The 72,089-nt window shown below is 38.5% G+C and overlaps 1 protein-coding gene across 1 annotated transcript; it reads left to right on the forward strand.

Moving 5' to 3' along the window:
• Nucleotides 1-289: 289 nt before the first annotated feature.
• tbc1d16 (TBC1 domain family, member 16) lies at nucleotides 290-57,104 on the forward strand. Its single transcript, XM_041221230.1, has 13 exons — nucleotides 290-503; nucleotides 14,455-14,692; nucleotides 15,177-15,732; nucleotides 27,820-28,017; nucleotides 28,788-28,935; nucleotides 30,484-30,648; nucleotides 35,159-35,307; nucleotides 37,331-37,465; nucleotides 38,442-38,628; nucleotides 38,834-39,013; nucleotides 43,365-43,511; nucleotides 45,106-45,343; nucleotides 56,731-57,104. The coding sequence occupies exons 1-13, from the start codon at nucleotides 495-497 to the stop codon at nucleotides 56,751-56,753; spliced, it is 2,373 nt and encodes a 790-aa protein (XP_041077164.1). The 5' UTR covers nucleotides 290-494; the 3' UTR covers nucleotides 56,754-57,104.
• The last annotated feature ends 14,985 nt before the right edge of the window (nucleotides 57,105-72,089 follow it).

The following is a 72,089-nucleotide window of genomic DNA, read 5'->3' on the forward strand; positions in this document are numbered from 1 at the left end:
TATTTACAATCAAGAACAGGTGCTGAACAATTGGGATGGTAAAAAAAATGCTTCAGTAAAAATGCTTTAATATCGTATGGATGCCATGAAGAACAAAAGAGAGTATAGTCATGTTTCTGTTCCTGAAAATAAGGGTGATCTTCAGAGTAAGTGTGACAGGTGACTTAATGCTTACCTATGCTAATACCAGCATGGTTTACGTGAGCAGTTAACCTAGTGTAGAGGCTCAAGTCCTCCACGTTTCCTCTTGTTTTCACTTTTCACTCGTTGTTGATAAGGAAGAGGATTGTCATCCCGGAAGCAGCCGAGCAGAGAGTGGGGGGCTGGGTTAAATATTGCAAACCAACGTGTCAGAGTCTACAGAACCGAAATCAAAATAGAATAATAAATATTATTAAAAAAAAAAAAAAAAAAAAGGTGTTTGCTTACGGTCCAGGACAACATGGGAGAACGTCACTGACTGGAAAACCGGAGGGCTAAGAATGAGCATTTGAATGACCCAGGTATGCTACTGATGATTTTGTACATAGTGTCTCATATATAATTAAAGAGCCTGTATTATCTTACACTGGTGTCTTATTGGTAATTTTGCAATATATAACATGCAGAGGATAAAGTTTGAGCGAAATGCAGCTGTATCAGGTAAATAAAACGCGTGCTGTATGTATAAGGATGATTATGAGTAACAACTTATATTATTTCTAGATGGAATGAAAACGGTAGCTCACTACTACACTAGTGTTAATACTGTTCTGTAGTAGAATAATCTATTACAGCAAAAAAAAAAAAAAAAAAAAAAAACGATATTTAAAAAAATAATCATTGTCCAAAGCTTTTGAGGTAGGTTTTGAGGTTCAGATGGTAACGACAAGACTATGGTCTGGTGATATTCAGTACTGTCCGTAACTTGATAGTAATCAGTTTGCATGTTTCAGCAAGAGCGAATAATCAATACATTGATTCGTTTATTTTATAATGTCATTCAAATAGTTTAAATAATATTTACTAACTGGATATACGCAGGGTATGAGATAAAAAAAAAAAAGTAGCTAATATGGACACCAATTTGCGGTTGTTGCTAACTGCGAGATTATATTAAAATTAACTTCAGAATGATTTCATTACACATTATAAATATTCTCAGAAACAGCAATTTACTAAAATTTGGCAACAAATTAAATTGAACAAAAGTCTCAAACCATGTCAAACAGTGGAATTCCACGTATATATTATGACTTAGAAATAATGCAAATTAGTCTCTGTCTAGATTGCTAGTATTTGGCAGTTAATAGTACACAATCCAGATGGAGTATCTAGTTCCACATACCAGTTTAAACACAGGAATTAACTTTCGTGTGGTTTGGGGTGGAAGTACACTGAAATGTGATTTGGATCCATAAAAATGTGCTAAATAAATGTGCTTATATTGTATATTTTTTGTTATGCTTTACATGCATTGAGATGTTCAGGAATCATTTTATGTAGCATACAGTTTAATGTAGTCATTGAGACTTTGCTGTGCTGCTGTCAAGTGTTAAGCAAGTGTGTTAATAATGTGTTCCAGTGTTACATTTTCTATTTGAGCACATCCATGCTCAAGGGGGTAGTGTGTGTGTGTGTGTATGTGAATTCACTTGTATCAATCCAGTGAATAATACCATTAGTTTTGCCTAGTGATTTACTCAGTGTTTCTGTTCACTATTACTGTTGCAGTGAGTTGAGTAATTTGATCTGCTTCACAGCAGCAGGCAGTTGCTATGCCAATACTAACATGGTGAGGAATAGTTGCCACACAGACAACTGGAGGTCTTTGTAGTTACTACAGTAGCAAAAATTGAGATTTGTAAAAGCTCTACAAACAGGCTACTAGTTGACCCTCTAAAATGCAGTAGATTGTCAGACTGGGTTTATAGCGTCATTTGTAGTTTGCAGTTTGCAATATTTATTTAAAGTGTTTTCAGGGTTCTTTTTTATGCAGCCTGTTTCTTGTACCACAAAATGCACAAAAATGTGTTGAATACTATAAAAAGAATTCCTGGTTTTACAATGAGTTTAATAAGACACACCTGAGCTTGTTGCCTATCCTCTGCGACTAATCAAAAACGTGGAACTGGTGAAACTGCTATGCAATAGGAGTCTTATTTCCATTATTAGGTAATGTCATAGAGCTTTAGAATTAATCCAGTACAAACGTTCAGGTATTAACCTGATTTAGAGGAGATCGGTTCAGTCTTTTAAGAGCCATGATGATCATCACAGAGTTCTTTCAAAAAATATGACTAATGAAAAAAAAGGTTAATTTAATTACAAGTCAACTAACCAGTACACTGCTTCAGTAGTTTTCTGCTCATTAAACACAACATCAATATGCTCAACCTTGATGTTTAATTGTCATCCCAGTCTTTTCAAGAATGGATGTCTACAGAGAATCCATTTTATATTTTATTGTAAATCTAAAATGTTTCTGTATAAAATACTCTTATATCAACACATTCGCTGAATGTTTTGATACCCCTCACAGTTTAATTGAAACAGTTCATGGTTTCAGCTACAGGTAGGTCCACTGTAAGCAAAGTAGCTGCTGTTAGTCAGCACTTGAAACATTAGCCTCCAGTGTAATATATTTGCATGCTAAGCGCTTTAGCAATAGTACATAACTGTCTTGAAGTGTGAATTTGCATGACTACTGTGTTTTATGTATTTAAAATAAAGTAGTCTAAAGGGTGCTGCATACAGAACATACTGTACTGTATTAACTTTATACTAACCACCCCCCCCAGTCCAAAATAAAATCTTATTACTAACATAACAATCTCTCCACAGAGGCAGATGGCTTTTATTTTTGTTTACATTTCCCATTTTATAGTACAATGAAAATAAATGATCATTAACAGCTGTCAGGCGTAGCAGTCTCTTGCAGTACTATACACCCTGAGGCTTGTGTAATGTGTGCAACTTGCATGCAGTCCCTGTACGCCATCTGATTCGTCATACTTGCCTTCACGACATATCTGAAAATCACAATGATTTACCCATTGACAGATGTGTTTCTTTAGCATCTGCTCATTACATGGTGAAATTTGAAAATTCTGAAATGTAGAACACAATTGGTCTTTTCAGATACTGTGTGGTTTGGAAGGAAGCGTGACAAATCAAATGGTTTAATGCACATTATGCACCATTTAGCACATTTTGTAGTTCAGCTTTATAGTGTACATGTGTTGTACTGTAGGAGATTGAGATACAATACCTTAGACAGTTTTACAGAATCCCCCACCCCATGCAACAGCTAAATTGTTGAGCTATGGGCCCCTTGTTTAAGATCAATAACAAGTTATTATATATTTAAACCTGCCTTTTTCAGAGTTTGCATAGGTTCAGTGAAAGCTCTGTAGCCCTGAAAATAAAACCACATGGATTATAGCATAATGCATTAGGCTAATTGATAAACCCTGATCAAATGCGGCGATTGTGACAGTAGAATCATCTGCTGATCGTGCATGGTGAGTAGGTGCAGGGTTTATTTACATGAATTTGCATTCTTCCAGTTTCATTGCTTATGTACGCCAGATCTCCTAGTATTTAGAATAGAGGATTGCATAAATAATTCAGCTACAGCACTTGAGAATAGGTGAGTTGGGATCCTTGGTTAGGCAGCAACTTATCAGAATTTCCTTCTTGAGGCAATGGCCTTTGGGTTGGATATGTATATCCTCTTTAATTAATAATTAGAGAAAGCTATTGTGCAGTTTGTGCATTTAATTATTTAGTGAAATCTGATAGTAGGTTGTTTTTAAAAAATAAACAAAAAAAAAAAATAAACAAAATGGCAACAGACGATCTGTGGAGTGCAAGAAGACTGTATAAATAGGTTTCATAGAGTAAAAAATACCATAATAAATAAGTGGTCAGGTGGCTGGCTTTGTCTCGGGCCCCATTACCCAAACTGTTGTGCAATGCCTGGTAATGCCCTCTGTTTCGAGTCTTATTGTTTTACATATATACAAAGAATATTGAAGGTTATATTCAAAATAAAAACATGAGTTAAAGTCAATCGGCTTTATTGTTAGGTGGGCGGGCTTATAACTTCCTTTATTCATGATCCTGCCTTTCAAACTCCGTCGGGGTATTATTTAGAAAAAGTTATAAACGGACAACCGCATAACTTTGACACGCAGAGTAATGTAAATTTGGAAACCTCAACACATGGACCATGCCACAAAAACAATAAATCATTCCTCCTGTCTCTATCATAAAAACTCACTCACTTTCTCACTCGCTGTATTCCACACACAGTCTCCGGCTCTATCAGTCCCCACACACACACACACAAGAGAGCGGACCACTACTCTCATGGGGGGGGGGAGGGGCAGAGCAAGGGTGTCTAGATGACATGGTACGCACCCAGTAGCGGCTCTCTCTCTCACACGCACCCAACAGAGGCACACACACACTACCGAAACTAGTGGTATGGTCCCACCCCGGAACAATACAGATATGTGAATGCACAGGACCAGAGGAACCAAAAGTCTGCCAACATGAACTGACTGGGTTGCTACAATATTGAACTTACATTCATGAAGAGATATTATTTTTACATTTTTTCGAGTAATTATAATTATTTTGAGTACTTTTACCCACCTCTAATATATATATATACACACACACACACACACACACACACACACACACACACACACAGTGCCTTGCAAAAGTATTCAGACCCTCTCCCATTTTTCACATTTTGTTGCTTTAAAGCTTGCAGTCATGACACTTTGAAGTAGGAATTAATGTGTTATATACACAACCTATGTCACACATTCAAAGCAAAAACAAAAAGAAAGAAGAAAATAGATAATTATTAGGAAATAAAAATGGAAAAGTCATAATTGCATAAGTATTCAAACCCTTTGCTGTGGCAAACCTAAATTAATTCAGGTGTACGTAGTGACCTTACCGAGCCACACAATTAGTTGAATGGCCTCTGTCTGTGTGCAATATTAGTGGTTCTCATGATTTCAGAATAAAAACACCTGTCTCTGTGAGGTTCCTTGCTCAGGTAGTGAATTTCAAGCAAAGACTCAACCATGAAGACCAAGGAGCTTTCAAAGCAAGTCAAGGATAAAGTCAATGGAAAGCACAGATCAGGAGAAGGGTACAAAAATATCGAAGTCACTGAATATCCCTGTGAGTACAGTCTACTCAATCATCAAGAAATGGAAGAAACTGGTGAAGGATGCCACTGTGAGGCCAACGACAACTTTGAAAGAGCTACAGAGTTCAATGGCTGAGATGGTAGAATGTGCATCAGTCAACAATATATCCAGAACACTTCACAAAAGTAGCCTGTATGGCAAGGTGGAAAGAAGGAAGCCGTTACTAAAGCCATCTCAAATCCTGCATGGAGTTTGCAACAAAGCACCTGAGTGATCCTGCAAAAATGTGGCAAAAGGTGTTGTGGTCAGACAAGACCAAATTGGAACATTTTGGCAAACGTTACGTTTGGGGGCAGACCCAACACAGCACATCTCCCAGTCAACACCATCCCTATAGTCAAGCATGGTGGTGGCAGCATCAGGCTATGGGGATGCTTCTCCTCAGCAGGTTCTGGAAAGCTTGTTAGGATTGAAGGAAAAATGGATTGAGCAGATACTAGAGGAAAACCTGTTTGTCTGCTAAAGACTAAAAACTGGGGTGAAAATTCACCTTTCAGCAGTACAATGATCCAAAGCACAAGGCCAAAGCTACACCAGAGTGGCTTAAGAATAAGAAAGTGCATGCCCTTGAGTGGCCCATCCCTGAATCTGTGAAAAGACTTAAACTGCTGTCCATTAGCAATCCTTGAGCAAATCTGCCAAGAATGGGCACAGACTGCACCAAGCCGGTATGCAAAGGTGGTAGAGACTTGCCCAAAAAGACTGCCAAAGGTACTTCCACTAAATATTGAGTTGACGGGTCTGAATACTTATGCAATCAACATATTTCAGTTTTTTCTCTTTAGTTTTTGCTGACATTTACTGTAACTTATCTTACCCTTTAGAAGTTTGAGCATTCAAGTTTTGAATAAAATATTAAGTTTAAAAAAATGTGTATGCATCATTTTGTAATTTCACAAAATGGGACACCATAGGAAGGGTCTGAATACTTTTGCAAGGCACTATGTGTGTGTGTGTGTGTGTGTGTGTGTGTGTGTGTGTGTGTGTGTGTATATATATATATATATATATATATATATATATATATATATATATATATATATATATATATATATATATATATATATATATATATATATATAATATATATATATATAAACCGAAAGGAGTCTTAAAGTAATTACTGCTGGTAGGATTAAAATAAATTACTGTGCTTTGGGCATCTAGTTGTTCTGTGTCTGAGCAAAGTTTTGGAATGAGAGAGGATACTGGGGATATTCTGGAGAAGGTCTGAAGACCCTCCTAATTTACGGGATTAGTTAAGACAGTTAAGATGATTTGTTTTTATAAAGGGGCTAGTCTAGTCATGTTTTCTGAGAAAGCTGTTCTTGAGGATAAGGAAATGGCTAAACTTATAAAAGCCTTTAAAACTCTGCACATTAGCACCTCCTTAGAGGCTGAAGAACCGCACCAAGTCCATCGTCCTGGATGATTTGATTCTTATAAGCGGTTGATTCTTAAAAGCGGACCAATGTGATTATTGTGGTGATGAAACTTAATGTCATGAGTTCTCGCATGTATGCACAGGGACCACACGAAACATCGGTTAGTTAGTGCTCCAGCTAAAAGCTAGGTTTATTTTGTTTGTTTGTTTGTTTGTTTTATTAGCGGTTGTTTCCCCACTGGACTGTAAGAAAAATAAAATCAACACCGGTTTTAAACTAAATCAAAACTTCAGCCTGATCACTCACACTACTCTAGGTCACGTAACACAACAATTACAAAAGCGCCTCCGCGTGTCATCAGTTTAATACAGTATACAAATGTCAAGGTGCTCAATCACTGAGGATAATACATCAAAACAAGTCCTTGTGGGATTATGTTTACTCAAGGCTGCTGAATCCTGTTTTACTACAGTATACTTGAGAAGCAGTCATCTTGAGAAGGTTCCCAGTTTAACTGCCATGCGGTGATACGTGTAATGACCTTTGAATTAAAATGACATTATAGTACAGTATTTTACTGTCTGGACTACCACTGCATTTAAGCATATATATTGTCACAAAGACGGCCGGAGTGGGTGGCGTCAGACCAGAGCCAGGAAATAAACAACAAGAGAGGTGGAGTTTGGTGGAGCAGAGCTCAGCATTTAATAAGTGAACAGACAATCAGGAAATAAAAAGGGTGCAACAAACAAAAACACAGGACACGGCACTTTTGCCAAAATAAATAGACAAACAAAACGGACTACACAGACAAACACGGTGAGCTTCTATTTTTCTTACAATTATCACAATTACCTCCATCTCCAATCCCGTTATCCACTCACTGAACACACAACCCAGAGTGAGTGAAAACATGCTGCTTTTATGCAGCTGTGCCGAGACTCGATTAGCAATCAATCATTCAATTGGAGTCGCGGTACAACTGCACGTGATTTAATAAATTGCAGCTCCCCGTGCTCACATATTATGACATTTTACTTGCCTAAATACAAATATACATTTTAAACACAGACCCGTTTATATCCCGTGTACCAATGACTATACACCTACATTAACACACAGGGACGGGGTCTTTGCCACAATATGGCATACTTTTTTGTTGTGATGCAAATCTCACAGTTTTTCATTAAGCGGAGATGCAAAACTCTGCAATCCCCCCTCCTCATCTTCCTCCTCCTCCTCACCGCGCCGCAATCCCGCTCCCTCTATCAAGCATATCACATAGTAACACTCCTGTACTTGGTATGCATTCAGTGAATGTGTATTCACTTTATTGAAACAATGCACTTGACCAAGTACCGTATTACATATGGTCAGTTTGCCCCGAAATAATTCATATAGGCAGATTGTTTTACATTGGTTAACACAGGAATGCTTTTGTCCCAGTGGTTTTGATCGCTATATGAGGTTGATTCTTATGTCAGTGATTCTTATAAACAGAGTGCACTGTAATCCTAAACTACACGGATAGTGCGAGAAACTGAAGCTCTGGTAGAAAATTCGGTCAGACCAAAATCTTGCCGAACTGGACAAAACTCACACAATAGTAAAACATATTCAGTCTTTTTTCAAATTACTTTGTTTAATGCCGACATTAGGAGAACAGTATAAAATTGCATAAACTGCATTCTCCCACTGTAGGCATTCAATAAATGTATTCATTAAATTAGCGAAGTAATTCTTCCACAGCAATACGTAAGAATCTAAAACATGATATATTAAAAACCGGAGCAATATGTCAACAGCTGCCATCTTTCAGTATGTCTTGCAGAATATTGTAAACGTCCGGTTAACACACTATATAAACGAACCGAGTGCACTTGCAAACTGCATTGCGAACACAAACAAACTCCGTCCTGAAAAAACACGATCCCTCATTAGATCTATACATATTCATAAGGAGCCCTCACAAAAGAACAAAGTCAGAGGTCCCTAACAAGGTCAAAGGTCCCCATCCATCAAACTTTGCACAGAAGGTATCATAATGATACTACTTACGACTTTAATTGAAGCCAATATAATTGACTAACAGTGACTTCAATTGAAATAATTTGTTGCCACTGTGAGAAGCTCATTTTAACAGAATACTGCTAATTGCAATTTTGATCACTGATGTGTTGGAATTGATTAAAAAGGAATGGGAATTTAAATTGGAATTGTTAATGGATTTTAAAAATGAATTGGAATTGGAATTGAAAAAAAGAACTGACTCCGACTCTTTTGTCTCCCATTATATTCTGTCCGGGACATTTCAATGTGGTGATATTAACAGGATTGATTGAACATGTGTGTCAAGCTAATATTGTGTAAGGTTAACTTTTCACTGTGGTGATGTTGGAGACGCACTAAAATGAACGAAATGGTCTTTTGGACTGAGTGATTTTTGGGTGGGTGGGGAAAACTCCAGCTGAAACATCCAGATGCCACCCTTCCTTATTTTAAAGCCTGTGTTTTAATTAGCTTTTTTTTTTTAAATTGTGTTGCATGCTGTCATTCAGTCTTTTTGGCTGCCTCTGAGCAGCTTGCCTGTGCTGTTCACTGAACTGTTAATAAACCGGCTGTGAAAAACTGCAGCTGAACTGTATTGCAGCCAAGTAATGTTTGCAGTCACAGTTCTGTTTAAAGTACAGAGCCAATAAAGTCATCACAGTAATTCTTACCTAATAGGCTATGTATTGCCATGACTTCATTGATCTCTAATTTTTCCGTTAGATTTGACACACCTCCTGGTAAACTTGTACATGATTTTTGTATAGCTGTTTTCAAAGGTTTAAATGAGCATAATTTACCATTGAACCCTTGGAAGATATCTTGTTTGGACATTTAAAATACGTGAGTCTTTGGATTGACCAGTCATCATTTATGTGTGCATCTTTTATATAGCAAAATGGGAGACCAACAAAAATTAGTCATTTATATTATGTAATATTGCCTGGAATTATTTTGTTAGCTCTGTGTACTTTAAAACCAGGATTTGGAAGGATTGAGTTGATCTGACAGTATTTATTTAGGGTTAATAATTCTGCAATTATTCAGAAGAGGGCTATGGGCTCTTTAATGTCTACAGTGTAGACAGGACCTCAGGTTAACCTGTCATCTGAAGGATGGCACTCCTACAGCACAACAGTTGCGTGCTGGTCTCCTGCTGTTCACAGCCACCAGCTCGGTATGTAAAGTGCCTTGGAACGGCTTCTACTGTGAAAGGTTGTAAATAAGTCCAAGATTATTATTGTTGTTTTTGTTTGATCTGACAAGATCAGGCTCAAAGTCAACACTGTCTGTTTTGTACTTGTTGACTGCAACCTTTTTGCTGGCATTAAATGGAGCTATAGCTATGTGATTTTTTTTAAATTAAGGACATGAAGTCAGACATGTGCAGGCTTGCATGTCCCATAGCTTTTACAGCTATTGAAAAACAGACTCAAAAGGGGTGTTTGCATTTTGCTCATAGATGATAGACCAGTGATACTGTAAAAGTGCTATGTCAGTACTTGCTGATCTGTCCTATACTGCAGTCCCATCCTTTTTTTGCTAACCATGTGTTGTCTTTAAAAGGCCTTGATTAACTAAAGCTTGAATGACTATCTTGACAGACACTGAATGACTATCTTGACAGACACTGGTCTCAGTTTGCTGTTGCTGTAAACTCTTATGAAAGACCCCTCACCATGAAGACAGCTCTGTCAGCTCCCTTCAATTTCAAAACCATCTGTAGACAGTCTCTCTGCCAAAACCATTAATAGGGCCATTGGGAGGCTGTACAGTAATATGGGGGATTCCACTGTACCTCTGTTCACATTCACACCATCTGAGTAGGGCTGTTTTCACGTTTACAAAATCTGGTAAAATGTGCGTACACCTAGAGAATGAGGGAAATTGGGTCTACTGTATTTGTCATACTCTGAACAACTGATACATTTTAAGCATTACTTTTTAATATACTTCCTCTTAATACACTTAAAAAAAAAAAATAAGGAAATACCAATTCTTATTTTTACAAAAAGGGTCCTTACAATTGTTTAAGGAAACGTCTTTGATATTTGCATGACATGAAGGGATGTCTTGGTTTATAGAAGTTTAACGCAGTAAATTTGCACAATAATTATACTTTAGCAAGCTTTCACTGTGGTTTATTGCACTTTGCTATGATTTTACGACAAAAAACTTTTTTTTAAAGAGTATTTGAGTTAACCCTTATTAATAAATAAATAAATAACAAAATCAGGCTTAATTTTGTCTAACCTTAAAAGACCCCTATTTTATAAGCTGCAGTATATGGCAGATGAAGCAGCAGTTGAAATATATAAATATAGGTAATGAATTATGTGGTGTATGTCTGAGTAGTTTAAGATTTTGGGGTTGGTAAGTAGTACTGGTGCACTTGACCAAAATATGTGCTTTCTTCAATGTGCTGAAGAATGTGTTAAAACCATGGGTGTTTGCACGCAAGGCTGGGTTATATATTGTTATCATGGATTATTGACAGATCTGCACATGTTCGTAGTAAGAACGCAGTGTCAACATATCTGTTTCGGTCACTATGCCAGGTCATAGTGAAGGTACAGTCTCTCTCTGTTTACACATAGGTGAGCCATGTATTTTGTTATCTACAAGTCTGAAATCTACAACCACATCCTGGTTCATTTTTCCTTAACTCACTTTAAGAATTCATTTTTGACGTAAGAACTGAATTGCATATACAGGTAACCTTTTTTTTTTTTTTTTTTTTTTATAAACAGAAAGCATTTAAATATTAAACCTGGTAAGATTGTAGCTCTTTTTTGTTGCATATATGTGTTTTTTTTTTAAATTTATTTTGCTCTATGGAAATGTTAACAAATTGCAGGCTTTTTTTTCAATCCTAAATTCACAACAACCTCAAGTTTCAGATTTAGTAACAAAGGAGTGGATCAGAAGCATAATGAGAAGTTTGTTAACATTTCATTTTTGAAACTCAACTGAGATAATATGTGGAAAAGAAAACAGGATCAGTGTGTTTTCCATTCAAGGTAGTCTGGATTAAAAATTATAGGTCTTATAACAAGGTAACTGTAGGCTTTGGAAGGAATTGCTTTTGTTAGTGATGACAGTGTCTCTTTAAATTGTTTCATAAATTAATCAAAGGGCTGTCAGAGTTGCTGCTGGTTATCTGGTAGCCTTTAGCTTTTCTTTTTAGTTTGGAGGCTCTGATGTCCTGTGATAAGCTGCCAGTTACAGAATGAAGAAAGAGGAGAGTGTCAATTTTAACTCCCCAGCTCTTAGTCCTCCTACAAGCCTTAATACATTCTGTCAGTTTAAGAGTGCCTAAAGGTGATTTGTGTGAATTCTGTTGGAGAGCAGGCCAGGCTGCAGAACAACCACTTATTCAGTTGCAAATCTTGGAATAAGTGGTTTTGTTTTGGCACTCCTTCCTTATGATTGTTTCTTTTTAAACAGGGTTCGAAATTAATCTGCGTCGAAGTATAGTCCGTTGACAATGGAAGTAAAGATCTGCCAAGGAAAATAATCCCTGAATGAATTCATTTAATATAAAAAATGATACCCGTTTTCTTATTTATTTAAAAAAAATATACCTGTGGTATAAACGAATGGTATAGTGTTTTTATATGCCTTAGGAGGATGCCCTTACCATGAACGATCATTCAGTATCTTGTCTATATCCCTACTCCAAATAAAGATGTGACATTTTGAACTATAGATTCTATTGCACATGCTGTGCGTGCAGGTCATTACTGCCTGCTTTTGCATGATATTAACACCTGCAATGTATTTTGGTAAGGAATATTTTGATATGCCTTGAACTTCATTTACACTGATACAGTATATGCTGCTTATTTTCTGGCAAAGTAAATATTTTTCTCTGAAGAACAGTAGTGTTTTGCTTTGTTTATTCAAAGTGAACGTTTGTCTCTCTAAGTAATTCTGGACCTTGCACTGGCATTTTAGGGGGCTGTTTTATGGGTGGATTCAGGCAGAAGACACTGGGCTGCTTTGTGGCCTGTGTTCTCTGTTCTGTGGCGCTCAATCAAACTGGCAGAAGATATCTTTCTATATATCTTTTTTTTTTCTTTATATAGCGCCTTTCATACTGGACCACTATCACAAAGTGCTTTACAGAGGTAGGCTGTGAACTGTGAATTATATGCAGAGTCACTTACAGTAGGACACTGATTTTAACATCTTGTCCGCAGGATGGAGCACAATGAGGTTAAGTGGCTTGCTCACAGTGAGTCAGTAAGTGGCAGAGGTGGGATTTGAACCGGTGACCTTCTGGTTACAAGCTCTAGACTTTAACCACTGGACCACAGAATGCAGAATGTTAACAAATTGATGTTGTATAACACAGAAATTAAGCTCAATGTGAATCCCTGCTCCACATCATCTCCTGTTATTGTCTGCATTCTCCCTGACAGAGTTTATTGATAACAAATGAAATAGGACTCTGCTTCTGGCCCGCGGCTCATTTCTGCACTTCAAGCACTTTTTTTCTGTCGGCAGCAAGCTGAATTATTTATTATGCTTGTAGCTGTAATTAAATGGACAGGGCCCTGTTTTAGGCTGAATCAGTGGGGCTAATTACACAGCCATGTGCTGTTCTAAGAAAATGTGAGAAATCATTATTAAAGCTAAAATGCCCTGAAATTATAATTGTTTTTTTTTTTATATATATAACTTATCTTTTTCCTTCAACAAAATGTGACAAGTAACAACTTAAAGGAAAGTAATAGCCAGTGGCATGTTCTTCTTCCAGCTTACACATTTGTTATAAAAAAAAAAATGTCAGTCTCAAACATTTTTCGTCCTTTTCTTCCAGAAAAAAAAATTCCTGAAAGCACTGGTTTAGTCTGCTTGCATGTCAGTCACAGGTGTTTGGCATCTTTTGACTGGTTCCTCAAGGCAGATTTGAAGCCCACCCTCGCAGAGTATACAGTGTAGCACGTGCTTTCTTCAGATCTTATTTATAGGATATTAATTAGTTTTTAATCAAAACACAGTGCTTTTCGTTACTGCGTCAAATTTGAAATACAAATTTTTCTGCATGAGAAATGAATAAAAGCTTGCTCACGTAAGGAAGCATACTGTGCTCTGCCTGTTGGGATGTACTGTCACAATGTTTTCCAGCATTCGGTAACACTCCAAGCTCTGAAGACCATTACTAACTCAGTTTATAGGGTTTACATAGCTTCTTGAGCAACTTCAGCATTAAACGCTTTCTTTCTTTTTTTTTTTTTTTTTTTTTAGAAAGGCCACATCCTGCATATTCTTCTAGTGAGTGAAGTTTAAGAGTCCAGGCTTCATGTATTTATTTATTTATCCGTGATTCAACCACTTCAATCATTGGAATGTTTCCCGTTGCAACAACAGGATGGGAGGGCACTGTGAACTCCTGGGTTTTAGTAAAGTAAGCACTTCAATGAAGATGTTTAGTCTGACTGGGAATCCAGTCAGTCACACGTCCAATTCCAAATTAGTGGCCAAACTACTTAGTTGCAGCGTTAAGAACCCAGGAGCAGAAACCAGTAGCTGACTTTGTGTTTCAAAATATCCCAATTAATTTGCCTCAAGTACCTATGAATGATTAATGCATTTGTTTGTGTACTTCAATTATGATTGTGTAGTAGAGGTTGAATTTACTAGCAGAAAATCATCAAATATTGATGATGTTCTTGTAGAGTGCGCTATAGGCTAAACTATAGAATGAGGTAGTGTCCCAGGAGTTCTAATTTGTTGTAGAATTGGAAGTGATCGCCAGACCCTGCACTGTTAACCTGGTGCTCTTGCCGCCCCCCCAGCCCCCCGCTGTTCCCCCGCGCTCCGCACTGAAGCGCTCAGATAATGGAAGCAAGCTCCTGGAGATGTCTCTGGGTCGGCTCCTGCGACGTGCCTCATCAAAGGCCTCTGACCTCCTGACCTTTAATCCCGGATCTGGTGGCTCCCGCTCTATCCTGGATGGGGAGATCATCTACTCCAAGAACAACGTGTGTGTTCATCCCTCAGAGCTGCTGCAGGGGACCGCTGAGCACCACCCAGGTACCACCTGACTTACAGCACTGAGCAGAGAACAGGAGTGCTTACAGGACACACATTCTGCAAAACCGAAAGTCAGCCTGGCCAGATTTACTGAATTAGTGAATTATTCAATCTTGAAATAATGAGAAAGCAAATTGTTGTTGTTGTTAGCAGTTACCGATAGCAGTTGTTAGTGGTATTATGTTTTTGTTTCAATAAATAGTGATCTGCCAATGAAAAGCATGACATTTAAATAAAATGTATTTTATTTTAAATGCATCTGTTGATGCAATAAGTTTTAATTTATAGTAAATTTATTTTTAGTTTAAATGCATTCTTTTGCACCAGTAAAATAACTTACCCAAAATAACATATTAAATGAGAATGCATAATTTGCTTCCCTGGTAACAGTTTTGAAATTTAGAAGAATCCTTTTGGGATCCTTTTAAAATGAAAGTAATTCAATAAGCAGCTGTTATACCTGAGCCTGTTTGCCTGTGTGCAGGGTACCTGTGCATCCACATGGAGAGGGACGAGTTCCTGGGCACTACGCTGGTCCTTGCCTGGGTCCCCAACTCTCGAATCCAGCGGCAGGACGAGGAAGCGCTGCGCTACATCACTCCGGAGAGCTCCCCGGTGCGCAAGGCTCCACGCCGCAGGGGCAAACACACGCAGGGGCACGGCAGAGCACAGGCCGAGAGGAGGGAACCGGCGAGGATAGGCGAGGCGGAGCAGATCCTGAGCGTGTCTCCCAGAGTGACAGACCCCGTGCACCTAGCCGATACCCCCTTCCTGGAAACCACCTCAACACGCACCACACACAGCGACTCAGGAATCCTGTCGACAATCAGTGGCGCCTCCGAGGAGGAGGAGGACCTGCCTGGGGACGGAGCCCCCGAAGCTGGGGAGGACGAGGGCTTGTGTGACCTCTCTGCCGACGACGTGAGCAGGGACAGCACCATGGGCTCCGACTCGGACACCTTGTCCTCCCCCTTCTGCCTGTCCCCCATCAGCGAGGCCCTGGGAGAGAGCAGCAGCGTTTTCCTGGACAACGAGAGCAGGTGAGCTGTACTGGGAAGGGTAAACACTGACAAGGAGTTGGCCTGAGGAGACTGGAAGTTTTGTGTACTGGATTTTATTTTTTTACTGAAATAGTCATTCCCTATTATTATTATTATTATTATTATTATTATTATTATTATTATTATTAGTATTATTTTTTAGCCAGTTTGTGATTGTAGCTCACAAAATAATTCTGTTAGTCTTGCCTGTTGCGCTTCCAGTTGTTATTGATGCCTGAAAGGTGTACTTTCGAAAGAAATACATGTTACAGCAAACATTTCATTTTAAAACATGGTATCTGATACTGCACTAGGCTCAATCATTCTGTTGCAAGCTTTGCTTTCAGGTCCACCCCTGTCATTAACCAGCCAGCTGCTTCCCCTGTTGACTAATTAATCCAACCAATTAGTCTGATATCAATGACTGAGCAGTGTAACAAACTGTAATAGCCCTATTGTGCTGGTTTTGGATAGTCTGAGCAAAGGGCCCTGGAATAAGAAAGGCTTGGACTTTCTCATTTCTATGTCTCAGTTATTATTTAGCAGTCGGAGTTGTCTTTCTGCGTATGGAGACAAGGTGGTTGATTCACTAGAAGTAGCATTTATTGGTTGGCAAGGGTTACTCTTCTCTTACGTTCATACTGCTTTGGGTTTCTGATACAGACATGCAGGTTTCCATCTGTGTGTGAGTATTATTGTCACATGAATTGCTGTTCTCTCTACCTGGAGTTTCTTTGTTTAATAAATGGGTGTTGGCTTCTTAATGATTCATCAACAACGATACTGCATTAAAAGAGCAGAGCAGGAAAATCAGCTTGCTCTCGAAAACCCTTGTGTGTTTTGTATTTAGAAAAACAACAGTCTCCTATGAAACCTCTGGAACCGAGTTTCTTGAGGTAATACAGCACAGTTTTGAAAGGTTCTCTAAGCCATAAACAATCACAAAATCCAAAAATTGCATTACAAAAGTCACCCAAGTTGAGAATGCATTATTTTTCAGGGGATGGGGAGAAAAAAAAAACAGCTGGTTAAAATATCATAATGTACAATGTGCCATTAGTATGAAAAAGAGAGAAACCCATGGGACGGGGCATTTTAGTTGGCATACTAACTGTATTTTCAAAAATAATTGGCTTGCATTAAACATGAATTTTAATTTAGAAATCCAAGTACCAGGCTCACAGAATTCTAATATGTACTGAGTCACCCTGTTAAATAATTAGACATTAACATGAACTTGTATAACTATCCCTGGCTACTGGGTGAAGTGAAATGCGCATATGACCCAATTTTGCCGCTTCTTGGAAATGAATCAGTCATGTAACAGTTCTTGTGAAAAAGGAAACATGTGTTTGGAATTTAAAAAAATCATATGTATATATTTAAATTTTTAAAATGTGACTATCTGTAATTATTTGGTTTAATGCTGCATTTAACAATTCACCGTTGATGAAAAGAATATACTTTGGTTAATAGACCGGAATTACCCTCAGTTTGTCACTAGAGGGCACTCGCATCAGCAAGCAGAATGAAATAGAGCAGTCTGCTATTGATTTACAATAGACAGTAAAAAGGCCTTTTACACATTTAAACTAGCAGCTATATATTAAACCCAGTTTAAAGCAGGAATATTTTAAGACAACTTACATTCATTATTTGCCTCAATTTGGGAATAATATTTAACTAAGTGTGTATAGCAGTGTTCAGGTGTATTTTTCTTTTAAGGTTTCAGCAGCATCCTGTGTTCGAGTTACTATAAAGGGTAGAGTAAAACAAATCTACTGTGACTCAATGTAACCCTTTTGTGAAACCTAGGGTATGGCAAGTTACAGTTGTTACATATGTCTGAATTGCACTTTTTCTTTTTGTGATCAGTCTGAACACCACCAGTAAAACAGCATTTTAAAATCTGTTTATAGATTAAGAGAAATACAGTAAGCAATCAAAAAGCAGGAAATATTGCAGGGCAGGAAACAAGACACCCATTGCATAACGACGTGAGCCATTCTTGGGTTTACTATGAGTTTAATAAGACACGCCCGAGCTTGTTATCTAAACACTGACTAAGCAGGTTTGTATTAAAATCTGAAATGGGTGAAACTGTTATGCATTATTATTATTTATTATTATTATTATTATTATTATTATTATTATTATTATTATTATTAATAATTGGTCATTTAGTAGACGCTTTTATCGAAAGCGACTTACAGAGACTAGCGGGCGAACTATGCATCACAACTGTTGCTGCACAGCCACTTACAATAGGACCTTGGTTTTATGTCTCGGTTTTTGTTGTTGTTACATTTAACCTTGTGCCTTTGATTGACTTGCTCAGGGTAACACACTGTGAGTCAGTGGCTGAGCTAGAATTGGGTAAGCCCAGTTCTTTAACCACTGGACCACCAAGCCTCCTGAGCCACTGGTGGTGGTGGTGGTGGTAACGGCACACAGAATGTGTGAAGCAGGCATGTGTTTAAATCCTGGAGCGTTTGTAAACTGTTTACTCACATGACCAAATCATCCCAGTGACTTTATTTTGTCACAATGACTGGGAGTCTCTGCTAAGGCTGAGCCCAGGCATCTTCTTACCATCCTGGTATTATCTAACATCACTCGCACTGGGTAATTGGGTACAATTACACTGGGTAATTCAAAACAAAACATTCCAGCAGTAAGTTTATTTGAGCAGGATTATTGGTGCACTCACCCAGGAAAGAACACCAATTCCTCAGAGGATTTTGGTTTTAGGGTGTTTCTGTCCTGGGCACAGCCTTTGTAGAGCCTCCCAATCGTGACAAAATAAATAGTCAGTGGGCTGATTTGGTCCTGTGAGTAAACAGTTTACAAATGCCTGCATTACACATTCTGTGTGCCGCTACCACCACCACCAGCATCCCTTTAGGAGCTTCTTTTACTGGTATCCACCTTGTTACCTTGCCATTCACACAGATTTTAATACAAAAGGCAGCACTTTACTGTAGTTACTTGTTACTGAGTGATTACCCCTGTACTGTACCTTGGCTGTTTAATCCCTGTACGTAGTGTTGGGTTTACAGTTTGAAAAAACAGCACTGACTGCAAGCATGGCTGGAAAGAGAAAAGCAATGAGCATCAGCACGAAAATCTGTATAAATAAAATGTCTGTGCTAGATGCTGTGCGCTTGCTAAAGCATGCTTGGAACTCTGTCAGTCAGTAAACAATGCAGCGTTGCTTCAAACAAGCTGGTGTTTCTGTTGTTGAGAAGGAGAGTACTGACGAAAATACAACCGAAACTAAAACTGACACCGCCAGACGGGATGTCAGAGGAAGAATTCTCAGCTATGTTACCTTAGCGACCAGGACGCTCTGCCTGAAACAGACACCGATGATGTAAGCATGCGTGCTGTGCTTGTAACACTGTGGCGAGCTATGCGAATATTTGGGATTTTTTAGAAAACGCTGAAAGTTTGCCATTCATACCTGCAAAAAAAGATCATCCAGATGCGTATCGCAGAATTCTTCGCTGGAAACAATTTTGCAGTACTGTAGACTAACTGTACTGTACATTTCTGAACTTGCCTTTCTTTTTTGCACTTACTTTTTATAACTATTTTTTACTAGTGTAATGAGTGTCTTAATAAAGATTTTTAACCACATGCACACTTTTGTTTTGATTACTGTACTGGTGACTCGGGGACATTGTGAATGTCAGGTTAATGTGTGGGAGTTTATACCGCCCATCGCTTACTGTGGGTGAATCGCGTTAACACAAACGCGCCCGTTCTAAGCAGTGGCTACTGTGTCTATGTTGTTCGATGTCAGGGTTGAAGACTTAGAGACTGGCTTCTTTCTATTAAAACTCACATTCACAGGAAGCAAATCTCCCCCTGTGTGTTTCCAAAGCTGGACAGGAGAGCGTCCCCGAGCTTCAAACATGGCTTAAAAGAGAAGCTTCCTAACCCTATAATAAACGTTGCTTTCAAGACAGTGGCGACAGGGAGATAGTGCAGGCCCATCTGCCCAATTACATTTATAGTTAAATACATTGAGACCCGCTCCACCACATGTGATGAGAATTGGCATGCACATTCCTTAGTAGTGTGCCTATTAGTATTATGAGCATGCATCATAGCATCACTAGCACATCAGAGTACACCTGCATGCTTAAATGCTTTATACCATTTAGCTTTTCAGTACCATAATATATATTCCCTATTGTTACTTATGCTCATTATTTGCAATGCCTCCTCCTATTCCATATCCTTATTTCTAATCACTTTTAAAATCTGAATTTCTAAAGTTGGGGTTTAGACAGCCTGTAGGGGGCCCCCCATGAACTGTGGGTGCTGTGATTTTAGTAAATAGAAAATATTGTGCCTGTATAGTACATAGTGATCTAAAGCAGACACAGCAATGCAGTATTTAACACTGTGCATTACAAACTGGGAGGTACAACCTCAAACCTCACCTGAGATATTACATAGCTTTGACACCATTAACATGCAGACCATCCCCAGTCTCACGAAGTACTTCAGAACAATGCCCATATCTTGTATTTCATGCTATATTAACATACAGAAATGCACCAGGAACACTGCCAATAACAATTGTGTAACACCACTGCACATGTTTCAGTATGTTGTGTTCTGCACATTTCAGTTTTAACTCCTGTTAGTCAGCACTCGGATAGACGACACTCAGAAACACGTCATTCGTGTTTTTATTGTCCTTGTATAAGAACCAACTCGGTTCCCATGATATAATATATCACACACACACACACACACACACACACACACACACATATATAAATCTATCTATCTATCTATCTATCTATCTATCTATCTATCTATCTATCTATCTATCTATCTATCTATCTATCTATCTATCTATCTATCTATCTATCTATCTATCTATCTATCTATCTATCTATCTATCTATCTATCTATCTATCTATCTATCTATCTATCTATCTATCTATCTATCTATCTATCTATCTAACACATACAATGGCTTGTGAAAGTATTGACCCCCCTTGGCATTTTTCCTATTTTGTTGCCTTACAACCTGGAATTAAAATTGATTTTTATTTGGATTTCATGTAATGGACATACACAAAATAGTCCAAATTGGTGAAGTGAAATGAAAAAAATAACTTGTTTCAAAAAATTCTAAAAAATAAATAACGGAAAAGTGGTGCGTGCATATGCATTCACCCCCTTTGCTAGTAAGCCTCTAAATAAGATCTGGTGCAACCAATTACCTTCAGAAGTCAGATAAATAGTTAAATAAAGTCCACATGTGTGCAATCTAAGTGTTACATGATCTCAGTATATATACACCTGTTCTGAAAGGCCCCAGAGTCTGCAACACCACTAAGCAAGGGGCACCACCAAGCAAGCGGCACCATGAAGACCAAGGAGCTCTCCAAACAGGTCAGGGACAAAGTTGTGGAGAAGTACAGATCAGGGTTGGGTTATAAAAAAATATCCAAAACTTTGAACATCCCATGGAGCGCCATTAAAGCCATTATTAAAAAATGGAAAGAATATGGCACCACAACAAACCTGGCAAGAGAGGGCCGCCCACCAAAACTCACGGACCAGGCAAGGAGGGCATTAATCAGAGAGGCAACAAAGAGACCAAAGATAACCCTGAAGGAGCTGCAAAGCTCCACAGCGGAGATTGGAGTATCTGTCCATAGGACCACTTTAAGCCATACACTCCACAGAGCTGGGCTTTACGGAAGAGTGGCCAGAAAAAAGCCATTGCTTAAAGAAAAAAATAAGCAAACATGTTTGGTGTTCGCCAAAAGGCATGTGGGAGACTCCCCAAACATATGGAAGAAGGTACTCTGGTCAGATGAGACTAAAATTGAGCTTTTTGGCCATCAAGGAAAACGTTATGTCTGGCACAAACCCAACACCTCTCATCACCCCGAGAACACCATCCCCACAGTGAAGCTTGGTGGTGGCAGCATCATGCTGTGGGGATGTTTTTCATCGGCAGGGACTGGGAAACTGGTCAGAATTGAAGGAATGATGGATGGTGCTAAATACAGGGAAATTCTTGAGGGAAACCTGTTTCAGTCTTCCAGAGATTTGAGACTGGGACGGAGGTTCACTTTCCAGCAGGACAATGACCCTAAGCATACTGCTAAAGCAACACTCGAGTGGTTTAAGGGGAAACATTTAAATGTCTTGGAATGGCCTAGTCAAAGCCCAGACCTCAATCCAATTAAGAATCTGTGGTATGACTTAAAGATTGCTGTACACCAGTGGAACCCATCCAACTTGAAGGAGCTGGAGCAGTTTTGCCTTGAAAAATGGGCAAAAATCCCAGTGGCTAGATGTGCCAAGCTTATAGATACATACCCCAAGAGACTTGCAGCTGTAATTGCTGCAAAAGATGGCTCTACAAAGTATTGACTTTGGGGGGGTGAATACTTATGCACGCTCAAGTTTTCTGTTTTTTTGTCTTATTTCTTGTTTGTTTCACAATAAATACTAATATATACTTTAATACTTTCGCAAGCCACTGTCTGTGTGTGTGTGTGTGTGTGTCTATATATATATATATATAAATATAATTAGCCTACCAAGGTCTTTGTTTTTATTGAGAGAATAACACATTCAAACTGGAGAAGGTTAAGTGTCGTCACTACCGAGATCACTTTATCCGGGTAGATTTTGTAAAAGTGATTGTTCTAATAGGGCTAATTTCCATTGAAAGAAATGGTTCTTGCTGCTTGGATCGTTTTTTTTTTGGGGGTTCGTTATAAGAAGTATATACATATATATATATATATATATATATATATATATATATATAATGCAGTTACCCATCACACGAGATTTTGGACTCTGTCAGCAGTTTTCTGATACAAAGCCCATCTCTTCATTTATTTGCTAATCCGTCACAGCCTGCGTTTTTGTATTTTATTTTTTTCTTGCATTCCAAATCACTGTTTTTATTGTGCAGTTACACAGTGCTTCCTCCAATTTCACCTGACGAAAATGCAGCAAAAGCAAAGTGAACGAGACAGGCTATGGTAATGTAAAACAGAAACATTAAACAGTTTAAGTCTGATCTTAGTTGCTTTTGTGGATTTTCATTTGCAAGTGAACTGTGACATTAGAGCCTTATCGAGCACTATATTCTGCAATTTTGAATACTGACTTTGGATTCTGTTTTAGTTCTGGAAACTAATGTTATGTGTGTGTTGTGTTTTTTTTTTTTTTTTGTTTTTTTTTTTTTTTTTTTTCTAAATTGCTTTGCCTTTTATGTTTTCCAGAGTTTTGTATGTTGGTAACATTTTAATTTCATTTTGCTATTGGGTTGTTGACAGGGAGTGTAACATACTGCAATACATACAGGATTTAAAAGTCTGTACTGTGTTACAGTTAACGTGTCATCTCTTTTGGCAAGTGATATTTTTAGAATAGTATCGCTCTGAATTAAAATACAGTATGTCCAAATGGAAGCCTACTTATTTTAAAACACAGCCCTTTCAGATAGGGATGGATATAATCAGATATGCGGCACATGCGCTGAACTGTCGGTGAAGTCAATTTTATAGGGTCGGATATGTGAGTGCTGACTGTATTTCACGGTTTATTTGAATTAAAAACTACTTCAATTAGGTAATGTTTCATACTCACTCATTTCTAGCAGAACAGTTTTTTTTTTTTTTTTAATACTCCAGAAAGTCCCAGTCTCATGCTAGTCTGTAATTAAACACTACAGTGTAAACAGACACTGGGGGAAAGTATACCCTCTTGTGGGGCAGCTGAATTATGACACGACTTCAGAGATCAATATGGCTGATGATGGTGAGCCAATTATTTACCAATAATTTGCCAGTTATATGCTATTGTAGGTCAGGACCAAGGCCATGCGTTATTGACTAGAGGGAATTAAAACAACAGCACATTTTCAAATCGCATTACTGTGCTTTCACTGCACTCTCTGTGTATAATATATTACTATGAATCAAATCATTTACCAGAATAATGGTGGTTCCTTTAGTCTTTGTCTTCCAGAATTATTTACAATGAATTATTTACTGGTTTGTGGCAGTAAAGATGTATGATTGTACTTGGGACAAATAAGCGTAATATATACAGAAAACCTTTTTATAGTAGAATGCTGCTACGAGATTAACATATGTTTTTTGATGAATTTGAATTAACGAATATGCAACGGAGCTTCATGAATTTAAATGCATAAAACACGAATTGTCAGATTCTGTTAGGATAATTCGTCTTTGTACATTTTCTGAGAAATGGAAAGTTCCTCTTCTTTTTATCAGTATCAAGCACAGATATCTTCAAAGGCTTAAATGTCTTGTAATTTAATGCCTCCTTCCTCAGGCTCCCACCCTGTGGATTTGGTTGTATTGTATGCACCTGGCACATAGCAATTGACACACATATAGCTAAAGTTTAGTTTTTTAGCTTGTGTGGTTTACTCTAGACATGCACCTAGCCTTGTCTAAACCAATCACAGCTCAGACCTGTGTTCTAAGGAGACAGGTTGAAGGATAACGTTTTCTTATTTGAATTGTTTGTCAGTTAGCTTAGTGGTTTTCCACTGAAGCAGACCACTGGCAGGCTCCTAGAATCGTCAATCACAGGAGTGTAAAAGGTAATTTGACATGGAAATCGGAACTGAAAACAGAATCGAGGTTGAATGATTTAGGAAATAATGATTTAGCAAAAAGTAACGCTGATTTTATTTATTTATACATTTAATTTTTTATTTTGCATTTGTGTAGAAATAACTTTTGCAGATTTTCACTGATCAAAACTGCTTGCCAAATTTTGAATAACCCTCTTCCAGTGCAAGCACTAAAGCAATACAGTTTAGACTACAATGAGATGAAACCCATGATATTCATCAAAATGACTACTGTTTGTTACTATAGCAGCTAAACCTAATACAGGGATGAAAACTCCTACTGCATACCAGTTTCACCATTTCCACTGTAGTACTAGAATTGAAGGCTCTGTGTTGTATGTTTTAATGGCTCGTACTGTGTTTTATAGTGGTACAGAACAATCAATTGATTTGCTCCTGGTAATCAGCAACAAAGAGGGCTTCTGTAGATATTCAGAAGTGCATGTAGCAAACGTTTTTGGTCTTCCTTGTACACTGGAATTATACAGTACTGTGCAAAAGTTTTAGGCAGGTGTGAGAATGCTGTAAAGTAAGAATGCTTTCAAAAATAGACATGTTAATAGTTTTTATTTATCAATTAACAAAATGCAAAGTGAGTGAACAGAAGAAAAATCTACATCAAATCAATATTTGGTGTGACCACCCTTTGCCTTCAAAACAGCATTAATTCTTCTAGGTACACTTGCACACAGTTTTTGAAGGAACTCGGCAGGTAGTTGGCCTAAACATCTTGAAGAACTAACCACAGTTCTTCTGTGGATTTAGGCAGCCTCAGTTGCTTCTCTCTCTTCATGTAATCCCAGACAAACTTGATGATGCTGAGATCAGGGCTCTGTGGGGGCCATACCATCACTCCAGGACTTCTACGGTTCTTCTACGCTGAAGATAGTTCTTAATGACTTTTGCTGTATGTTTGGGGTCATTGTCATGCTGCAGAATAAATTTGGGGCCAATCACATGCCTCCCTGATGGTATTGCATGATGGATAAGGATCTGCCTGTACTTCTCAGCATTGAGGAGACCATTAATTCTGACCAAATCCCCAACTCCATTTGCAGAAATGCAGCCTCAAACTTGCAAGGAACCTCCACCATGTTTCACAGTTGCCTGCAGACATTCGTATACCGCTGTCCGGCCCTTTGGCGAACAAACTGCCTTTGCTACAGCCAAATATTTCAAATTTTGACTCATCAGTCCAGAGCACCTGCTGCCATTTTTCTGCACCCCAGTTCCTGTGTTTTCATGCATAGTTGAGTTGCTTGGCTTTGTTTCCATGTTGGAGGTATGGCTTTTTGGCCGCAAGTCTTCCATGAAGGCCACTTCTGACCAGAATTTTCCAGACAGTAGATGGGTGTACCAGGGTCCCACTGTTTTCTGCCAATTCTGAGCTGATGGCATTGCTGGACATCTTCCGATTGCGAAGGGAAGTAAGCATGATGTGTCTTTCATCTGCTGCAGTAAGTTTCCTTGGCCGACCACTGCGTCTACGGTCCTCAACATTGCCCGTTTCTTTGTGCTTTTTCAAAAGAGCTTGGACAGCATATCTGGAAACCCCTGTCTGCCTTGAAATTTCTGCCTGGGAGAGACCTTGCTGATGCTGTGTAACTACCTTGTGTCTTGTTGCTGTGCTCATTCTTGCCATGGTATATGACTTTTGACAGTAAACTGTCTTTAGCAACCTCACCTTGTTAGCTGCGTTTGGCTGTTCCTCACCCAGTTTTATTCCTCCTACACAGCTGTTTCTGTTTCAGTTAATGGTTGTGTTTCAACCTACATATTAAATTGATGATCATTAGCACCTGTTTGGTATAATTGTTTAATCATACACCTGACTATATGCCTACAAAATCCATGACTTTGTGCAAGTGTGCATAGAAGAATTGATGTTGTTTTGAAGGCAAAGGGTGGTCACACCAAATATGGATTTGATGTAGATTTTTCTTCTGTTCACTCACTTTGCCTTTAGTTAACTGATAAATATAATGTATTCACATTTCTATTTTTGAAAGCATTCTTACTTTACAGCATTTTTTCACACCTGCCTAAAACTTTCGCACAGTACTGTATGTATATGTTCATGTGCCTTCTGGACAGTAATTACAATTATTACTTTAATGTTTAATGAATACTGTATTTCTGTGTGCTAAATTTGGCTAATGAGACGAGTTGTTTTAATTTAAAGGAAAATATCTTGATTGTAACAGCTGTATATTAAACATATAAAATAGCTGTTTTGTTAAGATCGGACAGCTTAGACCCCTTTGTTCTGGAGGGTTCCTAGCTTGTTTTGCTTGCTTGTCATTAATACATCTCGGATCAGCAGCCCCAGAGCCCCAAGGCCTCGGCGGAGCGCTAAATTGCCGTTTAGTTCACAGGGCTCAGTCTGTTAGGAAGAGTGCGCTGTACCAATGGGAATCCTCCCCGGTACTCTTGCATCATGCCACCTGAGAGGTAAACTGTGTTTCAAACACATGATAAAAGAAAGCGACATGATATTCTCATGAATCTGTAGCATACTATATATATACACACATACACCCTGTGTGTGTGTTTGTGTATATGAATATAGCTAGGAGTGTGACTAACACAAAATTCCTAAAAAAAATCCTAACAGGAAATGTAAAAAAAACCAAACAAAATAAACACAACAAACGCTCTGTACCCCGCTCAATTGCAGGGCTCCAGGACTCTAGTGTTCAATCTCCACACTAATTTACCTATCTTGTACTTTTAAACACAAGGCTTGCAACAGTTTCAGACGACTACGTGCAGAGGGAGTAGTAGAATCCCTGCTACTTTCTCCCATAGGGAATGACACCAGGCTGACATTCTGCAGTGTGCTGTGATCTTCCATCTCTGAGACTGAAATACTCGCAGCAGAGCCCTGCATTGTCAGTCTTCTTCTCCAGAGGGGAAACTGACAACAAACTTGAAGGATTCACAATTCACATGTCTGAACACACTGTCTGTGAAGGGCCTGTTAAATCTATCTTGGGTCGCTTCTGTTGGATTCTTGTTGGTGAGGGATGGGCCACTGTGGGTTTCAACCCACTAAGGGACTGTACAGACAGAACCAGTGTCTTTTTACACTTGAACATAAAAAAAATATACTTGATTTTTGCATGCAGTAATGCAATTAAGTGGGTTTGTAAATCACGCGATAGGGAAAATTCCATCAGTTTTAATATTGTAATCCTTTCATGCATGGCATCCTCATATGGGAGACTCAAATGCATGATGACCTCTTATGAGGATACCATTCAGCCTCCATATAAAGCAATGGGGAAAAAAAACATTCTGATGTATTTATTGTGTCCAAAATATTTTTAATATTTCATGCATGAAAGGGTTAAATAGACCCCTTGGACATACAGAACCAGACTTGAGTCAGTTTCTATTTCTTACTCTTTGTTGTTCTCTTCCAGAGAGACATGTGACGATCCCATGACACACTCGGCAAGCTCCGCCTCCAGTCTAGACAACAATGCTGCCTTCCTGGAGAACAACAGCCAATCACAGAACAGCAAGTGGGAGGAGCAGCAGAAGGTGTTGGCACTGGAGCAGCTGTGTGGTGTCTTTCGTGTAGACCTGGGCCAGATGAGGTCACTGAGGCTTTTCTTCAGGTGAGCCCATCAACCTTAGACTGGGAGGAGATTCCTATCTGTGACCCAACTACCTGAAATAAATGTTCTCTTTGGCATATACATTGATTTGATATGATTTTTTTTGCAAAACTTTAAGAAACGAAGGGATTGGATTGAACAGCCTATTGCGCACTTGGATAAACCACAGTTAGGTTTTACAGGATATACCCTGGGATCACCTTTAAGAAACATTGATACAGTCCAAGTGAATTCCCTGGTGATGTAAAACGCTCTTAGAAAAAATCAGCTGTGGCTGTGGTGGGTTACAGATTGATGAAATAGTTGCACAGCTGCTTGTGATTGTTGAGTTTGACAGGTTTACTGCTGATGAATGAAGATTAGTGTTAATCAGAAAGGCTCAGGCGTGTCTTAACATGATGCGCAGCAGACCCAGTCACTGTCTCCCAGCAACTCTATCTTGGAAACACTATCTCCCAGCAGCCTTTGCCAGCAACATCTCCTAAGAATCAGGTGTTAAGAACCCAGGATAGAACATTAAAACACTGGACCCTAAAAAGGAACATTTTCTTAAAGAAATATGAATCTGTTGTTAATTGTGGTTCTGAGAAATGCATTGGTAGTTTTAGGTGGTTAAAATTGCTGTATTTTAGAAAAAGAAAGTTCTTTAAATAGAGTTCTTGGTTCTGGTGTTGACTCTGTAGGGCTGCATTTAAGGTACTGCTTGATTTACTAAATGCATCTATTAGCTTGAAGTGTGCTAACAGGCCCTGCCTGTGCTTGTACTCCAGTGACGAGGCCTGTACGAGTGGGCAGTTGGTCGTTGCCAGCCGAGAGAGCCAGTACAAAATCTTTCACTTTCACCATGGGGGCCTTGATAAACTCGCTGAAGTGTTTCAGCAGTGGAAGTGCTGCAGAGAAACCCAGCTGAAAGATCAGGTAGGTGGAGGAATGACCTTTCTGGGGGCTTATCTGCTAACAGCAGTAGTCTTTTATTAATTAGTCAATAATCAAAGCCTTTTATGAGCTGTAATGGGATGCTGGGACACATTCACAAAGCACGTACAACAGTGCACAATGTATATTATTTAATGTTGCAAAACCTAGAACAAGAAAGTAATGAGGTGCACGTAGAAGCTCCTTGATAATTCATGTTTTCAAGGACCAGTTTTATTATTAATCTACTGTACAAAACAAATTCTGTGCATTTCAGGTTGGTAAGAACATCTGTCCAGAACATATGTGTTATTTCTGTACTTTGCTTGTGGCTAAAGCTACACTCTGGTGTACAAGATGTGCTTGCAGGTTAAACATGTTGCCAGGATGTGATAACTGCAGTACAGAATGATGCAGAGTGAATCTAAATAAGAAAAAGAATACATAAGTTAAAATCACTGATGTGTCAGGGCTTCTGCTAAAACATGATTTTGTGTTTTTATATCTGTTTATTGGGGGATTAGTCAAATTAATGTACATTTTTAAAGCAAACCTTAAGAAGACTTGAATTCTTCCCATAGCAATATTAATACACAATGACTGTATTCCCTGTCTGTTTTTTAATAAGTGCGTTTTAATATTCCATTCACATCTAGTTTGTAATAAAATCTGACTTCCAGGAAATTATATACGGGCTCTCATAATAATTTCCTTATAAAATGAATTTTAATAAAATGCCTTTCTTTCTGTTTGCTGCTATTAAAAAAAAAAAAATACCATAGAAGGTAATATTGTATCAGTCGTTTCTTGAGTTACTTTACATTTTGCAAGCAGGATAAAATGGAGATGTTTTAATGGAACTTGACTGGAGAATGAGTTACAGACTCATTTCATGTCTCTAATACTTGTTTTAAAAGTGTCAAACGTCATTTAATAAGATTGTTTTCTATTTTTTTAAGCATAACAGTTCTAAAAGACAGAAACACAATGATGTAGAACTGAAGTGCAGGGCTGCTGCTGATATCCTGTGGTTTGCAGAAATGTTATTTCTGGTGCCATTTTGGGGATGCTCTGAATAGAGTTTTATGTTGTCTCAGGGCATGAAATTGACTGCATCCCAATTTCACGCTGCATGTGACTTCTGTTCCTCAATGATTTTAACTTTATTCTGTAAAATGACCATGAGGTCAGTACATTTAACTATACTCAGGTATTTTGACATGGTGCTGTGTTTCACATTTGAAATGTGAATAAACTTTGAGAGTGCCCTAAGAGACCTTGGGGTCTATTGATCCTAACAGTGGCAGATCTTCAAATGAATACAACAAAAACTACTCCCTGAAGTTTGATATGTTACTGAAAGAAATGCAGTGTATTATTAAAGACTTCGCACCATTTTATTGTACTTTACTTGTCTTTTAAATTACCACTATATAGCTAGGTTAAGCTTATATGTTCAGGTCAGTTTAACCCTAGACCTCCAGAGAGGCTGGATTGGAGGAGGAGCAGGTATTTCCAGCTCTCCTTCAGGCCTGTTTCCTTCGCTTGCAGGTGGCATATGAGAAGTCATGCATGCAGTTTTCTATCCAGCGCCCCAACCTGCCTTCCACAGAAACACACCCAGAGGAGAACATGTACAAGCGGCTGGACGTCTCCACCTGGCTCAAGCACCTGAACGAGACTGGGCAGGTGGAGGAGGAGTACAAACTGCGTAAGGTGCGCATGCTTACCAGTGGCTATCGTTTAAATCGCCATGTTTTCTTTTGCTGCTGGAACCTAGAATCTATTTCGCTGGAGGATCTTGCATTCGGCACAGGGTCAGATTTGAAAAATCCCTACTTTTTTTTTTGTGATCCAATTTATTTGAGAAATTAGATTTACATAATCATCAAAATGTAACACAAAAAACATTCCCATTCCCCCTCCCCCTTTCCCCTGGTGGCAACCCCCCAACCCCAACCCCACATAGGACCCTGAGAGCCTGTATCAGATATTAACAACCAAGGGCTAATTGATCAGCAATTTAATGGCATCTGCTGTTGCCCCCCAGGCCTGTACAGTCCCCTCCCTGGCCCCATGGACCGAGCAATAGAAAGCTCCATATACATGATGTCAAGGAATGTAAGGGACCACTGGCGCCAGGGAAGGGAGTGCGGAGGCTGCCAACTCGGTGCTAGCATTTTTTTTTTACAGTAGTAAGACCAGCCAGCCAAATCCGCTTTTGTTGTAGTGACAGATCAAGTGAGGAGTCATCATTTAGCTGCATGACCAAAGGAGAGCAAGGAATGACTTTCCTGAGCATCGTGGATTGAGAAAATATAGCCACATCAAGACATTCCCAGATCATGTGAAAAAAGGTGCTCCTAGCTCCCTGGGGACAAAGATCACACAACTGGAGTATCAGAAAGTTTAATTTGGAATCGTCTCGGAGGAGTTAGGTATATTCTATGAATAAAATTAAAATAGATCATCTGGTGATTAGGGTTTTTAGAAGCACAGTATAATTATCCCAGGCAGTATGCCAGCAAATGTCTTCATTTGCAGAAGGTATGTCGCTATTCCAGATAGTATTAATCACCAATGGTTGATACAAGGCTGTTAAGTGAGTGTAAAGTGTAGACACCAGCCCATTTCTTTTACCCCCTGTCTTCAGCATATCATCTAAAGTATAAGATGAAAGCTCTGTCTCCCAGGGAACACGATAGGCACGCATTCCATAATGAAGATGTGAGTACAAAAAGAAAGAGGTACCTGGAAGATTATAACGAAACTGCAAGTCCTGGAATGTACCTGGGTAGTTATCTTAGTAATGTCTGCTGGAGTATGAACCCTTTTTTTCACTCCAGCGAGGGAAAGAAAAAGGTCGGCCACCTGATAAGCGCACAGCGTTATGAAACATAGGCGAATGAGGAGACCGCTTTGTTTGTGATTTAGTGTGCTTTTCTACCAAACGCCACACCGTGATCAAATAAGAAATTATGGGTCCAAAATGTAATTTGCGTTGTTTAAGGGGAATGCCAGAATAAACCAAGTCTTGTAGTCTAATAGGAAATGCTACTTTTTTTCTTCTAATTGTCGCCACGATACAAGAGTACGATACAAGAGTATTAGCATCAAACCAGACTGTAATTGGTCGCAACACAAAAGACCAGAAGTAAAATTAGAAATTTGGCAAAAACAGTCCTGAGGATTTTTCACAATGTAATGTGTGAAATTTAATGCATGGCCGCTTCCCTGTCCACAGAAACTTGGAGATCACTGAATGCAATTTGTCCCAATAACCCACCGGGGGAGGGAGTGGAAGCATCGAACTGCAGAAATGTATACATGGAAGAATATTCATTTTTATTATGGAAATGTGAGCTTGAAATGAGCTTTAGTACATCATCAGCATACAGTGAGATGGAGTGTTGCATATTCTTGACATCAATGGGGGTAAAAGTAACAGATTGATGGACTGCTTGTGCCAGGGGCTGCAGTGAGAGAGCAAGCAGCAACAGAGAGAGAGGGCAGCCCTGACGAGTACCTCTAGAAATATCAAACTGAAAAGAGCATTTGGTGCCAGTAAGAACCGTCGCTGATGGATTTGCATATACCATTTTTGTCATTATGATAAACTCTGACCCCAGTCCCGTGTGATCTAATACTGACCAGAGATAATCCCATTTGAGATGGTCAAAAGCCTTCTCAGCATCTAACGAGAGGACCGCACACGGGGCATCAATATCCATGGCTGAATGTGTAATATGCAGGAGACGACAAACATTATCTGTCACCAACCGGGTCTTAATAAAACCAGTTTGATCACGGTGGACTAATTTTAAGCAAATGGGATTCAAGCCTACAAGAGAGTACTTTGGCATACAACTTGACGTCTGCATTTATCAACGATAGCACAGAAAGAAAGGTCCTTTTCTTTTTTCAGCAAGAATGATATAATAGCAGTGTCACCATCTCTGCGGAAAGAGCCCCTCTCTATAGCTGCCTGCACCATCCCCAATAGCAGGGGTCCCAGTTGATTCCAGAAAGTGAGAAAAACTCAAGAGGTATGCCATAAAAGCCAGGAGATTTATTTTTACTTGTTTCCTTTAAAGCATCCCTCATCTCATCAAGAGAGAGTGGCGCACCCAGAGGCAGCTGATTCATCACTGGAAAGGCATGGTAGTTTAAGGTTCTGGAAAAACCGCTCGCATTTGTGCCTACCATATGGAATATCAGAACTGTATAATTTGGAATAAAAGCACCAAAATTCAGTATTTATTAGGAGTGGGTCAGATACTATATCTCCTTGCGCAATCTTCATAGACGATATATCTGAAAAGCGTTCGTTGTTGCGAAGTTTGAAGAGGTGACTTGCTCTACTGCCATTAAAATAATAGTTCTGTCGAGCCCTGTGCATAAGGAAATCGGCACATAGTGTAAGTAAAAGATTAAGGTCCTCCTCGTTACATCCAATTCGAGTGCCTTGGTTTCTGAAAAAGAACTCTGTAAAGTATGTTCCAGAAGAGCCATTTTGGTTTCTGGCTCTTTAATTTTACTCAAACGCGATTTAGTGAGATGAGATGTAAATACTATGGTATTGTCTCTATTTTCTCTACTACATCCCTGCTGTTTAGTTGATCTATCAAAAATCGGATTCGTCACTGCATTCATATCCGCTCCAATAAACAAACTAAAGTAATTTAATTCTAGTTATAATGTGGTTAATGAGTTAAAATGAGGTTCAAATATCATTGGTGCATATACTGAAACAAAGGCAACTTTTTTTTCTCCATCCCCCATCCCAGTCTCCTTCAGTATGCAAAAAAGTAATCATAAGATTAGGACGTAGTAAGATCAGTGATTTGTTGTCAGTAGAAGAGGAAGCAGCCACACAAAAAATATTTGATATTTTTTACGAATCTAGGAACGTCCTGACGTTTCAGATGGGATTCTTGTAGCATAGCTATGTCCTATCTTTTTTCTACGTAAGCGATCCAGACAACTTGCGCTTTTGTTTGGAGAAGCAAAGCACACGTACATTCCAGGACAACACGTTTAAATCAATCGTGGGTGTCAGAAGAAAAATCGAAGTTCAGAAAGAGACAAGCAAGGAAATTGAAAAAGTAGTTATAAAAAGGTATAGCCATAAAAGGACAGGTCATAACATCCTATCTCAATCGGATTAAGACCAACACTATCTCCCATCCCTCTCCCACAATAGAGCCACCATCAACAGCCCAAATCCCCCCCCCCCCCCCCCCCCCCCCCTCCCCCTCCCCCAACACAGCAACATCCCCCCCAAAGGGGGTTTCTTTTCCAGTATCCCCCCAACCCATACAACAAGTACTCGTGGCACTGAAAAACAAGGCAAACATAGCTTTAATCGCCCCTGCCCCCCCATCACTAATTGCAATATAAACCTCATAATATAAATCGTTAATACAATAGCATGGTTCTCAGAGAAGCAAAATCTACCTCATTCACATCATGACAGATTCAAAAATGCTATCTAAACATCATAACAGCGATAGGTTGTTCTGTCGGACTCTATCCTTGAGGTCCGCCATCTTTAGATTACAAATGGTCAGTTCTAGCTTCAGCTTCACAAGATGTAATCGCTTTCTTATTGTGGTTTATAGAGGAGCGGAGAACTGTCAGGTCCATCTTGAGGGCCTTGAATTCCTGGGTGAAAGTTAGGAATATATTTTGCATGGTGGTAATTTTGGCAGTGGTTTCGAGACTCGTGCCCTCGATGCACGGAGACAGGTTCTTGAAGCACTTTCTAGTCTGTCATATGTTTCGTTGCATCAGACAATTGTGGTAATTTCTTCTGCCTTGGCAGGTGGTGTCATTTTGATTTGTCATCAGAGAATCCCAATTGAATGCCCCCTGCTGTTGCCAAGAGTTAAAAAAAAAAAAAAAAGTCATTGTATGAGTATTCTTAATTTTTGTTCATTTTATTTATTTGAGCCTCTGTGGTTCTCATCGACCCATGTTTGTGAGAAGAAACTGATTATCTAATTTGCAAAAAATATATATACCAAGGGTTTAAAATGTATGCAAGTGAATTTAATAAAAATGCATAATTAAAAACCAGAAGAGCGTTGTCTAAAAAAACAAATGTTGTTTCCAGTTTAAGCTAATGTGGAGGGTGAATGTGCGCCGCTTTGTCATTTTATCTAGAACTCGAGTTTTAAACTGTTTTGCAGTGATTCTTTTTCCCATTCTGTCTCCTCTGTTCCAGGCCATTTTCTTTGGCGGCATCGAGCCCTCAATCCGCGGGGAGGTGTGGCCGTTCCTGCTTCGTTACTACAGCTATGAATCCACCTCGGAGGAGCGGGAATCGCTGAGAGTGCAGAAACGACTGGAATACGAGGAGATCCAGCAGAGGAGGTAGCAGGATATGGAGGCCTTACTGGCCTTGCACACTGACTTGACCCCCCCCCCCCCCCCCACCTTACTTAAGCTGTTTTGGCTTTTACACATGTCACCTCATTTTAAATGTGTTATTATGTTAACTGTTTTAAGGATTATTTTAAGGCTGATTTTACATATATAAGGTTGAGAACAGGACCCAGTATTCCATAGGCAACTTAGTGTGTATTTAATCACTAACCTGAATATTTCTTCATCTTGTACATAGAACATGTATTTATAGCAAAATGTTATGCATCATTCAAAACCACATTTTTCTGAAAAAACAAAACTTGCAGTGGAAAGTACAAAACATCACTAGGGTATCTTAACTCTAACCCAATCGCTCTTCTCCATCTATTGTAACAGATAACAGGACAGACATTTCCTTGAACAGTAATGTATCTCATCAGCAATGCTAAAGAATATATGTACAAATAAATGCTTTGTTCCCTCTTTCCTTGGTTTCAGTGTGAACAAGTCATTATCTGTAAGCTAAATGAGCTGGATTCTTTGTAAGAGTGAATTTCGTGTGGCAGGGAATTCCTCAGATGAAGTGTACTTGGCCTTTTGCCAAAAGACAAGGAACAGTGAGGGGGGAGGGAGGCTTGCGCTAGGTACTTCTTGTCTTAAAGATAATTACATGTGCTATTATTGTGAGCCAAAGAAAACAAATGCAACACAAATGTTGTATACTAGACAACCTCCTTCTTTTAGAGTGGATGCTGGGAAAGATGAGAAGTTTAGTTAGCCCCCAGGAGGATAGCTCCCCACTCTTGCTGGCTCACTTAAGAAAACACAGTGAAGGGAAACGCTTTGCTATCATCCAGCATTTCCAGAGTTGCTTGAAGTTGCATCAGGTTGCAGCGAAAACAAACAGGCTAGTGAAATTACTTCTGCTATTGTTACTCTCTCCAGGAGTGAAAGCTTTACCTGGAGGTGAAAGAAACAGGCGTTTTCTCATGCAAGACTGAGTTACGCATTAGTAGAAAGAAAATAACTTTGAAAATGTTTGTCCTTTTTAATATGAGTAATATTGTTATTTAAGTAATAATTACAACTCGGTTAAGGTGGCAATAAATACAAGTTTATTATTATTGTTGTTGTTGTTGTTATTATTTAAGCATTTATATCCAAAGCAGCAACCATTAACTGCTCAGTAATTGGCAGTGGCACCTGTTAGGTGTCCCAAAGTGAAGGCAAGAGCACTTAACGAAAGGGAATTTGTGAAAATATAATGACCACTGCAAAGGATAGCAGTGATATTAAAAACTAACGAATGTGTTTTGCTTAAAGGTGATTTAAGATTTTACTTTGGATTGATGGCTTAACCTGCTTAACATGTTTGTCACTGTGTAAACTAAGTCTGAAAATAAAATTATAAAGACCTGTTAGCATTTAGAAGGCTTCTATCTATCTGTGTGATAACGATGGCTCTACTCTGAGTGTCCTGATCTGTGGGTCTTATAATGCTGTTATTATTGCTGCATTATTGTTAAGCACTTAGTATTTATAATAATATTAATTACAGGTTATTTCTACTTTAAAAATGAAGCAAAAGATTATTTAAGATTGTTTCAGAGGTTAGACTCCTGTCTGCAGGGGTTGCTAGAATCCAGACCGATGCAGGCTCTAGTCTTGTTAAAAAAGAAAAGAAAGGGGCCGTTTCTGACACCAAACTCATGTTGGGTTCCTAACGGCTTCACTGCCTAGACTGTACCCCTTAAAGGAATCCAGGGAACTAGGGTCCATCTCAGAAGCAACCCTCCACCCTATAAATCCAGCAGTGTTACAAGTTCAGACATGTTTTCTCATAGCAGTGAACGCTCTGGGCTTTTTGCCTTCAGGCTCTCATGTTTACTTAAAACCACTTTACTGCTGGCTGATTCATGTTTCTGTCAGATTTATAGCCTCCACCTTGCCGCTCAAGCATTGATTTTAGGTTAGTTCTCCTAAATCATTTTCTTTTTTGTTATGTTTTGTTTTGTTCCCTCACCGGCAGGTTGTCTATGACTCCAGAGGAACACAAAGAGTTTTGGAGGAAAGTCCAGTTTACGGTCGATAAAGACGTGGTGAGGACAGACCGCAGCAATCAGTTCTTCAGAGGAGAGAACAACCCCAATGTAGAGATTATGAGGTAAGGACCAGTCTACCAAAAGGACACAGGAGACAGAAAGGCTGTAATTCGCTTGAGCATTCAATTTTGTCGTTTTTTGCATCGTATTTCGTGTATTAGAATATCATATGATGTGTTTCTTAATTTTTCCTTTTCCATTATGTGTGTGATTAGAGGTATAGTTTGATAATATATTGTATAGTTTTATAATTTTTTTTTGCATGAATAAAAACTTAATCATTCAGGCTTATCTTTATGTGCTCAAAGCATTTCAAGAAAATGTCATTGAGGACCATAGGAACGCTATTTGAAACCCTGCATATTCTTTTGGGGCCTTGTGGCAGGCTGGCGAGTGGATAGAGGCCCAGAGACAGACTGCAGTTCAAAAAAATAACTATTTTATTATAAATAAACACAAAATGAAAGGGCACAAGGACCAAAACAAAACAATTTAAACACAAAGAAAGACAAAAAGCAAAATTTACAAAAATAACAGTTTCCAGGCTGGGCAATGCCTTCACTGGATTCAAGTTTTCCAAACAACCAAAAAAAACCAACCTACTTCCTCAGCTCCCTCTCCCCAAATGAGAAGCAGAGGCCTCCTTTTATATCAGGTGGCTGGGCGCTGATTGATCGTTAATCAACCTAATCAACTAATCAACCCCAGCCACCTGAACATAATAAACCCAGGCAGGCAGGGGAAGTTAACCCCATCCCTGCCAATTTAGGGCAGAGCTTTGCTCTGCCACAGGCCTGTTTTATGCAAAGGTGTAAAACAATTGTAACCGAAAAAAAATTGCAGGAAAACACTTAGTTGCAGGAGTAGTTTCTTCCTTGTTTTGTACAGTAGCAATACAAATATTCTTCATAATAACTAGCATTAGAGAAACAAGGCCCTTTCACAATGCACTCTCCTACTGAGAAATAAAAAAAAACGGGGGGGGGGGTTACATAAGTGAACTCGAGTCGTATTTCTCTCTCTGCGGTGTTCCTCCAGACGTATCCTGCTGAACTATGCCGTGTTCAACCCAGAGATAGGCTACTCCCAGGGGATGTCGGACCTGGTGGCTCCCATCTTGACTGAGGTTCAGGATGAATCCGACACATACTGGTGCTTTGTGGGGTTGATGCAGAACACCATCTTTATCAGCTCTCCCAGAGATGAGGACATGGAGAAGCAGCTTGTGAGTCACATCACTGTATTTCTTCACCACTTGTCCTCTCTGTCTTCTGTCCCCCTCTCATCCCTCTTCCCTTCCTCCCCTCTCTTGTGAGTCACTTCTTAAATACAAAACTCAGGCCCATTATAATATTTACCCTTTTCTCTCTCTCTTGCACAGTTTTTCGCATATCCCTAGTGTGTGTGTTGCTCACTGCTGTGTATTTCAGATGTACCTGCGCGAGTTGCTGCGATTGATGCATCCTCGTCTGTACCAGCACCTGGTGATGCTGGGCGAGGATGGGCTGCAGGTGCTGTTCTGCCATCGCTGGATCCTCCTCTGTTTCAAGAGGGAGTTCCCCGACGCAGAGGCCCTGCGCATGTGGGAGGCCTGCTGGGCACACTACCAGGTGCGGTACCCTCCACACACCTCCATACAGCTAGAGAGGACCTTAGCCAGGTGTGGTACCCTCCACACACCTCCATACAGCTAGAGAGGACATTAGCCAGGTGCAGTACCCTCTGCACACCTCCATATAGCTGGAGAGGACATTAGCCTAATTTGACTACCGTTAAATAGTATAGCTGCTGTTATTCTAGGGGTTGTATATCCACTTCGGTCATGATTTAAAAAAAAAAAAAAATAATAACTAACATTTTTAGAAATTTAAGCAGTTTGAGAAGTTGCCCTGCCAAAACCTTGAACTAACATTTATGCATTATAAAATAAATACATAGATAGGAAATGTAACATGATACAAATGTGCACGCAGTGACTGAAAGTGATATGAATGATTTAACCCATTTAGATATGCTAAACGAAAGTAACATTCTGTGACAAACATTTTGTCTTTGTCAATGTTGTCATACAAGGATGATTGTGTATCCATAACTATAAAAATGCTGTGATAAAATATGTAGTAATACTAAAATAAATGTTCACATTCTGTAACGGGTGATTCAACTAGAAGTTTGCACAGGTTTAATTTTGTATTAGACAGGTTTATTGTAAATCAGCTGCCTTAATGCTAAAGCATATACGTTACAAAGAAAGTGCATAAATACTGTAGGATCTCTCCATCTGGTATTTGAAAAGGATACGCTGCCCCTTTAAGCTAGGCCGTGCATGTGGCGATGCAGAAGGAGGTCAGTCGCTGGCAAGTCATGTGACTGTTTTCCACTCAGCACAGTTTCAGGGGTGGAGTCAGCTGCTCAGTCACACTGTGGGTATAGTCTGCACATCACAGTTCATCCGGATTCACAGTCTTTTTCTCTAAATGACCTGCTCTTCACCCACTAACCTACTGTTCACATTGCAGCTCAAAGTGCATTAGTAGTGTGGGCTGCAAGATTTTAATGCTGCATGACGGGCTTGAAGCCTATTCATGCAGATGTGATGGAGAGAGTAAAATGGCATGCTTGTGTTTACTGAGACCATGTCTCAGCTCTCTGTCAGGCAATTATGTTTGAAACCTTTTATATACATGCATGCATACTAGGGGTTTTAGTCTTGGCATTTTCTTTTAATCGTTTAATCATCTCATTGGGATGGTTAATTACCCAATTAATCACACCCATTTGCTATAAAATGCAATTGTAATGAAAGACTACTAAAAGTAACACTTGATATTAATGCTGTTTTTTGCAAGTTTTTATATGACACCTAACGTTTTAAAGGCAACTTTAATTTAATTGAACAAATTGACAAAAAATAAAAATGTTTACTTGCATGTAATCATTTTCTCCCCAGTTTGGAAAGCCCCAATTTTTTTTTTTAATTTATTTTTTTATTTCAACCTGGTTCACCGCTGTCACCCCCGCGCTGACACGGGAGAAATGAATACGGACACACCCGTCCACCGAAACGTGTGCCGTTAGCCGTCCGCTTCGAGTAGGAATTGTAATGTTTGTCCATCTTATTTTATAATAACTTTATTGAAGATTATATTAAACATTTGTTTAATACAATGTTGCACCCCCCATTTGCGCATTTTCTACATTCTGCATGCAGCAAATCCCCTCCCTCCCTCCCTATTTACAAACTGAAGCTGTATCTAAATATATTTTATTTTATTTTATTTGTGCATAAAATGTATTTGATAGTAAAAAACGCTGCCGCTACACTTTCAAATGAAAGAGGGCTGGGCTATAGAGGTGCTGAGCTACAATAGGTCTGAAACAACACAAGCTCTGTGGACAGGGGTTGGTCAGATTAAACGTGATCCCTGCCTGGCTGGTTAGTTGATTGAGTCAATCATCCTGGAGACCCACTGAGTCTGCCATTTACCGTGGAGCTTTTACAATTGCCAGGCACCCCCCTAATAACCTGAAAAACACTGTATTTTCTTTCTCACATACTGTTTTTTGCTGCAGCACGTAGGTAGACTAGATTAATCGATCAATTAATTTTTAATTGATCAACATCCGCAGGCATGATTAATTGATTCATCTTTAATCGATTAAAACCCCTAATGCATACAAACATACTGTAACTTTTTTATGCACACTTAATTTATATAAAAAATAAACACCTAGCTCTACTCAAGCACAAACTAAACATACAGGAACACACTAACAATAAACAAGGCAGCTAAACTTGTTTACCCGTTAACAAACAAACACACTGTTTTACACACTGTAGCACGGTAACACACAGGTTTCATTTGACTACTCGGTAGCAGGGCACACCTTCCTGCTTCCTTCTACTCAACAGTCCAGAACAGACTGTCTGTCTCTCTTGTAAACTCTGCACCAGGCTTTAATTTACAATAACTGCCAGGTGCAGGTGGTAATTTAACAATTAACAATATAATGAAACAATTAACACTCCCATTTACAGGTGTACTTGGCAGGGAGAATTGTAACCCCCTCCCTGCCTTGCTACAATACATACACACATACATACAATAAATAGTGCTAAAAAACAATATAATATTCATCCAGCTGTACATAATAATGACAGTTCCATCAATGGGCTTTGGTGGCATAGTAAACTACAAGAGAAAAGGTGAAGATGGTTTATCAGTGTCACCAGAACCCTGAAATGGAATTGTGATGGGGCACACCCCGCCCCTGTGCATAATATGTTTTGTATTATTTTTGTATTTGTATTGTTATTTAAAGTGCAAAGCTGCCCGCCATTACTGTTATTGTTTGTATTTTATTGGACTACTCTCGTGAGAATGATTATTGAATTAGCTGACAGTCCCGCAGATTTATTAAACTCGTGCAAACTATAGCCAAGGGGTTAATAAGATCGTTAATAGCTAGTTAGCCCCTCGGCCATAATATAAAAGAGCTGTAGCTTTGGCTGCACGGGGAGGGTGTTTGGAGGCGGAACGAGATACGTGGGTCGTGAGAGAAAGAAACAGATCTAAACACAATTGCTGGTTGTACTCCAGCACGATACTTGTTTGCTTCTGTCTATTTATTGTGGCCAACATCCCATTTTGTTTTGTGTTGTGGGAAAGTGTTTGCGTTTTGTCCGAACCTTTTTGTTTTGTTATTTTGATTATTAAATAGGCGCGTCAGTGCTTTGCATACCTTGCAGGCTTGACTTTGTTATTCTTCTGTGTCTGACGTTAACACACAAGCCATGCTGCCACAGGAATTCTAAACTAGTTCTACTGCATTTGCGTATATTATACGCTATAATTGTAGAAAGCTGCAAGGTTGCAGGAAACAACTGTTTTTATATTGAGCAAATTGCTAATTGTATATATTTTGTCTACCATATGGCCTTTGCATTGCTTTGAAACTTTAAAATATATTTTTATTACGTTTTTATGAAATTCCCAAGAGATTTTTAGTACCGTTGTTATTCGTGAAAGCACCAGGTAATTCATATCTGATCAGAACCAAAAGAAGCTGCTGATCTGGTTAGTGCTAATGATTATATGTGAGAGCTAAATCCGCAAGCTTGTTAATTGAAGCACCACTCTTAATGTATTTTATATCTGACTCATACCAAACGCAACAACACTTGAATGTGCATTAATGTGGTGTTTGTGACATCTGGGATACTAGAAAAGCAGCTCTGTAGAATTGTTGCTGCACAGAACCATATATTACATGGCTAAGTCTTATGAGATGATTTCTTTAATTGAACATAATAGAGCAAGACAAGTGTGGCCAAAAATACACTGTTTGCCATTATAACATAATGAATCACTCTTTTAGTCTCTTAAAGGGGAGTTCAGTCTGAATCTCAGTTCTAATATATACATTGGTGGGTGTCATTAAGGATAATATATATTTCCAATCTCTTAATATGTATTACAAGGCAGGGGAGACAGTAGCACAATAGTTCAAGTCATACACGTGTTCCAGAATAAGGGATCTGAGACCCAGACGAGGAGACACATCAGTAATTAAGCTATGAAGTTGCTGCTTACCTTAGATTTTTTTTTTGATTCATAATTGAAGTTGATGTCAGGATAAGCCATTTCTTGTGAAGCTACACTTAGACGGCTTCAGATTTACAAACAGATTCCCGACTCTGTGCAGTTTTTCATTTCTGTTATTTAGATTTACAGAATACGTTAATAATAATAATAATAATAAATAATAATAATAATAATAATAATAATAATAATCCTTATTCTGTAATAATTGTAATGTTAATTGTTTCTTTTAATAGCAGTGTGATTCACCCTGCCTTGTTTTCCATTTAAAAACATGTAGGTGACCTCAATTTGCAAGCCAGCAAATTCCATGCACATCATTTTCATAATGATAGCACTTAGTGTTTTGCTTTTACAGACGGACTATTTCCACCTGTTTATCTGTGTGGCAATTATAGTGATCTATGGAGATGATGTCATCGAGCAGCAGTTGGCAACTGACCAGATGCTTCTCCATTTCAGCAACCTGGCCATGCATATGAACGGGGAGGTTGTGCTGCGCAAGGTAGGTGTAATGAGCTAGCACAGCGTCCCTAGTTATATTGCTGTCTGCAAATTCAGTGTACTTATATACCCTTCCATTCCAGATGATATACTCTAGAACCTTCGTCCTACATTTATCACAAACCAGGTCCAGGTCCACAGGGTGGCAGTGGCCCTCAGATTACAGAAAAGTGTAGTTGCCTAGAATTATCTGAGACATGCTCTGTTTAAAAAGCTGTGTGGTATGGGTGTGAAATGTATTCATCTTGCTTCATTTAGCTTTATATTTTCAGTTTCATCCATCGCATCTGGTGACTTTTGAAAGCTCAGATGTTTAAAGCACACCTGTGTACTAGCCATTAGCCTGCCCCCTGATCGTTGTGTATGTATAGTTACCAAGTGTTCTTTGTGGCATTTCTTACTGTATATCCACCTGAGGCAGAGTGCTGCAGGGAGGCACTAATCTCTTTTGGGGTCACAGGAGTGATTTGTAAAGTTTTGTAAAGATCACCAGGATGGGTTGGTGAAAAATGTAAATCTAAACAATAAAAATAACTCATCTGATATCTCACCCATACCAAGCTGCTGTTTAGGGTCCATCCGTGGACAGCAACTCACTGCTTTCCTTGTTGAAAATGTTTTATAGGTACTTACTAATAGCAATTTGCATTTCTCTTGTATCTCTGTTGATATCATTTGAATAATCCTGATGTCCACTGTTGAATAATAAAACACAATTTAACTTGCTGTCATAAAGTCACAGTTATCAGTCCGTTATGATTCAGTGTCGGCATCTGTCTTTATTCTCGGGACGGTCCCGTAAGCAGCTTTTTTATTGAACAAGTCTGCCAGAAAAAGAAGGCAGCAGAAAATGTAGTTCTCTTTCCAATATTTACTTTGGTAGGCAAGCCAGCCTGCTTTGACCACTGCTTTTTGAATTGCATTTTATATCAGAAACCGCTTAGATTGATTTTTGGTTCTATAAATGACAAGGGAAATTCTGATTTGGCTTTCCTCTTCAATAGTGAGGTTTTGCGGTGCCAGTTGCTAAAACTAAATCCTGTTCCTCAAAGGAAAACAATAACACCTTAAAGGGGCAAGTGAATTCCGCCACACTCTACGCTTACCTAGACAGTTTAGTATAACCAGTCTGTGCACTGTGCAGCTGTTTGTTGATAAATACTGAGAGGGCATTGTTTGTTGTAAGGAAAAGGGGAAACACTCCATGATTGCCTGTGCTGTTCCTTCTGTTTGGATGGCAGAAGGACAAGAAGCATTTTAAAGTAAACCCCTTTTATATTTGCAATACCCTGTAGCATATATATATTAATACTGTGCTATGCCAGCCCGTTTTAAAACCACAGTAACTAATGCGTAACATTGTTAATCTGTATACATCTTTGCACAGTAGCTGCATTGGGGTTATAAAAAAATGACACATTTGGAGGAGAGCAAAAACTATTGAATTTAGTAGATGTTTGAGTAGCAGTCTATTTGTGTTCAATGAATGACATCAAAACAGTATTTTGAAACAGTAGAAAAACTTTAGGAAACTATGCAGACAAAGTTTCTGACGGAGTGTTTTTTAAGTTGTAGTCCTTGCTTTCCCCTTTCAGGCCAGAAGCTTGCTGTACCAATTCCGCCTCCTTCCCAGAGTCCCCTGCAGCCTTCATGACCTGTGTAAGCTGTGCGGGCCGGGCATGTGGGACAGCTGCTACATCCCGGCAGTGGAGTGCTCAGGAAACCACCCCGGATCAGAAAGCTGCCCGTACGGGGGCACCGTGGAGGCCCCCTCCCCCAAACAGGCCAGCGAGGGCAAGAAAGGCTCCAAAACGCGAGACATCTTCAACTTCCGTAAGCAGTCCTAAGGCTCAGTGGGCAGGGCTTCTTTCTGAGGGACGCCAACTACACGCTGGGTTCTGTGGGCCTGTTTTTCAAAGCTGGGCTGCTTACTATACAAATCTCATTTAAGTTGCTTCTTTTGTGCTGGTTGCTCAGATATTGAGTTACTATACTCCTAATTTTTCTCTGCATCTGCCTTTACTTGGCTTTGAACTTGTCCGGAGAGTCCCAAGTGCCTGGACTGGACATACTTTCTCATTCCTGTTAGTGTGCCAGGTCATATTGGCACATGAATGAAATGAGGAAATCTGTTCAGTTAAAAGCCAGGTAAAGGCAAATTTAGAGAGAAAATATTATAATGAAATATTGGAGCCTAGAACCGCTAAGAATGATTGTGCAAACACTAAAATAGTATGATGAATGTAAAAAAGCAACTTAAATCTGTTTGAAGATACTTGTTCTTTTAAATCGACTGGCAAAATATACATATACAATTTAATTTGAGGATCCTCTTAAGTGCTTCTTGGGTTCTGATGAGATTAGTTGCATTATACAGTTTATTTTTTAAATGAAGCACAGTTTTACATTGGTGCTTCACAAATCAGCATGCAAATGTTTTTGCTGTGTAAATTTTTACATTAACAATGTAGCAAAATACTATTTTAAATGATTTAATTCAAAACTGCCCTTGTAAACCTCTTAACCAGCTTTTGAAAATTGGCTATTACATTGGGGGTCAGGTGGCTTTGTGATTAGGGTACTGGGTGACTGTGTGGAAGGTGGAGGGTTAAACAGATGTCACTTCCAGGGTGAAGGGTTAGCTGGTGTAAAACAGGTACAGTACAGTAAGTACTGGTTTATAAAACTGAAACCTGGGACTCTAAATGGGAAGCTGCTGTGTTAAGAAAGAAATCCAGGACGCTTAAGTAGCTGTGCCGCTTAATAAGTCCTGTTATAGGAAGGAAATAAGGACCTTATCAACAAAGAAGAAACGCTTGTTAAAACAAAACAAACAAAAAAAACAAAAACGCAGTGTTCTGCAGTGAAGGACGAAGTAGTTTTAAAATAAACTCTTTCGGGGACCCTCCTTCTAATTGAGAAGATACTAATGCCTCCACATCACCTCTGCACTCCTGTTTTGTGTTAATACAGTATAGGAACATTTGCTGTTGTCATCTTTTATGAACTGAGCTAATCAACAGATAATAAAAAAAAAAAAAAGGGAAGACGAGCATCAGTGTAAGGCTTGTTCACGTGAGCCCCGCTTCCGCCAGCTTGTCTAGGCCTTGGAGGATTTGTGAATTTGTTCAGCTTAGTTTGTTTACATTTGTTTTGCGCTGTTGGGTGAAACCACCCCTATATGTGCAGTGCTATCGGTTTCCAGTCATTGGAAGAGGGATTTTCTATAGTCTGCTTCAACTGTGTATCGATTTTAAATGGATTTGTCTGGATTTTTACTAGATCTCTTCTCAACACCACGGGGCGAATATATTGGATTTTGGTCACCATTGTAATATATATGTCGGACATTAAAGGTTGATAAGAAGAGATCCAGTAAATAAAAACACAAAGGTTATTCACGTCCAGTATTTTGTATTTTATAGTTGTTTTGCATTTCTAAAACATAGTATCGGGATAAACACACACAGTATTTTGCTAATATTTTGTTGTGTTGCATCTGGGCTTAGTTTTCTAAAGGGGGAATATTGAAAAAGGGAACGTGAATCAATGAGTTGTCTTTTATTCTTTCAGTGGCACTGCAAAGAAGACTTTTGCCTAAACTGGCACATGAAGGCAATGTACAAATGTAGATGTAGCTTTAGCGCAGTACAAGGTAGTTAAGATTAGGGTTAAAGTTTGTAGAAACACTAATATTGTCGCCTCCATTTATGACCATATTTCAGTAAATGATATATACATATATAAATAATGACATTAACTTTTCTGTATATATTGCACATATCATATGATCCTTGCATGTATTTAGATATAAAAAGTGTGACTGGGTTTTAGGGCCTCTGAAAATTAAGAAAGAAAATAAAAAACACTGGACAGTATATGTTTTGTTGGAAGAAAATATATTAAATGCTTATATAGGGTGTGTTTCAGCCCTGATAAAACTGTTTGGATTTATGAAAAACTGTGGTCAGGAACTTGGGTAAAATTATTTATAGAGCCTAAGTAAGGAACGGTTTGAAACTTACAGTATGCAACCAAAAATGATCTACTAATTTGAAAAGAAATGGATAACATAATTATCCAGAGAGTATTCCCAGGATTTAAACACAATAGGTGCACGAAACAAGAAGCCAAAGTTTTCTTTAAAAAAAAATAAATAAGAGGAAGTGAGACCAATTCCCCCCTGTGAAAAGATTTGCCTATTAACCAGGTGCACTTTTGACTTGAAGGTGATTTAGTGAAGTATGCTGTACAGCTGGACCAGCATTTTGCATCAGAGTTCAAGAGGATCTGGTGTTCACAAACTATTCAAATACAATGGCTGTGTACTGCATGAGAAGCCCTACTGCTTCAGATCGAAATGCCACCGCCCTAAAGCTTACAAACATGCTGTGTTGCAAACCACTTTACATTTTATTTTTCCATTTCATTTATTTATGTTAATAGTGGGTTGGTTGTTAACTCCTCAGGGGAAACACCTCTAGGATTAACCATTCTACAGCGCTGTGGTTTCCAGGATCTATTCCACTCCCAGAAATTTTTCCCAGCCAAATCCTAGATTTGGCTGAGGGTCAATAGACTCATTTAGGACTTCATTGGAACAAAGCAGTAGACTGGCACAGACCTCAAGGCAGAGTCCTGCGCGGGTCCGATTTGTACGACCTGCTTCCGACCTGGACCTGCTGCTACAGGACCTGACCCTAACCTCAACCCGCTGCAGCACCCGTGACCCGACCCGAACTGCCTGCGTCGACTGATATCGTCTCTACCATTCTCCACTAATTGAGTTTAGGCTCTATGGCGCGGTAGCTGTCTCTAGTGGCTTGGATATATTTTAACATTTGTAACACATTAACTGATCTTTTGTGACCTGGACCGCAAACAACGAAAAAGTTTGCTTTCCGATCCCGATCCGCTTTGCGGGTACCCAAGCCGATGCAGGCCAGAGTTGGGAACCTATGACATCGCATTAAAAGGTGGCACTATTTAAATCTGTGATTGATTTGATGAGTGGTACTAACTTGTGCCTAATTGAACCCATTCCAGTACAGGGCCTAGCTCCAGCCATACCCTACATTTTAAATTGAGCTTCCTAGAACCTTGTTTCAACACATTTTTAATTCGGTAGTTGAGATCCTGAAACCATGTGATTGCCTTGTGAATTAATTTGCAATTTTCTGAAAATCATTTTCACACGTTATTTAGGCAGAGGGTAAAAAAAAAAAAAAAAAAAAAAAAAAAAAAAAAGCCACAACAAATTAGTCCCCCGAATAACATCTCTCTACAGGAAATAGTGATGCGTGTTCTAATTTCCTGTTATCACGAAGAACAGCATAAACCCAATAGGTAGAGCAATTGCTGGGTAGAAGTGTCTAAAAAACTGCTAATTAGAAACTAGAGTACGTAGTATAGCACAGTTTCATGTGGTATGGGTAAAGATTCTAGCATGGGTGGGATGTTCCAGCATTTGCAAAAATGTGACTGAATTGTAATTGTAGTTCTAAGACACTGACTATCCTCTTTTTATGATTCCACAGTTAACTAATTTGGCCAAATCACGGTTATGCTGACAGGAAATTGTGCAAATACAATATTTTGCTTTAAAGAGGCCTTCACTAAGCCATTCTTTTCAATATTTCATGTTTTTTATGTGTAAAATATCGCTGTACCTGCTGACTTTTTGATTGAGATGAAATTGGTACTTGGTGTCTCAGTTGTTGGCTTCAGCAGACGCTTTCCACCAAAGTTGAAAATACAGATTTGCTATTTGAACATGTGCTTTAATTTTGTCATTTTTAGTAGTCCTTGGAAATAAAGAAAGAAGCTTGTGTTGAGTCTGGTGATGAACTGGGTTTTGTCACTCTTTTAAAGGCAAGTCTCCTTTCTTAGGTTCAGTTTTTCTATTTTCTATAAGAGGCTACACTGCCCTTTACATGCTTGTAAAAGCTTAGATGTATTGTTTTATTGAAACCAAATCCACCCCAAGGTGTTGTTTAAGACTTTACCCTTTCACAATCAAAATGTGTTTTTGTTTTAGTTTGTCTCTAATTTACTTTTTGCATGTGGTAAACTCATCCAACTTGGCTAGCCGAGTGGCCTGGGATTGTGGATGACGTGCAGCGCAGCTGCAGAGCCCAGCGCTGGGCTGGCAGGACTTTTCTGCCTGAGGGAGATAAAACCAGGCTGATGTGAAAGGCCGTTTCCTGGGGAATAGGGAGTGGAGACTGCACTGGAAGAGCACCTTTCACAGGAGATACCAGGGAGGTTATTAGGATGAATTGCAATTAACTCTTATACTTTTTATTTACAAGGAAAGAAGCTGTTGCTTCCTTGACTCTTTTTAAAAGGCTATGTTACATTTTAAAATAAATGGCCACTGTATGATTTCCAGTGGAATAGCCGGACATTTTGGAATTTTCTTTGTGCCTGTATAACTTGAATAACTACTAAACAATAAATGCAAAATAATTGAAATGATATGCTATTTCTACTATAAGTGAAAGCAGTTCTTTCCAAATGCATGCCTCGCTGGTTTTGGCAGAAACCTTTTCTGTAGGAAGAATCTTTTTAATGAGCCTGAAAACTGACAAGCATTTCCATCTGAACTGAAATGTTAGGATTACACGGTGGGGAGTTTTAGCATGACAAGCAAAAAGATCTGATCTACTAAAAACATCAAATTGTGACCGCAGAATGTAAGACAGGAGAGTATGGATGGATTTGATGGCTTTGCAGTTCTGTCCTACACCTTTCTCTGAAGGTTAATCCTTAGACTTTAATCTAGCCCCCATTTTGTTGCCTTTTACCTTAGAAAGCAAATACGCAATGTAGTGCTACAGCATGAAGTGAGAAGATGCGGACCCTAGAGCACTGTGGGAAGCCTGATACCAAGAACTTGCTTTGACAATAATTTATTATAGCAAAGAATGACTCACAAAGCAGTTCTTGTACATGTAGAGTATTTCACAAATAGCCCGGTCAGACAGGAGAGGGGGAGGGTATATGAGATTGTGGTTTAACCTTTGAAATTGGCGGCCGGACATTTCAAACCACAAGTGTGTTCGCGTTGATGAGAACATGATGCTGTTATGTTGTTGCAAGGGTATATTGTGTGTCCTTTATTTTCACCTGCAAGTCAACAATGAAAAAACTTGCAAACTAAAACGCATTCTCTCAAAAAGAGACAAACAGTTACAGTCTTGCATCTTAATACCCAATTGGAGCAGCCTTAGCTCAGCAGAACTAAAATACCTAAAAGTCTTGAAGATTTAAGATTGAAATTTGTGTCGATATAAATTGTTTGTGAGCTAGTTTAGACACCACAGCTAAAACTGGTGTGGTTGAGACTGCGTTAGACCCGAGACCAGAGTCTCCAATGAAATCACTTGACTGTGTGGCATGGGAGGATGAGGCAGCAAGACAATAAGCCACTCATTCTAAAATGGATGCTTAACAAGAGACAAGGATTGATACTGAGCATTTGTATAAGAGTTTCCTTTATTGCACTGTTCTGATATCATGCAACACAATCTGATTGCACAAATATGATTTTAAAAAATCCATCAGTAGGTTACTAAAGAACCCAGACACATAGAGAAGCATTGCTTCATCATGTATGCACTAGTATTGTGTGCCTGAGATCTGACAGGCATTACCACTCATGCACTGCTTGCTCCCTTCACTATTATTCATTTGATGTTAGGTGTAATAATGCTTGAAATATAATCGGAAAGAAGGCACGAGTCAGAGTAAACACTGAATGAATTTTTTGTTTTTTCCCCAAAGAGGGAAAGACAGGTTTACCTCATTCCCAGCTGCTTTGGAGAGACAGCGCCTGAATGCATATTGGCTTGCTGCAAAGCTTAGAATACTCCAGAGGTATATTGGTTCAAAAGCCGTTCTACAGAACAGTTTGGCCAAGTAACACTGTACACACATGCACCTGCCATAACAATGCCAATAGTGTACAAGGCCACCACAGGCAGTCAAAACAGCATTCAATAGGGCAAGTCTACAAGGTGTTGTTCTGGATGTCAACATAACCATTCCTTGTAATGATTGTGTCTAATTCTTTTAATTATGTTTTAGGAATGGAAATCTGTAGCAAAGTCTCCAGAATGGACCGCAGAGTCGTCACTTTGTAGGCGGTTCTTTGTGAAAGATGAGTTATTTGTGGATGCGGACACACCTGCCAACTGAGTGTCTATTATCAGTACTAACTTGAAAGAGGGAGATGCATCTTTTATAAGTTACAGAATGAATTCAATTGCGTCAGTGTGTCCATTTAAACTATATAGCACAGCTGTTTCTCTAATTGTTTACAAGATCTGCTCAGTGGTGTCTGGGTCTGAACGTAGATTGACCCAGTACTGTAACGTGTTGATGCTGATCAGTTTAACAGACATTTTCAGCTCTCTGTGAAAACTGATTCAGCAGCTACTAACTGATTACTGCAGCCCACGCTGCAGCAACATCTGTCACCTGGTTTTGTGAGAACATTTCTGAGTAAACTCATTTCAATGTGTGGGTTCTGCTTGTGCTGTTACCTTTCAAGGAATGTTGTGCCTCGAATCATTTTAGTTGCATTAAACTAAGTTGAGTTATTGCAGAAACTGAGTTTTGTTTTATTGTTTTTATTTCAGTTTTTTGGTGGTTGAGAAAAAACCTATTTTGGCACTGTTCTTGGTGAACAGGTGTCCACTTCATAGTGAGTCACATACTCATGACTACTAATGCACAGTATTATGAATAGGCTTTCAACTACACAATCAGCAGGGTTGGTAGGACAAAAGCCTGTTTTTTTTTTTTTTTTTTTTTTTTTTTTTTTTTTTGTAAAATATTATGAGTATAACAACAACAGTAACAACAAATTTAAAAATGGGCTTTTTTTCAAAATCTCACTTTGCATTAAGTGCTATAACAGAGTTTGATGGTGTTGTGTATAACCTCCTACTGCTGCATACAGAGGCAGGAGCTTGTCATTGGCTTTTAGAGCAGGCTTTTAGCAAGTGGTTGGTGGAGTTCTTCTTTCTGATCAATGAACTATTAATGAAGATAGACCCCAAGGAATTTGAGATTAATCTAGAATATAGTGTAATAATTGCTCTGTGAATCTGAAAAATTATTGTATTTTTTATTTTATTTTAATTCTACAAACAAACATGTCCTTATTCAGAATAACCAGATCCTCAATTAAAGTTGAACTTTAAACATATGTACCACACTCGGAAGAGACTCATTTTCTTGGAATGTTTGAATTACACAATGGTCACCTTATTTCAACCTCAGTTGCTGGAAATATCAAAAGTTTGACTGCTTGCTTACTCACTTGATTTCTACATTTATGAAGTCTCATTTTGTTCAGAGAAAAAGGATGAGCGCTTATTGTAATGTTTGTTTATTTTTGCAGATCCTTCCTATCTAGCTAGTGTTATGACAGTTTGTGGCAACCTACAGCTATTTAAAAAATGGAACATACTTTTGTTGGAATGCTTTCTAGGGGTGGTCCTGTGCCCGTTTAAAAATACTTTGTGGTTTTTGCCTCTTGAACTATATCATAGCTTGGCTGTAGGAGCATGTCATAGTGTGCAGCAAGAAGGTTTCAAGGAGTCATATAGTCGTGGGAGTGTAGGTTCGTGTCCTGACAGCACCGGTCCTCAGTGGGGATTCCAGAGTTGTCTTGGCGCTCTTGTGGGTTAGGGAGGCAAAACCGTAAAGGTCTGTTTCTCCTCGTCATCGTGGGATCGGAGGATGCCTACTGAACCTTCCGTTTCCTTGATCTGTGTGCAGTGAGGGGGATTCTAAATTGGGAAGAACATCAGGGGTAAAATGACTGGGCATTATGTAAAGATAAAAAGGTCTCAATGAGGATCCAATCTGTGTCCCTACAATACAGAGAACTAAATTTGACCTAGAATTTTGTAACTTTTTTCTTTTAGTATTACAAAAAGTACCACCATATTATCCAGTACTCTGTACATATTAAGGATATCAACCAACTACAAACATCAAGGCCTGCTTATGAAAAAAACAGCAGCAGCAGCAAAAAAAATTAAATAAAACCCCACAAACAGGCTATTGTTCTAGGCCTACTTAGATTGATACTGAGATCATTGCAAATACCCGACTCTAGCAATACACTTCTGGGCATACTTAACATGGGTAGATGAAAGGAATTGTCAGAACGTAGATCCATAATTCAAAAGAACAGGAAAGCTGTGTTCTATGTATGGCAGTATCAACAGGATGTATTTTTTCTCATTTTTAAACAACGACCATTACATTAAAAGGTGCTGCATTCATATTGGGAATGCAATAACCTTTAAAGTACATCCTTTTTTTAAATTGTGTTTCAATGCTGAAAGGCACAGGTTGAGAAGTAGACTACCTCCTTATGCTTTTTTTTTTTTTTTTTTTCTCCAAATATCGCAAATGTGTGCATGCCATTATCTTTTAAAAAATGAAACCGTATAACATTTTTAAATGTGTTTCATTGTTATTGGGCAATATTTTATGGTCATATTGCAGGAAAGAAAGGGATGCATCCCATTTTTAATAGAAGGCTTTAATGAAATTGTATTCTATCCAGGTTATATAAGAGAATTATTTGTCATGGCAACCTTACCTTGTCGTCGTCATCTGACATTCCAATTTGTTTAAAAAAATTAATGTGATAATGGGGTATGTATTAGGGAATTAATAAGTCATTAAATAAAAAGAAACACTGGGTGAAAAGGGAAGTGAATTAATATAGACTTAAAGGGGGGCTGTATTTAGATCTGCCAGTGATTAGATCATTAAAATAGATGTTGATGTGTTTGTTTAAAGGCTACCCGAGCTTCAGGTTTAATTGCTTTCAATACATCCTTAAACCAGACCTTCGTCGCTTTGAAACAGGGCGGCATCATCTTGGACCACAGAAGAAAGGAGAAGATTTTCTTTTTTCGAAACAAGTCTGCTTTTTTGTTTGACACACTGCAGCTCTGTAATATTAGAGGACAAAGCTATAACTGTTACTCCATGCGTGAAAAAAAAAAAAATCGGTGGTCTAACTGTAAGAGTTCAGTGGCAAATGCAGTTTACAACAGCTCCAGCAGTTGACATTAAAACCAGCAAATCAGTTTCTGGGGTAGTCTTTGAAATGTCAGGCGTTTTCTTGTTGTGATATTTTGAGCAACTTTACTCTTCCTTTTCTGATCAAAATCAAACTCTCTCTTGTAAGGTTGGGTTATTCTGGAGGAGCAGTGTGATTGGGTATCTTGCTTTTTACGATAGTTACCCCTGTTTTTGTATGTTATTATATTGGTACATGTTTCATAATCTACAGCTGCACTTTACCTATATATAATATGTGGGAAATTTCAGAATAAATGGCTGGTCTGTAGAACTATACAAAACCTCAAACCATAAAAAATGTGAACTAGCAGTATTTTTAAATTGAGTATAATAAGGCCATTGTTATGCCTATCAGAACCATTATGCACTACCCTTAATGTATTTCTGAAAGTACAACAAACTCCGCAATTAACTAGACTGGTAAAAGACAGCTTGAGCAGCTGTAATTCCGTAAACACTAGGTATGAGAGTATCCCAATGTCTTCCATAAAGCTAGCGCATTTTATTGCAAAGTCCCTCTTGACTACGCTTGCAGAAGTTGTTTGTGAAAGCATCTGAACCGGTTTCTTATGCATTTAACTGTGCAAGTTTAAATTGAGTTCATATTTGCTTCCAATACTAAAGATGCTGCAAAAACAGATCTCAAGAGGTAAGGCATGGATGTTTCTGTCGTGTGTATTCTGGATGTGAGCTTGAGATGACCTGAAAGGGGCTGTTATCCACCCGGTTATACCCATTTCTCTTAAAATGTAATAGTTTGGAGATTAATTCATTGTTGAGGTGCACTGATCACAAATAAGCACAGTGACTACCAACGCAAATTAAATGTCGGTTTCACAACCACCACAGGGTATCAATGTAAAAGTGGTCCTAGTCGAGCAATGTCTTCAAATTGTCTGCCATTTGGGTGAGGCTGACCTGAGAGTAGTCTTGAATGGGAAGTTGGGTACAAGAAGACAGTTCGCTGTAGTTGAATGCTGCTGGGACAGAAGTCAGGTGGTTATGATGTTATGAACCTTGACATTTCCTGTCAAGCTGTTCTGAAATGTTTGAGAAGTGTTTTTAAAAAAAAAAAAAAAAAAAAACACGAAGCCTGTAGCAAAAAAGTTTTCAGCGATTTATTAAATCAACACACAAAAGCAAACAACAGCATGTGACTGACTTGCCGTTTGAGTTCCTGAGAAGGCAGGAAACATCCATCTGATTAAGACACAAATATCAGTAACATCACTGAAAGCTGTTTCGCAAAGCTTCAACTGCACCTCCAGTTGGATCCTCAGCCTGTAGACTGACCCCCCAGTTAGGTATATTGATTTCCCCTCCAGAAAGAGAATCTTACAAGGAAGAGCCATTGGTGATGCAGAGCAGCCGTTGTTTCAATGGCTCCCATAAGACTTCTGATCAGAAGGCTTTAAGTATAGTTTAGACAAGTGGGGCCAGTCTGCTGGGAGACTATATTGAGCAACCTGACGAAAAGATACTGACTTAAAAATATGTAGCTATTGATTTATGACAAACTGTTCTGTGCAAATTGCTTTTTGAGTGCCTGCTCTATTTTGGAAAACCATGCGCTCTATGCCAAGTCTGCTTCCAAAAACAAAGCAAGTTTTGTTTGTGTCAATTTGACTGAGCCAGCATTACATGTTGGTCATATATATTAAATTGTTCTAAACAGTGTTGGATCTAAATACTGCCATGGTTTGTGTAATAAAAATAGGAACAAACCTGACCTTTTCCTTAAATGTACTGAATAGAGCTTACTTTCTACAAAGACCCCTTCTGTGTAGTTGATTTTAATGAAGATGTTATTTAGGTCCACCACTGTTTAGATTTAATCAAATAGACCCTGTTGTTCTGTTGAAATTCATAAGACGTTAAAAAGTTTTAAAAAATGACTGATATGTTAACAGGAAAGGGAAAAATCTCATTTGAAATTCATGCGATAAGGGTTTCTTTTCCTTTTTTTAAAATTCTCATCCCTGTTAAAACAAAGTGAAGTGGCTGCTTCTTCAGGCCTGGCCTGATCCCAAGGGGTAAAAAGTGGCTCCACATGTTGTTTATATTGCGTTGTTTATGTTGTGTTGTTTTGTTTGTTTATTTTTCAGATTTTGAATTGGAGTTGTTTTAACCATGAAGGCATGTCATTTGTAATTCTGTTGTAATCATTTGCACTAAAGGTACTGGTGATTTACTACAGGAAAGCACAATAAAATGAAAAAAAAAAAAAAAAAACGTATTGCAGCATCACTGTCCACCGTCGCCTTTCTGAATGTGAGCGAGTGAAATTATAATACCTGTTGTTATCGATGAATGAAGGATTGATATATACCAGTAAGAAGTCAACTTTACTTACACCCTTGAAGGAGGACTGCAGACACTTTACTATAAAAACATGTTCCACAACCTTTTTCACAATTAAAACCCTAACCTGTAACAACCTGTCATAATGGTTTTTGAAGTAATAAAAAATATTAAGTAACTGTTTCTGTGTGTCTTTTTTTTTCTCATAAACTGTACTGTGTACATTTTAATAACTTGCAGTGCTTGGGGCATCAGTTTTCACATGCAGACGTACCCAGACTTAAAGGCTTCAATCAGAACTAGATGGTAAACCTCCATGAACACTGTAATACACTGACTCTTTCATTAGGATGTGTACCTATATCGAGTTGGTCCACTGTTTGCCCAGGTCATAGCCTTGTTGATATGTGCCTTAGACTCATCAAGGTGCTGGAACATGTCTACAATAATATTTCATGCAATTGGGCAGAGGAATGTGGTGACAAATGCGTAATTCAAGGTTGTCCTAAACATGCTGATTTGGATGGAGAGCTATGGTTTGTGGTGGCCATGGAAGATGCCTAAAGTCTCTGTCATGCTCCTCAAACCATTCCCACAATTCTTACTCAGTGCAGCATTGCTTGGTGGACTTGATCCACAACAATGCTTAAGTAAACTCCAATTCATAATCCAGGAACCCAGGGTATACCAGGAGAACACCAGAACAATGCCAGATCCAATCTGGTAGATCGGTCTTATGGAAGTGCCTATCTTTTACAACATGGTGTTAATTTGCATGGTGCTGGTGCATGTTCAGTTTTATAGATGAACTGCTGAACCACATGTTACAACCCCTTACCTTTGTAATGTTAATGCAATCATTCTTATCTTATATAGTATGTTTTTTAGACCTTGTTGGGGAAATATCCTAGTTGCTTGCTACTGTCTCCCTGAAAAATATGAGACTTTGACCTTCCATTTCTGATGGCTCCATCTCCTATGTAATCTTTCTCTAAGCAAAGACCATGCAACAGAGAGTCCAGTAGCACACTAAGAGCAAGACATTCATATAAAGAAAAATGAAATATTGAGCTTCCATAATGCTATTAATCATAATAAAAAATATAGATGATTTGAAGGTATTACTGCCCTCTTTTGTAGAACAAAAGTGTGTTACTTTTCTGGATAGGTTTCGTGTTGCCATGCATTAATGTTTTAGATTATAGTTAATATGTGGTACAATCTTATATATGCCTTTTTCCCCCCTATTTATCAATCATCCAGGTTTTGCATATATACTGTGAAAGCTTGCTAATTTTCTATTTGAAAAGGAAAGTGTGTTTGATTGGGGGGGGGGGGGTATTTTACATGGCCATTTGTATAAGAAAAACAACTGGTATAGCATAGCAAACAAACATAGCAATGGGGCTGTACTTGTTTAGCTGAAATCATGTTTGAGTCACTGTTGTGATTCATCTTTATTTTTAGCCACAGCGCAAAATTATTTATTTGTGATTATTTTCTGTAATTGGATTTAAACATCTTGTAATAGTGTTTTCTGGGCTACAGTGCAGGGAGCCATCCATACCATTGCTGTAATTTAGTTCATGTTTAGCATTGGAGACAATGCAAGGTGAAGTGAATCTTTACCTACTTCAAAGGCCATATTCCCAGCCTGAGGTGTAAAAGTGTTGGTAGTGATTATAGTTTAATTCTGTTTACACACCAGCAGAAATACCTAAAAGTAGTTTTGGTTTGAGAAAAATAAACAAAACAAGTTTGACACACCAACCCTTCTGTCTTCATGCTAATGTAACATTCCAGCCCATGTAATTGAGTGATTTATTGAATGATTAAAAGGGCTGCCGTGACAGCAAGATCACGTTTCTTGCGACATCTTTTAAGGGCAATAAACCTGATTACTAACCATAACAAAACATAAATAAATAATTTACATATATAAGTAGTTTACTATTTCAACAGTGTTCCTTTTTTAAGTTATCAGTAAAATCAATTTTCATTTAATGCAGTAGTTAACAAAAATAACCAATGTAACCCAATAGATTTACAATATTTTATAGAACTACTTAATTGCAAAGATGTATGTGAAAGAATCTGGTATGTGCGCCCAAAATGTGACTTCAGCACAATCCCCAAAATAAATAAAACAATTCTAAATGTACTATTAAGGGGAGTCTTTCACATTAAGAACTCTTAAGAGGTATTAATGTAATACAATGAATAGGGCCAAGAAGAGGTAAGAGAATATATTTTAAAACAAGCACTCAGTTAACAAGGGTTAATCAATATTCAACTATGGCTATAACATCCTAAACAGTGTATAATTACACATTATTACAAGTCCTTTTTTAACTTTTATGTTTTTATGTGAGGCATGACATATGACTTAAATTTGCAAGCTTTTGTATTTATTTACTTTTCACATTTAATGCTTGAATGGACTAAGCTTGTCAAACCATCTCAAGTTACAATACTATGGTTTCAAGGCAACGAAAATGTTCCACACACTGACTCCGCTTGTGTCTTTGAAAGAGAGTGGCAGGATGACGGCTTTTGCAGGTAATCAGTGTCTCCTGATCCAGGCACAGTCTGGTTTCATATAGACCTACATATTGTCTTAATCTCATCTAATCAGGGTTGTCTTTGAAATGCCCATTACACTGGGGAAAATACCCGTTGGAGAATGTATTGATTTACTTATTAATATATTTTCCCTAGTATATCATCATGGTTCATGATTGCTGGATACACTTTGGTGTAACACTAACCATTACAACTTCAGAACTTTCATCCACCAATCAGGAAGCTCTACTGCAGGGCAGTAGAACAAGGTAGATGACTGCGGAATATTCAGATGGAATGTCTATGACCACACACTAATTTCCACTCTTGCTTAGCTGAAACGGTTTGCATAAATGGGAAGAGCGAACCTTGTCTTTTGGGGAAAAAAGAGACAGCAAATGCTTTTAAGCCCAAACCAGGTTACAATTTGTATTTGTAAAAATAATAATAATAAAAAAAATCTTTGCATAGAGTCATTTCTCAAGTTGGAAATTTTAAGCAGACTGACTTTGACAGAGAACAAGGCATGGGCCTGTCAGTTTAATTTGAGGCTGGGTATAAATTGTGCCTACCTTCTTCCCAGGGAATAAAACTTTAAATCATTCCTATGGAAACAAACCAAAGTGTCCACACATGCCAAAAAAAAAAACATTATCATTGTTTTCCAGACTTGCCTGTGCTTTAAATATAATACACCTCAATCTGAGCAATTAAACAAGCAAAGAATGCTTAAATATGGCTTGCGCAAGTCCATTTGTAAAAAGCACTACTGTATGTTTTGACTGATTCGAGCCGAGAATGAAGAAAACTTTGGGAGTATGTCATCACTGTAAAATCGTCCCTCCAAAATCTTAAGAATTCCAGTGGCTGTTTTATTCTTACTGTGTTCCAGACTTCGTTATTCTGAATATCAATTCTACAGCAAGCACCTGTTACCTGTCAAACTGAAACATTCATTAGAAACAAAAATCCTGTTGGTATGAATTTACAACCTCACTGCTGAAGTGTTACAGCTTTTACCAGCAGGTCTTGTTATGGCTCAGTAGACCAAGAAAAACTCAGGTGGGTGTTTTTGTTTTTTTCCCCCTTCTTACTGACTAATATTTCCATCTCTATATACATGTTTCACAATCCTCACATCACTGTGGTACACAACAGTACGGATAAACATGACTTTGCCCTTTATATTACAACAATACATTGGTAAAATATTATGCCATTTATAAAAAGCCTCACATATACTCTATATGCATTGCCCCGTATATTACTCTAAAACTACGTGGTGAGATTTATCGAAGGCCACGTCTTTCTAATTGCATATACAAGTGAATGGGCAAAAGTAAGAAACACATAATAAATGTTAGCACAAAAAAACATATTAGAAATGAGAATCTGTAGGGGTTTACACCTGCTTGAAAATAGCCTGCAGTATATTTGATAAGATTCACTATCTAAACGCACGGTTTCTCAACGAGGGAAATGATGAAACTACACTTGCAGTCAATGCAATAGGTCCCGCTTGTCTCTGCTGGTATGATGTAACAGTGAAATAGCAGCACTGGGGTTAACACAGCGGGAGACGCAAGCAAACGGTGATACCTCCAATGAGGTGTGTGCGAGCGTTCAGGGATAAGGCAATGACGCGAGCACGGGTTCTCTCTGGACCGGAGACAGAAAACAAGCCGTCGCTCAGGAGTCAACAAACAACACGGCCGCTGCTGGTGCAGATGCAGATCTAATGGCAAATTTCTCCAAGCTGCCAAATTTGTTAAATTCAGGGTATAAGACTAAAAACACATGTGAGATACGTAAAATAATAATAATAATAATAATAATATTATTATTATTATTATTATTATTATTATTATTATTATTATTATTATTATTCAGATATTACAGTTTTGTATATTGAATATTTAGATCTCATAGACAATGCGTTACAATTACATATTAAGGCTTTGAATATTAAATACGTATAATAAATAGAAGGGTTAGCACAGTAAAATAATAATCTTAACATCTGTGGTCTTTGAATGCAGACAGATTTATCTTAAGTATGTATCTGTAGCTTTCAAATATGAATAGCGCCAAACAGCTTCCATGCAGTTTTAGAAAATAGTAAATGTCACATCCTACCTTGTTTTCAAGTGTTTACATCAAGATACATCTATCAGCAACACTTATTATATAGTAAGCTTTTTGGAGACACCCAACCTACTTTCTTCATTACCAGTTGCACATAAATGTTATCATAAGAATTCTCCACCCTGGATTTCTCTATTTTGTTTTTGGCTAAATTTTTTTTTGCAATTCTATAGACAGCATTTATTGTATTCTGTGTTGAAAATAATAAAAGGTAGGTGCATTTACTTAAAGTATTTTGGCAGAAATAGGGTATAGAACTGTTTAAGGGTCTTCTGGAATTAACCCTGTTAACAGACAGTGCAGCCAGCATACAGGTACGTTAGGGGGAACAGCAATTTACTATATATCATAAAAATAGAAATTTAACATTGTTGCTGCCCAGTAACTTGTCACGTCCTGTGCTGTAGGTCAGCTTCACTCCCTTGGCCTACCAGAGTGAGGCTGACAGGCCAGCTGTTCCTTCACAATTAAGAATAACACATATTTTTGTGGTGTACTGCTGATTCACAGTTGCAGGCAGATGGAAGCATTTGCAAAATGTGCAAGCTGTAAACAGAGGTGTTAGTGCTTTGCATCAGCAAGCAGGTGTGCACTCTTTGTTTACATTACAGGTGGAGAGGCTGGGAAAACAAAGAATGGGCGTTATCTACTGGGAATCTGAAGCAGTGGTCGGGAGAGAGGACAAGCAAGGGGTGGATAACATTGGAAATGTTTAGACCCTTAATTGTTATGAGTGTGAAATATCAGAGCCGTCTTATGTATTCTTCTTGTTTAGATTCCTTTTGTATTTCTGATTCAGTTGTTGCGTGCTGGTGGCCTTTTAAAAGTTTAAAGCACTTCTGTGGGCCTCAATAGCGTTCTCAGAATTGAACTTCCAGGTACATCTGCTACAGAGTACCCTTAACCCTGCAACTCTCCAGTGGATGTAAGAATTACATTACTAAGAAGAGATAATGTGGTATTTGTCAAATCTATGGTCTTAATTAGCAGCTTGTAAGGCGTACAGAGTGGTTTCATAATTCATTCTATTTTTGTAAAAAATATATAATATACTTTTAGAAAACAAAAAGAATGCTCTTAGCGATTTGGAATTAAAAGCTTTGAAAATGTAGCTCACTTTGTGCTTCAGTACCTAGTTAGGTAAGCACCACACAGGGCGATTACAAAAAAAGTTAAGGGGACTGTTATTTACAAAGTAGTGATTTTGTTGGGAGAAAGCAGCGCCACATTTTCAAAACAGAAAAGGAAAGTTTGTCTTTGTAGAGTGTGGTTATGCGCTTCAGTCATTCATTCAAATATTTACCAGTCTACAGAGATTAAATGTCTCATTTACATAGCTGACCCCGTGCATCAACATCCGCAACTGGAGGGAAAAGAACCAACAAGACCACAGCTAAACAGTGCTACCAGATTCAATACAGATAGCGTCAATGATTGATTAGGTATCCAGGGTTGTGTAAAAGCTGTAATGTATTGGAATTGAATTCTAAGTACCTGAGATGTGTTGGTTTTTCCAAGTGAACGGCAGTTCACATCAAATGGAAATAATTATTCTCTTAAAGGTATTAAGAGTTTAGCATTTACTTGTTAGCCAAATGTTAAGCTTTTAGAAATCAAGTTAAGAGCACTTCTCATACAGACAAGGTTAACTATGGTAATGCCCTCTAATTAGAGTTTCATTGTGAATTAAAACCAGTGAACCACGCCTGTGTTCCTGTTCTGAACATTTACATTACAGATTTATTTTCCTTCTCAATGTCGTTTCTTCTGTCTCATTCATTGTATAAAGACAATGGCAAGTGTTTGTCTATATTTGTTAGCTTTCATAAATAATTCCAAGAAGGGACACTGCTGTAAGAATCCTGTAGTGGAAGGAAACAAAAAAAAGCACACACAAAATATAAATAAAACATCCGAGGCTTGTAGCTGGGATTCTTGCCATGTTTGCCAGCTGTTAGTAGTGGGGTTTGCAACCACTACGGCTGTTCTACTTTCTCCCTGATCTGCTTGTGAATGCCAGACAAAACATTTTGAAAATATATTTGCTGCAGGAGGTTGGGTGCATTTCCAGCCAGACCCTTACTGTGAATTTGGCTTAAACTCATCATTCTAGTAAAAGCACACTTACGACAGTATATTTGTGTTTCATATTGCAGTCCAGTGTTAAAATCTGGAAGACTGATCTATGATATGTCAGCCTCTTTTATGTACTGTAATGCTTTTGGTTAACCCTTGATGTCTTAAAAAAAAGTGTTAACAATTCACAGCAAATGACGAGAGTCCAAATGCTGTAAAACAGCGAATATGTGCAACTTAATTGCACGTATTTGCATATGTATAAATATTGGATCGAAACTAATTGTTCTAATTATGCAACTTTTGCTGCATTTATATAGATTTTCAATAAATGCTAAATTAGTGTCAATTTTGCAAATATTTCATGTTATACAGTATAATATGACCTCACATAACACAACAGAATTAAAACAGTTATTGGGTCATCCTGTGGATTGCTGTATGCGTTGTTGAGAAGTTGTGCTTTCACATCTTCGTGACTACAGTCTCAACTTCCACAGTTTTTCTTAAATCCGTCACTAGGAATTACTTGTGTGTTCATTTCCATCAGCAGCTGATCGAGATTAAATCGTTTTCGACTGGGACGCTGGCTGGCAGAGCTCGATAGATCCATCTCATGCTGATGGTGAAAGTTAGTTAATATGTTGGCTGAGCTTAAAGGCTGTGAATATCTTAAACTTTCAGGAAAGTATTAGTTCAGTCAGGAGATTATTTATTTAACCTTAGTCTAGACAACATTACAATGCTATAGATATTTTTACACTGCATTCTTTGGCCTTTGGGCCCAACTTTCGAGGTACCCCTGCATATAAATGAGCTTGCAGATAAGTAGAGATGCTGACCGTATGGGAAGCCATGGTCGGGCGGGCGGGGGGTGTCCCCCCCCATTAGACAAAGCCAAAAAGCAAGTGGCAGCTGGGGAGGAGGAGGCAAACTGACGCACAACAGGGATGTAATGGATTGAGGTAAGATATAAATTCCTTCCTTGCTGATTATTGGATGTATTATTTATCGAAAGACAAACAATTAGCTATTCCACTGAACTATCTATTCTGGTATTGGGAGTGCCTCAATATGCTGAATGTTTATCTGATTTTATCTAAGGTTAAAATTGAGTTCCCTGCCTGAACCACCACTTTGCTTAATAGATTCAGTGGCCTCAACTTGCTACCTTTCTGCTGCGTCATAACAATAGGAGCGAACGTGAGCCGAGACCAGACGTTAAGCAATGCAAAGTATGCAGCTGAGGTCTCAGTCCTGTCCTGTGGAGCTTGGCGCATCCTAACTGAAACTCAGCGAAGTGAAATGGAAAAAAAACTTCTGTTTAGAGCTATATTAACAGCAGGGGAACCCCCAGAAAATTAGCCATTTCTTACCGACTGAAAGACAGCTGTTACTCCAAGAATGAGCACAACCTCCCCTAGAGACCCAATCTGCAATCAACAGGGCCTAAAAATAGAACAGGAGATGGCCTTCGCAGTCATCACACAAACATTAAAATGTAGTTTAGACGCACTTCGCCATCTCTGCGCTTAAATTTGATATATTTGCTCTCTTTTGTCCCCGTGTAACATGTCTCTCCTGTAAATAATTCAAGGCCTTTGTATCAGAGAACCGGAGATGCCTCTAAGACAGAATGTTTGTTTGGTTCAATAGCAACACCATGCAAGCATTTCTCATGCTTTATATGGAGAACAGCTTCTTCTGACATTTAGATTCAAACATATAACTGAGACACACATCACGCAAAACCTTTGATAATGGGGGCTCTCTTACTCAGAGTTGGGATAGGCAGTCCCTGTAGAGTGGCTTTGTGAGCAGTCTGACATTTCCACAATGGAAAACATGAAATATAGGGACGCTTTTTACTTCGATTTGTGTGTGAGTGTGACATCTGATACATATTCATATACACTGCATATACAGTGGCACAAAAAATTACTTAGGCAGTTACTTTCAACATACTTGTATTTACAATTTCATAATATAAAAAACCATTCCCAATCAACTAACGCTATACAAGATATTTATCTATATTAAAATAAATATTAAAACTCTACATTTGTGGGTTAAACAAATAACTTAGTGAAAAATGTCAATAACAAGGTTGAGAAGCTAAAAAAAAAAAATGCATTGAAGATTAACAAAATATAAAATGAAATGGAATTGACACATGATTTATTATTTTATTAATGTTTCTGACAGTTGAGGTGGCATATTTAAATTGGTATTGTACAAATTAATCCAGTTTCAATTGTATGACCTGTATTAGCAATTGTGAAAATAAAGAGGTATGCTGCAGCCCAAAAACAAGCACTAGTATATCTTAATTAGAAGGCTAACCAGAGTGAGGAAGCTGCTTTCACACAGTCCTCTCAGCACATCTGTCTGTGTGTGTTTCTTGTTGATGGCTTTAGAAGAGACTGGCATGTGAAAGGCTCAAACACTATAATGAAACATTTGACTAATTTCATATCTTATGAAAACACAAACAGATTACGAAAAGTAAGGTCATATTATGTTAATGGCATTTAATGTGTATTTCAATATATTTACTTTGCATTTGCTTACAAAATGTTTCTCGCGTTCTAATTTCCATACCCATTTCCCTGGCTTGCCTTTGACCCATCACCGTGGGGCCGAGGAGATTATTAATACCTGGGTGTATGTCTAACACATGCCCTGAGTGGTCGGTATAAACCAGTTTGACTGTATTTCGCAAAACACTGATAGGGTGCTTATCACAGCAGGGTATAGGACCCCCAATCTTGATTTTCTGCTACTGAATATTGTTCACTTATAAAAACAACAGAGGATATAAAAGGTTCAATATAAATCAAAGTGCAATTGAAACTATTAGTAGGTGAGCAGCAATAGAGGATCCATGACTGTTTATCCCGAATGTACACATTTTTATATTATTGCAGTCCCTGATATGAATGGGCATACATAATTGGACAGTATTTGGAACCCTTGGAAATTGATTCTGTATGAAGCATCATATATTGATATTTCATTTCGGATTTCACAGTCGAATTCATTATCTTTGTCCTGTCGAGATTTAGAGTTGCAATGGATTGAGGGTTTTCATGTTGTGTTTTCAAAATGACTGTGCAGGAGACTATTATACATAAAACGAAAAGTATGGATTGACATTTAAGCCCAGCATCTCAATTTGATAGTATCTGCCACAGATATTGACTTCAGAGACATTTCGTTTTTATGATACCACCTGGCCCGTCCACGACATTTGTGTACAGGAAATGCAATGTGTAAAAGGTACAGGTGTCCTTCTAGATCTGCTCTTCATCTTTTGACAGTATATTTGAAATATCCATTATAACAACAAACGATACAGCACAACGATTTTCTCAAAATGAACATGAAATATTAGTGGTCTTCGATTATTATTCTTTTATCATTATCTTTATATCATTTTTATTTTTCTATTTTTTTAATCGCTGACCCGTTTAATTCGTAATTTGACATGCTTTGTATTTTCGCAAACACTGCTTCTGAAAAGACTCCTAACATTTTGCAATAAGATACACATTCCAAAGGTTTAGATGAAAAAAGTCACACGTTGATAATTTCTACGCGTTATCTTTCTGCTGGAATGATGTCAACATTCCAGTACAAATTGTTTTGCTTTTAAAATGTCCTTTATCGTAAATACTGAGCATACCTTTCTTCTCAGATCACTGACACAACGTGAACGCCTCTTTGCATAATCCAGTTTCATAATGTGTCAATCGACTTTCAAAACTCTGGACTGCCGGTGTATGTAAATTCATACGAAACTCGGCAGGGCTTCTTTCTTACTACTTTGTTCCTCATTTCAATACATTTTAAGTTTCTATCGTATTTCACTCTAAAGAACATGTTTAAAAATAGAAAATACATCCGCATCATTTTATTTTTACAGGTACTTATGTATGTTTGTACGTACGTAGGTGTCTATCCACACTATTTAAAAACGTGGAACTCTATGTAAAATGCAATAGTATAACTGTACCATGCTTTGTTTGGTAATTCTAAGTAAATTACTTTTTTTTTTTTTTACTGTAGATTTACAGACATTTATTTAATTTACATTGCTGCATTTACCCATAATAGTACAGTGTATTATTATTATTATTATTATATTATTATTATTATTATTATTATTATTATTATTATTTTGCTTAACTTCATAGGTTAGGTATGAGGTGTATTGCCTCAGTGCAACACCACATGGTTATGGGCAATTAAGTTTCATATTTACATGTTTCATATTTACATGCATGGGTTCTACATATATAATTACGACTCAGTTAATAATAATATTATTATTATATATTATTCTTATTATGCATTACTATATAATATTATCTTATTTCTATCTATGGAAGCTTGACGTTAAATGAACTTTTTGATAATGATTACTTGAACTTACCAGTGTGATTGAACTTGATACGTTACTATGTTTTACAAACATACCCAGTACCAAAGACACAGTGTGCATGTCAAGTAAAATATGAATAGACCTACTGTAGACTATCCATTAATTACATGTTTTGAGACACACTAGCTTTAAGGTCAGGCGGTAATTAACTAGATATGAAGGACCATTCCCAGTCTTTTACTGCGGGCAGATTCACACAACACATGATATACATTTGAATGAATTTCAGTTGATTTGATTTAAATCTCATCAGTTCTACCAAATCTCAACTGACAGGAGCCACCTAGCACTCTTGCAGTACGTTCTATAGAACCTTTTCATTTTGTTTTTTTTTTTTTTTTTTAGATTCTATAAAGAACCATTTTTCTATATAAAACAACGGAGGGCTGTTGTTTTATATACAGATTTTTTTTAACAGTCAAAAATTCCGAGATATGTACAGAATAGAACATATATCTATAGATTTATAAAACAGATCAAATTGTGTTTTTACCTGCCTTTATTTAATTATGGTTATATGATTTCTTCCCTATTGCCCCGCTTCTTGTTTCACTGTGAATTAACAGTGTTGATGGTAATTATACTTGTCAAGGCCTAACACGATAATCACGACACCTTTGACGTAACAATCATTAGTGTTGCTTAGCTGATAATAGCACTGCATGCAATAAAATGGGTACACACGTTTTATTTTCTTGCCACTTTGTCGAACAATTGAGTTTGAGTCGCTTGGTCTATCACAACCTGTAAAAACAGATATCCATCAGTCTGCCCAAAGACATTTATTTATTTCTTTCCAAAAGAAACACTGATTCCATGTGAATGTATGCTATAAACAGTAACCTTCGTTTATATAAATTACATTTGTTTGTGATGTAATGTCATTAAACCTGTAACCACTCCAGCAATAAGACTAAGCATATATTATTATTATTATTATTATTTATTTATTTCTTAGCTGACTCCCTTACCCTGGGCGACTTACAGTTGTATTTAAAAAATACATATTAAGAATTACAGTACAATTAAGAGCAAGATACAAAATACAATGATTTCAGTCCTAACAAGTGCAAGTGAAATACAAGATACTACAGCTTGGGTTAAGTGCAGGATTAAATACAGTAAAATAGTGAGCAGATAAGTGCAAGTTGAAGTGCATTAAAGGCAGAGTGTTATATTGTCCAGAAGGGAAGAGTTGAGTTTTACAGGTGTTGTCTGAAGAGGTGTGTCTTGGGGAAGCGCTGGAAGGTGGTCAGGGACTGGGCAGTCCTGACAGCCGTAGGAAGGTCGTTCCACCACTGCGGGGCGAGGGCAGCTAGTCTTAGTGCAGGAGGAACGAAGTGGTCGGGTGGGGGTGTAGGGAGAGATGAGGGTCTGAAAGTAGTTGGGTGCAGTCTGGTCAAGGCATTGGTATGCGAGTACAAGAGGCGGGCAGGTTGGGAGGTGAGGGGACAGAGAGAGTTGAGGGAGGAGAAGAGGGTGGAGGAAGCAGAGTCTTCCGAGTTGGGAGAAGGAGTCGATAGGAGGGAGTTGAGAGACATCGATGGAGGCAAGGGAAGAAAGAGAGTGGAGGTTACGATGGGAGGTGAGAGTGGGGGTAGGTGGAGTAGGTTAGAGAGGGAAGAGACAGAGAAAAAGAGATGAAATAGTGATCAGAGAAGTCTAGATGGGTGACAGAGAGGGCGGGGGGAGCAGCAGGCCCTGGAGAAGGTGAAGTCCAGTTGACAGTTGAGAGAGAGAGAGAAGTTGAAGGAGTTAAGGAGAGGAAGGAATCCAGCAGAGTGGGTGATGTTAGAGAGATGGATATTGAAATCACCTAATAGGACAGTTGGGATAGACAGCGAGGGGAGAGAGGAGAGGAGATAGACGAGTTCATCAAGAAAGTGAGCGAGTGGTGCAGGGGGATGTTATAGTACAATTAGCAGGAGTTGACAGGGAGAGGTTAGTTGAACAGCGTGAAATTGATGTTAACAGAGAGTGAGGAGTGGTCAGATGGGACAGAAAAGAGTAAGGAGGGAAAGAGGAGAAGACCAGTCCCACCTCCCCATCCAGTGAGACACGCAGTATGGGACACGACGTAGAGAGAGGACAGGGCAGCAGGAGTTACAGGAGAGAGCCAGGTTTCACTGAGAGCAAGGAAATCAAGAGAGGTGGGAGGCAAAGGCAGAGATGAAATCAGCTTTGTTAACAGAAGAGTGACAGTTCCAGAGGGCACCAGAGAGAGTGCGGGAGGGGAGGAGGGGCAGAGGGATGAGGTTAGAGGGGTTAGTGAAGAAAGGACAGAGGAAGGGAGTGAGAGTACAGAATAACAGGCATGTGAGAGACAGTCATAGCAGGACAGGTGAGATAGATAGTCAGGAGTAGTAAGTCTCCCGGCTCTTTGGTAGAGAGGCTGTTCAGTTGGCTGCCGCTTCATGTTAGCACACAAACAGGCTATCTGTCCAGTACACTAAACTGTGCTAAAGACAACAGTTAAGCAATACAATAGTTTCAGTGCACTTTAGTGGGATAACACAACTACAAAACGCTGTGTGAAAACCAATTAAATTGCAAATCAACCACTATTCAATTTAACCAGTCACCTGGTACTAATCACAAACAGCAGATCACCCAATTAAAACAACACCACCTTTATAATGTTACTTAAATACAGCTAATGTTAACAGTTGGAATGAGGCCTCTAGTAGCCACTGGAAAAGATCTGGAAAAGGTCCTTGCTCTGACTGCCAGAGCTAAGACTGCCCTTGGACTGCGGTTCTCCATGGCTGGCACTTAGAAGGGCTGGCATTCTAAGTTTGCCAATTTATACTGTCCTGCAGATCTAGAGCTGGTCCAGTTTACACTTTATCTAAATTCACTTCAATCAATCACACCTCTGAACACTTTATACTTTGTACTTACCAAAATCAAACAGCAAAACACAATCCAAGCAGGTTGGTCGCTAGAACAGCTGATTAGCCAAGAGGAAAAAAAAAACGTTAATTTTAACATGACAGCCAGCTAAGAGACACCCCCAAACAGCTGACTTGAAAATTGCTGACCAGTTTAGATGCTATCTAAATACATTTCAATCTGAGCACTTTCAAAATTAATACATAATGTATGTTGTATATTCAACAGCATGCAGCAGGTCATCGACCTGTTTCACACCAGCTACTATCCTCTGAATTACACATTTTATGGAACATTAATTCTGATACAAATGAATATGAAACACAAAAGCAAATCAAACGCAGTGCTACAATGGAACAGTTCGGAAACCAAGAACTTTGGATGCTGTTAACCTTTGACATCAACATAGAGTCTGGGACTGTCAATTTGTTACCATGGTGCACCATTAGGGCATCAGATACACCGATTTGCGTCAGAAAACGTTTTCCATTGTTCTTCTGTGTCGTGTCTAATAAAAGGGAGATAATTGATAGGCTATCTCATTTAGAGAAATGCCTATGCAGAAATTCAGGCATTTTTATTTTTTGTAAGAAATTCGCAGTATCCATTTGTACATTACTCAATAGGCTTCAATATCAATGTGCACTGTCCATGATGTAGAAGTACATCATTGTACAAACCTGTAATTAACAAAGCAGTCCACTGCTCCAGTCAATCAATCAATTTTGAATACAGGTACATTTCTGTAAATTGTTCTTGCCATATCTACAGTTCAAAGTGTTGTGCCATTTAATGTCAAATTATTGATGACACAGAGGACTCACAGGTACAATTCCTTTGTAAAATTGGTAGTGACATATACACATTTTAAAAATGTGTACTACGCTATCATGTAGTTCAGAGCCTCACAGAGGTGTCAGTCAAAGAAAATTTGAGAGCAGTTTGTTCAATATTCTAAGGGGCATATCATTTGCATGCCTGGTAATGAAAAATAACATGAGCACCCAAATTAAAAAGCGATCAGAGATTAACTCCGCATCAGTA

Source organism: Polyodon spathula, chromosome 21 (genome assembly GCF_017654505.1).
Source record: "Polyodon spathula isolate WHYD16114869_AA chromosome 21, ASM1765450v1, whole genome shotgun sequence".
Classification (NCBI taxonomy): Eukaryota; Metazoa; Chordata; class Actinopteri; order Acipenseriformes; family Polyodontidae; genus Polyodon; species Polyodon spathula.

Bases quoted from the DNA above. Each gene is read 5' to 3' on its own strand.
- tbc1d16 (XM_041221230.1), top strand. The intron at 30,649-35,158 runs GTGCGCATGCTT...CCTCTGTTCCAG, and splicing joins AGGAGTACAAACTGCGTAAG to GCCATTTTCTTTGGCGGCAT. The intron at 37,466-38,441 runs GTAAGGACCAGT...GTGTTCCTCCAG, and splicing joins CCCAATGTAGAGATTATGAG to ACGTATCCTGCTGAACTATG.